The sequence below is a fragment of the Simochromis diagramma genome, unplaced genomic scaffold (assembly GCF_900408965.1).
Source record: "Simochromis diagramma unplaced genomic scaffold, fSimDia1.1 OVJJ01000717.1, whole genome shotgun sequence".
NCBI lineage: Eukaryota > Metazoa > Chordata > Actinopteri > Cichliformes > Cichlidae > Simochromis > Simochromis diagramma.
In genome coordinates, this window is record NW_024387503.1 from 1161374 (window position 1) to 1231263 (window position 69890).

Consider the following 69890-nt stretch of genomic DNA (forward strand, 5'->3'; position numbering starts at 1 on the left):
CCTAGCATCTCTGGTGTTTTCATCCTCTCAGACCCAGTGGTAATAGAACTTTAATTACACCTGTAATCAGGGCCAAAAACTTGCTATTTCCATCTGGAACCATCAATTATTACCCAAATCTTGCAGGCAAACTTTTCAGTTTAGTTCCACAGCTTTATCTGTCTGTCTACATGTAAGTTTAGGGGTGTCTATATCTCCAATCAGGTAAAGCTGCTGGACTGCCTTCCTAATTTAGCCAGCCTGATTCCCAACCAGGAGGACGATATAGAAGTGGCCTGTTGTGGGGCTTTAGCATTATGAACCATTTGTAAGGCTGGGGGTATCCCTCTGCTGGGACCCGAGCTCAAGTCTCCACTTCAGAAAATGCTTATTCCAGTGACTGGCAACCTACAGGAATATGCATCAGAGGTGAGAGGGGCCTATGATTGACAACAATTTGTCAAGTCATACTCTGCACAATAGTGTGATTCTATATTGAATTAACCATCTATTAAAAGTGTTAAAACATATACTGCAAAGGAAATGAGAAGGCTAACCATTTCCCTTTATTTTTTATTGCACATACATTTATTGAAAGTCCAGAACCAACAATGAGCTGATCCTACTGACATGGATTCTATGCCCAGAGCTTAATGTTCCTAATCCCTTTATACTCCTGAGTTGCAGTGTCATCAAAAAATAATTTAAAGACCTAAGCTGCATGTGTGACTTTAACATTTAACAGAATCTCTGTACGACTCAAGTGCTCAATAAATTAGATGTGAACCAATGTGCCCCAAGTAAATCTGTCTGAATTTCACTTTGGACCAAAGTGCAGGTGTAATCATGACCTACTCTAGAAGAGGCTGCTTTTCTTTTGCAGTCAGTAGCAGTTCCACATCAAAAGCAATACTTTTGCTTCTTTGCCTGCCTATCATTAACTTGTGTGGAGCATGGCATTGTTTGAACCTACCATCAGCAAACACTACTATAGCATCAGTCAGCTAACTTGGATGATGACATGCTGAGACTCTTCATAGTCCTGACTTGCTGTAGAGACTAGGCCATCACTCTGGTATTAGCTGATTTGGGGGTAGTGCAGCAGGTGCAGCAACAAGCGCGACTCTGAAAACAAAACTTGGTGCATCTCCTGTAAATTCTGTTCTCCAGTGGTAGTTTGACAGAATTTCATCTGACATTGCGTTTGCTGTTTTGTTCATTGACTTTCTTTGAGATGATTGAACAGAGCACACAATAAGACACTTTATAAGAAAGAAAAGGAAAAGATAAAGATACAAACACACTCAGATTAAATATGTATTAAGTGGTGAAATTGTCTGACGGACATGCTTCTGACATCAAGTACATCAAAAGCACGAGTCAGCAGTTTGAGTATAATAGCTCTGACTCCCGGAAGGAGAGCACAGATCTGGAGTCTTCCATTTCTGTCTTTGCTTGAATTAGTAAGTGCAGGCAGTATTAAGAGACGATGATTCCATGATTGTTGGATACGGTCTTTCCATGAAGTTTTATTGATCCCCATCTATGGTAAATGGCCTGTATTTATATAGCGCTTTACTAGTCCCTAAGGACCCCAAAGCGCTTTACACATCCAGTCATCCACCCATTCACACACTGGTGATGGCAAGCTACACTGTAGCCACAGCCACCCTGGGGCACACTGACAGAGGCGAGGCTGCCGGACACTGGCGCCACCGGGCCCTCTGACCACCACCAGTAGGCAACGGGTGAAGTGTCTTGCCCAAGGACACAACGACCGAGACTGTCCAAGCCGGGGCTCGAACCGGCAACCTTCCGATTACAAGGCGAACTCCCAACTCTTGAGCCACGATCGCCCCGATTTTTGAGACATATTAAAATACTCGGCTTTAAATAATAACTCCCGTCTGACAGGTTATTTCACAAGAAATCCCCGTTTTGTTTTTTATTTCATTAATTCTGCTTATATGTAAAGTTAATTGAAAAGTGCTTCCATGTGTGGTGGATGTTTCAAGTTTTCACATTACAATCAGATAAGGTGCCTTTTGGCACCTTAAAAGTTTAAACTATTGTGATTTCATTATGCTTGTACACTTTTCTTCTATTAAATGCTACACATCTAACAGTCTAGACAGTGAAACTAAAACAACCAGTGATATAAGATTAACAAATATATTTGAGCTGAGCTGCGATAATGATAATAAAAGTCAAGATTAAGTTCAAAACTTCAGACCGGTGGTATCATTCATGGTTATGTGATCTGTTTATTTTTGTGTAACTACAGGAGAGCTACAGGACTGACATTCAGACTTTAGGCATGATCAAGGAAACCTAAGCAGTGACAACAATTAGTATGACTTTGACAAATCACTTGATGACCCTCAGTGGAAAAGCTGGTTGATAGCAGTAAACCATTGCATTATCCACATGTGCCCATTACTTTTGGATCATATGTTTGCCAGGAAGATGTTATTAACAGCAGTCTGTGAATACATCAATAGCAGCGATGGATATAGAGCACCAACTTGCGTACATCAAGGATGTTATACCATCACCACATGTTATTTTTATGGGGGCTTTCACTCATTCACGACTAGCTGTGTCACTTTTTCCACTCGCATGCTGTTGTCATATCTCTCCTTTACTATTGTCTCTCCTTGAAGTCATTATTTGTATAAAATGTAAAGTTTTTGTACGGATTCTATCCGCTCTGATCTTTTATGTAAGTCTTTGCTTTTAGATTTCAGTCTTTTCCGCTGCTAACAAAGGATCAAGCGTGCGTGCTGATTTTATAGACATGAGTGATGTGTTGGTTAGGGCCTTTTAGAAATGAACCAAAAATGGGCATACTGAAAGAATCAGCCGCAGACTGACTTTCTCTGATTTTCTAATGTCAGTAGATGCAGGCTGACAGGGCCTTTAATCATTTGTCTTGATAGGCAGGGGTTTGTTTAAGTGTCATCTAGCCTGGTTCCTATAGTAATGACATTTGTGCGATGGTTTTGGACTTGCACTTTAGTGTCAGATGATTTTTAAATCAGTAATTTTCCCTCTTAAATAAACAATGTCCTCAGAGCATGCCCTGGCAGCTCAACACATTTCCACTAGTACTCTCTTAAAAGAACAATTTAGCTTTATTTATTCTCTTAGTCACTGTGAGTGTGGGACTATAATATACAGCAAGCAGTGACTTAACACCTTGCTACCACATTAATCAATTCAGAATCAAGTCCTTTCAGTTTAGCAAAGGAGCTGATAAGCTAGTCTGTTTTAATAATTGCTATGATAAAAAAAAAGTACTATACAAAGTTGAAGTCTTTTTCCAGAGGTAAGATTATGTGAAAATCCCTTTTTTCTTATGTGTAGTTCAGATTTCAGTGGAATTCTAAAAATAACAAGAAAAAGGGTTCAGTAGCACTCACAAGGCTTTCTGCACTTCATATATCATAACTGACACAATGATATCCTGCATTTAAAGTCTAGGTTAAGTCCTCCCAACTGAAACTGGAGTGTCTGCTGCCACACTGAGTTAGCGTGAATACCTTCACCTGAAGCAAAACTACGAGAATATTATCCTTTTAGAACAAGATGGACAAATCAGTATCTCCTTAACACACACTTTATACTTAATGATAGAAGCATAACTGCTAAAGAGAGAAGTTCCCTCTTCATGGAACAAAATAAGGCTTTCAGCGGACGTCTTAGTCATTTCTTAACAAATAAGGCTTTAAAAAAACAACTAAAATTGGGAACCAGGCTAACTGCAGCTTGGCATGGTGATAAAACATCCTAACTGCCATGAGTAATGTGGCAGCTTAATACACTTGCTGCCAGTACAGGCTCTCTGCCATACTTAATGACTTGTCACACTGTTACTATGTAAAACAGTTATCCCGCTACTGATAATAACAATAATAGAAGTAATTATAATGATGCCATTAATCTTATGTAAAGCACATTTAGTGACACTTCATTTACAAACACTAAAAAACACTTTGGTTGCCCTCACTCTAAATTTAACATGTCACAAAGGTATCTTAGTAAGAGTATCAACAGGCCGTAATATGAATAGAGTTCTCTCATTTTGTGGTTTGGTTCCCGTGTGTGTTGTGTTATATTTTGTTTTTTGGATGACATGCACAGTTGGATATGAATGAAGGTGAAATTGGCCACCTCTTCGGGAGGAAACCAGCGTGATGCACAGCAAATGTTTTTAATGCCCACTTGAATCTGTAAGTGGATCTGTTTTTTCGTACTCTCTCAGGCTTATTTGAATCACTTAAAATGTCTAGGTCAGGCAAAAGCTTGGAATGAAGCGACAGAGCCATTACTGTCAAAAAGGAAAGGCTGTTAATGGTAACAGGGTTTTAGGGGCATTTGCTCATTTCAGAATCAATCAGAGGCTGAGTGGCGTACTGAAATGAAAATCATTTTGGAATATGTTTTGTTACAGCAATAATGAGAGGCAGAGTCTGTTTTCTTCTCTTTTCTTTCATTAAGTTCATAGTCAGAGGAAACAGAGCCTGTGGCCCACTGCAAACAACAGCACTCTTAGCTACTTTTTCATTAAGTCAGCTCCCTTTTGCCTCCTGGTTGTCTTGGTCTCGTCTGTGTTATGTCACCCTCTGTCTCTCTCTCTGCTCTCTGCGTCCCTTGCTCTCGATATTTAGTCAGTCTCGTCTCAGTGTTTCTTTCCCCATCTTCCTGTGCCTGAGCCATAAGCTTCCTGTTTTATTGTGACAGTCTCTTGTAATGTGTGCATTATGTTCAGTTCTATTTCCCTTTCTCGTTAGTCTGATTTGGTTCACCTGTGTTACCTTGTGTCTCCCTGATTGCCCATTGTGTTTATTTAAGCCCTCAGTTTACTTAGTTCTTTGTCACATTGTTGTTGTTCTTCCTGTCACTCTCTGTGTCTGTTCGTAGTAATGCCCCAGTTTGTGTAGGATTCTAAGCATATGTAACTCAGCAATAAAGCTACACTCCAGTGCACGTCTGTCTCCAGAGTCTTGAGATGGGGTTCTCACGCCGTCTGCCACACACCTGGATACAACACTGTGACTGATGCTTTGCATGCTCTGGACAGTAGAGAATGAGGCAGGGAGGACTTGCAATCAAGACAAGGAGCAGCACTTATTAGCCATTTTCTTGATTAATGATGGATCAAAATGAAAGATGATTGATGTCCTGAAATATAATTAAATTCATAATGTAAGTGCGTTTGGAAAAAAGCCACATTGCCATAACCTCATGTTATTCATAGGAGTACCACGATGCCTGGGTCAAAGCTATATGTATGAGGAAAACCTTAGTAGAAAGCCTGCTTGGAAACACTGCAACATTATTTTGTGCAGATTTATGGATGCATCCAGATGTGGCTCCTTGAGTCTGTATGCTGAGGTGTTATTGACACACAAAAATCCTGTAAAAAGCCTCAACAAAAGGGTGAGGGAATAACTTTGCAATGGAAAGTCACAACTGCCAAGTTGCGGACTGTGTTTGCCAGAGCAGTAATGCTCGGGGTCAAGATTGTGGGGTTCGCTTCCAATTACTGACTACCCCTCCATCTTACCTCTGTTCCAGCCCTATGATGAGCAGACCATAATTGCCTGGCTAAATGATTCTTCTCCTTACCTCACAGACACTCTCTGCTCACCTAAGTCATTCAATACTCTACAACATTTTTTTAAAAAATAGATTGATTTATCTGTTAATTTCAATCTCAGCAGATAACTTTCTCTTTCTAAGTTCATCATTCCTGTAATATCTTACTTTCACTTCAGCCTGCCTAAAAACTCTATAAAACATCTATAAAGCACAATTTCATCTTTCTCCACTTGGTTAGACTTGGTCACTTGGTTATGACTAGAACAGATGAATGAAAACAGGAAAAGGCAAACAATCAATCATAAAAAAAGAAAATCTGCTCCACAGAAGCTCCACTGTGGTTCCTGCGTCTTCAGATAAACTTCCAGTCCTTGCAGTAAAAGCCGCTTCGGGCAGTTTTGTGTAATGTTGCTCTTGCCATCACATAATTACTTCAGCTGGGATTGGGTTAACAGAAACAGCCTACTGTTCATTTATCAAAAGCTATGTCTGTGATTACAAGACAATTCTACTGTAGTCAAGTGCAGAAGACACTTCAGCAATGGCACAGGAAAACCATTGTTTTTTGTTATGGTGAATTTCACTGAAGTTATCTTTGGCAGCTCTTCTGTTCATTAGCTGTGTTTTCACTTGCAAGAATAGGCTGTCTGTCAGTGGACCCTGACCAAAACCAAATGACCTTGGCCATCTACAATAGCTTACAGGCCACGATGCCAGCAACCGTAACTGCGAATAAAAACAGTCGTAGAATTTAACTGTACATCAGAGGTTTGTTGAGGTTTTTGCAACCGCATTATATCCCTTTTAAATGTTTACTATAGTTTACCACTCTATAGCAGTGGCAAATAGGAAAAATCACAGCAAAAGAGGGAGGAAGTGTTTCCAAGCCGCAGCAAAGCTTTGGTTATGCAAATAATGTACAAGGGACAACTGTGAGGAACCGTGGGAAAACTGTCTGTACTGCTGAGTTACAGTAAGATATAGGACGTAGTGTGGCTGAGAGCTCTTTATGTTGATTTAGTCAAAAACTGCAGTTACAAAGGAGCAAAGATGAGATGGGTTGCAATGTGGTTTGCAGATGCAACTAAGCCTAGGCATGCATGCCTTATGTGGGGTAGCACTTTACTCAGTCCTTAAGGACCCCAAAGCGCTTTACACTATATTCAGTCATTCACCCATTCACACACACTCACATTCACACACTGGCAATGGCAAGCTACGTTGTAGCCGCACTGACAGAGGCGAGGCTGCCGGACACTGGCGCCACCAGGCCCTCTGACCACCACCAGTAGGCAAACATGGGGTTAGTATCTTGCCCAAGGATATTTGGCATGCAGCCAGGAGGCAGCGTGGGATCGGACTACCGATCTTCTGATTAGTGGCTGAGCTGCTCTGCCACCTGAGCTACAGCCACCCCGTTGGTTAAACCACTTCACACTGTGGTCTAGAAATTTCTCAGCAACTATTAAATGTATTAGAAGGTGATCGAAGAATCAAGCCTGTCAAATAAAGTGAAGTAGTCTAAAAAATCTAAAAAAAAAACCCCAACAACAACACATCATGCCACCATCCAAAGAAACTCATAACAACCAACAGAACAGAGAAGATGATAGTGTAATGTCAGGGCCTGCTTTGCTCCTTCAGCACCTGGGCGACTTGCTATACTCAGTGAAACCATGAATTCTGCTCCCTATCAGAAAATCGTTAAGGAGAATGTCTGGCCATGATTTCATTCCCGAAGCTTAAGCACAATTGGATCATGCACCAGCACAGATTAAAATTTTACTCTTGAGATGTCTGAGGAAGGAGTACCCCAGCTTTAGAAATACTCATTGGGTCCGAAGGAAGCCTGCAACCCTTATTAAAAGATATTTAAGTTTGCTTTTTTGCATGATTACATTTCATCAAATCTTGGCTGCTGGCATTACCCAATACTGCAACTCTGATTTACGTCCTCCTACAGTCAAGCGCTGCTCTGTCACTGCAGAACCACAGTTTCTCTTTGTCACTGCAGCTGACCATCTGCTCATTGCTGCTCCAACTCAGACCTGTTTCACCACAGCTGCTGCTTGTCAACCACAAAGGAGAAAAAGAGAAAAAGATGTGGCTTTTGGCAGAGAAAACAAGGTCCCCAATACGTGACTTCGATAACATCACATGAACTGGTCTTCCTTTTTATCTTAAGGGCTTTATTTTAAGGGTGATGCCATGTTTTAAACATGACATACTGATTTATGCATCCACTTTAGGCAATCTCACCAGCCACTGCTTGTGATTGGTTAGGATACTATGTTGTAAGGCTATGTCTCTCTCTGTACATCCAATCAGCTAACATGATCTTTAAAGTTTGCAGTATAATTTACAGACAAGACAAACAGCCTCATATGAGGTGTCTCTTAAAATGTGATATGTCTGACTCACTGTTATTACTAAATTAGGTCAAAACATACATATTCCCAACCTTGCATTGATGTCATACGGTTTTACAAAAGAATGACATCAAGTCAAGGATCTAAACACGGTATCATTAACTGGTCATGCATTGATGCTTCAAGAAATCTCCTGTTTTTAAAATTTGTAATTATGCAGGCAGGTTACCCTTTTATCCCCGGCTTAATGACAGATTTTAAAAGCTTTGTTTATTGTACCTGCTGTGTTAAATATGGTTGCGGTTTAATTCCTAGTGTTTTACTATAGGCCTGCGGTCACTGTTAGGAGCTGAGCTGGTCAGACTAACATACCTAAACCCTGCCCTGTCCAAGACTACATGAGTGAGAAAACACAGTGAAGCAGAGGCCAGAGCACTCTTTATTCTCTGCTCATTTAACCTCACCCTCAATACCGCCGAGCTTTGCGGAGCTTCCATCTGTGCCTCATTGCTTTTACGAGGCTGTTAAGGACTACAATACCCGTCTTAATTAGCAGTGGACACAAATGCAGCCTAATATCAGAATTCCCATTGGTAGTTGGCTGTTAATGCTGTTGTGTGAACCTATTACATTTGTTTGGAGTCAAAAACCAAGGAGCTCAATAAAAAATTGTCAGCACGATAAAATATAGCCAGTTACTGTGGTAAGTCTCACACAATGGGGAAAAATGTGTTACATTTGTTCATCACGCTCTCCATGTTTTCTCACGATGATCATATTTAGGCCAAAGCGTGGAACCTTTCTGCCTTCACACTTAGCTGTAAACAGACATTTCTTTATTTCAGCAGCCACCTTTTTATGTTCTGCAGCTATAGTTTATTTTGAGACATGTGTGTATGTGTACGGCAGTTTGCTGAGCAATTAACATAACTCACATTTGGCCATTTCTTGCTTCAACCCAACACAGCTAGCACTGTTTTTCAGATTACCAATGATAAACAGTGTTTGGCTAGCTAACACTTACAATGATATATGAATGATACCACACAGTTAGCTACAACAATCCTGTCAGTTAACATGAATTCATTATAACTAAAGAAACTTTTTCTCTAAACCCCCCTTTGGTTGATCATCACAATCATTTTCTCATCATCATTGTCGTTTAGGTCATCCATAACTACAGAAGACCCAGAACAAACATTGATTACTTTCAAGTTTTCCATGAAATACTCACATGTTTGTTTTCATTCTCAACCAGTAGGCAATGTGTGGTTAATGACATAACACTTCCTGAATCTTGTGTAGCTACAAGAGCGAACACACGTTGTTTTAATGCCTCCAAGGTTTGTGGTGTTCTCCTCTAATCCATCACTGTCGGCTGCAACTTCATTGCTAATCTATTTCATACCTGCTTCATGGGAAGACGGAGCAGTTTTGGCGGTCGATATGACGCTTCACTTTTGTTTTGGGGCCGGATTTAAGAGGCCCAGCAGACTCGAATCTGATGTTATGATCCCTCTAGACTGATTTATGTGCAAACGGAAGACAGATGGCGCAAGGGACGTCCCTGATGAGTGTTCACTCGTTGCCAGTCACGGAGATACTGTGATTAGGGAGTGTTTAAGTAATTATGACAGCATTCAATGTCGGCCTTGTTGGTGGAAGCACACATGGGGAACACGTTACATGTTATTTATACCAGACAACGGGTGCACTGTGGCGTAATTCTTTGAGTTCTCAGACCTTGACTGCAGTTTTGAAAACAGGCATGTATACTACATGAAATACAGCTCACGCTTAAGTAAACTTCACTCAGACTGAATGAAATATAGAACGACCTGTCTCTGGCTCTGTTTGATTTGGAAAGTGCTCCTCTTTTTGGTTCTGGTTTAAAAACAAGCCACCAATGTAAAGTGTAAATTTGTCTCGGGTTCTATTTATAAATCCATGTATGAAACACTACACATAGATGTATGTGAGTTAACCTCTGGCCCTAGCATCACTGATCTTTTTCCATGGAGAATGATTTGAGTGAGCACACAGTAGAAGGGTTTCAGACCCTGGAAAGAAACCTAGATAAACTGAAAGCAAGTTGCGATGAAAAGCCACTGCTGAAATCGATTGACGCTTTGATCCTGTTTGGTTGTATTTGGATTGAGCCTGGTGCTGGCTGGGCTGATACAGCAGGGGCTCTGAGAAATAAACATGATTAAAAAGATATTATCATATATCTTTCAAGCAGAGAATTAGCTTTAGTGAAAGATCTAAATGAAATCACAATGTAACACTTTTTAAGATTTTCTATATTTGCTTGTTCATTCTTTTCTTTCATTCCCTCTTTTCTCACAACACTTTCATGTCTTTCTCTTTCTTCAGAATCATTGACCAGCTTGATGGAATCCGTCTGGTGTGGTCGCTGCTAAAAAACCCCAGTGCAGATGTTCAGTCTAGTGCTGCTTGGGCTCTTTGTGCATTGAGAATGCAGAAGTACAGTGAAGTGCATATTTCTTATAGTTATCCGTGACTTAAAGTTAATTGGCCTTCTGCCTCTGTCCTGTTCCTGCGAAGTGAGGCACATCACCAGCACATATTTATCCTGTAAATCAAAGAGTTCTGCAGTGTTCGTGTCATTTCAGAAGGGTTATCCTTCTCACAAAACAGAAGCCATCTTATATCATCAAGCTTGTCTCCTAAGCCCTTCCTTCAACCTGCTGCTGCTGGGAGGTTAGCAGGGGCAGAGCTGTGTCAGAAGAGGCTTACATGAACCTTGGACTAATATGAAGCAGAGAAGCTTCCTTGGCACAAAGGGATTGGTGAATTAGGAAGCAGGCGGGGAGAAAGACCAAGTAATATCCTGTGGCATGGCTTCTGATTTCCCAGCTGAAAATCTTCCCTTAACATGCTACTAGCTCCAGAGGCACACAATCCACTACATGGTTTTGAATGTTGTTCATATATGATTAGATAGAACCATGCACAGAATAGGAATACATAATAATTTTTAAACCGGACATGTTTCTTATAGAATATGCGGCTGTAGCCACTGCGTGATGCACCTATTACAATAGCATAGCTTCTCCAGGGCTCTCCAGAGCTTTCACGAACTGAAAATATTTGGTGCATTAGTGTCACAAAGAAGACCCAGGGCTGTTGAGCTGCTGTATTGTACAAGAATGGGACATGGGAAAAGGTCAGTAATGGGTGCCCCCCCGTAAGAAAAAAAAAGAGAGGATGCTACACAGCGGTAAACATTGCTCCGTTTACCAGGTTTTCTGAGATGTGTTGCTGCCATCCAATTCAATCTAGTTTTTTTAAGTTATAATGAGCATCTTTATGCTGTTGTTTGAGGTCTTTAGCTTACTATTACAAATCAGTGTCGTCAATCAACCTTAATTTGGGTTACATATCATCTGGTCTTTGATCTCCTGAGCAGCTGTATTGTTTCCAGCCACACCTAAAGTTGTTTTATTAGATTATAGCAAGTGATTAAAAGTAAACAGCTTGTCAGTAGAACCGTCTGGTTAAGTTTAAACATACTGGACCCAGGCAGGTGTCTTCGGGGGGGAAATCTTTTTCTAGTGGGAATTTTTCTGGCCTAGAAGTGTACGCATGGCAGCCATGTGGAGGGTGAGGGGGAACTGCAGACCCACCGTTGAGTGCTAACAAAGTTTGACAATGTTTGTCTGGATGTCAGTGTGCCAGTTTTTAGGGAAATTCATGAACATGCTTTTTGGGTGATTTTCCTGGGACAGGAGCAATGAGAAGAGCTAAATAGCGCTCTTTACCCATTGACATGGGAAACCTGATACTGCTGCTTTGGTGCATTTGTTATTTAGATAAAAACTCCATGTGGTTTGAGTTAGCAGTTCCATAGTGGATTTATGAAAGAGCCATGGTATAAATGCATCTGCTGGATGCCCCATACGGTACTTTTGCCCCTCCAAGGACACAGACATAGACAGACACTATGCTCTGTGTCCACAGGTCTACAACTTAAGTTGATTTAGTACCATAAAAGTACTCTAAAGACTTAGAAGTGAATCATTCATTTATCTTTGTTCTTAAATCAAGGAAATACAACCTTCCCACTCACACGTAATGGGGTGTATCATTAATTTGCCTTGGATGCTGAGGCACATTTAGATGCTTGATTTATTTTTCCTTTACATAGTAGCCATGTATGCTACAGAAGTCTGATTGCTCTAGAGATGGGGTCAGGGCATGCTGCTGCCATTCTGGGCTTGGCTCACTCCCCTCAGCTTGAGATCACGCACAGCACATAATGTGTTTTCTATTTCATTTCATCCTGGGTAAGAGGAGGGGAGAGAGAGGATAGCAAGAAAGGCCTTTCCGTGTGCAGCCTCATAATGCTGTGGTTTCAAATCTGGGGGCCCGTCCAGGCCATGAAAGAGATTCTGGCTAGTCTGTCGCAGCTGGTGGCTTGAGAGAGCTTCCTCTGTCGCAAGGACTCCTGGCCAGCCATCATCAGTATTCCTGAGGAAGAGCTTCCTGTGCGTCGGGGGGTCAGCTCCTGGCTCTGGCACCCCCCTCACTGGTCTGCACTGCACACATGGTTCATCCTCTGGCACAGCATCACAGGGCCCATACACCGCATCCTGGCTTGATCTCAGCTGTGAGCTCTCTGTAAGAGAGGAGAGCACAACAGTACATTAAGCTCTTCCAAAGTAGCTGTGCACTAAAACTGTAAATCAGCTCCTGCCTATTTTTCATTGCTGAATTTGATAGAATCCCATCATCAGCTCTGGATATGTAGATTGATGTTAAGACAGACTCAAAATTAAGCGTATTTTCTGATTTGCATCCAGCGATCCATAATTGTATGCTTTGGAGAAAAATTCGGTTCTATTTTCAAAGTACTGAACATTACAGACTCGGGCACCTTGATGTATTCTTCCGTGGCTTACGATATGGTGAGTTGTGATTTTAAACAGCGGTCTGATGTGCCAAACCAAACTGAAGCCGGTGTCTCTGCCAGCTCTTCCGCTGTGGTTCGCTCAGCGCTCCCCACCAGCTTTTGGTTGTTTGGTAGGCATCACCCCACAAGTCGAAGAGAGTACCGTGAACTCAAACCATGAAGCCATGAAGTGTACATTGTTTCACACTGAGGGAAAGGTTTTAAATGTCACCTCTAAGCTTTAAATTCTATGTTTCTTTTTCATTATGACAAATTGTGGCCGGAGTAAGGACAAGGTTGTGAGCATCTGGCTTGCTCAACAAAAGCCAATACACAGGACAGGAAACTGGAATACGAATACACTGCATAGCATCCACCAGTGAGATTAATGACACTGAATATAGCTCTACTTCCAAAAAGGCTGGAATATGGTTCAAAATGTAAATAATAACAATGCACGAAATTAGTCTTTTACAGTGGATCCATGCTGTTGTAATACGTGTACTTGATTTAGTTTTATGTTGAGAAATGTTATTCTGTTGTTGAACCGTTTTTCCAAAGTGGTCTGAAACAGAAAGGAAAGTCCTTCTGCATGCTAACTCAAGACTCGGCCTCTTTTGGGATACTTGTTTTACACTGAATCATCATCATGCAATGGCCTCATTGTTTATTAACTAATCATTTCTGAGATGTGATATTTTTAACATTACACAACCTTTCCAGTTTTCTCTTGTTACCCATTTCTCAACTCATGAATTAAGTTTCAGCATTTGATCATTTCTCTTTGTGTAAATGATTTGTAAATGCTTGCATTCTGTTTTTATTTAAATTTTAAAAAGGATCCTGCCGTTTTCATCTCTTCTTTCCTCATTCATTGGACTGCTCCCCTCTTCATCATCTTCTGTGTTTGTTTGCAGCTAATAACAGACTTTTTGACTCTAGGATGCAGGAGAAACGGCACGCTCAGTAATCGGTGGATTCCAACTGATTGTTAAATTGCTGATTTCAACAAACAATGAGGTGCTGGCAAGTATTTGTGCAAGTATTAGTATTTATTTCTGCAAAATAGCCAAAGACGAGGAGAATCTGGCAATCCTCAATGATTTCAAGGTCGTCCCATTGCTGGCCAAGCTGACTAACACAGTAAGAACACCTCACTGCTGGGGAAATTCAGTTCAATTTCATTTCATTTATACAGCACCAAAATTGTAAAAATTGCTCTCTGGGATTCAATAGAATCTTATTTCTCTCGATACTGATAACAGGTTCTGTCACCATCTTGCTGAAACATGCTCACAGCGATGACCTGCTGTGAGCATGTTTAAGTCTTTACTCAAATCACGGCAAACTTTTGGAGAGAGAAACCACAAGAGGTGCCAGAAACAGTCGATTGATGGAAGTTTCTGCCTGAATTTGAGTCACTTAGCATTATTTGGTGAGGTGGAGCTGTGGCATAGCAAAGCCATTTCACATCACTTGTTACTTTTCATAAAAGTAATGAACCGCTGGTTCCTCCATAAAATGACCTGAAATGCGTTGTCTCATAATTACCAGTTAACAATATAAACTTGAGGCTCCAGCCCCACATATCAAGATAAATCCCTTGGCCTGTGACTGAAGAAGCCACTTGGATGAGTCCCTTGGATGAGTGAAAACCCTAATTTTAGATGAACAGAATTAACTTGTGTGGAGGCTCAAATAGACTTTAAAGCCACAGTGAAACACAAACATACTCATCACTGCCTTCAATGCCTGTTTAAGATGAGGCTCTGGCTGCTGTTCGTGGCTAGCTTAGTGTTAGAATGCTGTCTGTGCAGATGCTTGAGAAGTTGTGTTAGCAGCATAATGCTGAGTGTGCACTTTACCATTGCACATTTGTCCTTTTCTTCAATAAAAATAAAAGTAATGTCCACATGTGTGCTATAGACTGTTCCACCACTTTGCTCCTATGGCACACTTAGTAATCTGTATTTATTTAGTCTACTCTTTTTTTTACATAAATAAATAGTTTTTTTATTTATAAAGTTTATTTTAATTTTTAATTATGTGCAATTTTGTTTTCTTTTAGATGCAATATTGAGAGGACTCTGAGCTTAAGAATTTCATTGCCAGTAGCGGTATGCCATTGTTACCTGTATATGACAAATAAAATTTGAACTTGAAATCAGCTAATTGTAATGCAAGTATGCAGGAATAAAAAACAACTTTGTTTCATGATTTTCTTTCTTTCTATTCACCCACCATGCAGGTAACTGAAGAACCTTTGTGATGGAAGTAATAACTGTAATGTAAGTACTGAATTCAGTACAGTAACTTGCTACATTACTGCATTACTAAAAATGTAATTTAAATACAGTAAACACGTTGCTTTGTAACACATACATTTAATGTATGTCACGTCCCTGTGTCAACTGTCCAAGTACCCCAATAACTGCATTACCATCAATGAGAAAGGAGTAGTTACAGTTACAGTGCGGTTGTACCTGGATTTCTGCCTCCATATTAATGCTTTTTTGGTAGAGTCAAAAATAGTGATTACTTGTAGTTTATATGGTGTCTTTTAGTATAAATCTAGCAGGATTGCACCAAGGAAAATGTGCTTTGCTCTCCCACCGCCCTTGTTTTACTGATGTGTGAAAAACACTTGAGTAATAAACTTTGAAAAGCTGTGACTATTTTCAGAGCCTTTGACCGATGGAGCAGAAACAAAGTGGGTTTTTATTCGACGGCGGAAACATGACTCCACTTTCTAGCCGTCATGGGAATTCAGAAAAGCAAACAGCTCAGTGTGTGCCAAGTGCCATTTCTACGGTAGACCCTAGATGCCATTACAGTGCAAGTCAAAGGGCTGTAGCTGGGGGTAACTGTTGCTAAGGACTGTTCCTGGACATGAGGGTAAAATGCAGCAGCAATACGGTTCAGGCCAAAGAGTGGGGTCAGAGCTGTTCAAGACCAACAGAGAACAATGTTTTTTTTATGGTCAAGTTTTTCTCCTCTGTCAGCCTACATCCGCCAGCTTTCCTCATCGTGGCAGTTGTGTAGCACTCTTCCAAAAAGGAACAAGCATTGTTTTGTTTAACATTCGAGCCTGTCGGGCTGTTTCCATGCTCAGCTCCAAAGACTGTTTATGTTTGTCTCTGCAAGTGATGCAGAGATTCTGTATTAAGATTACACTGTAACTGATGTCTTGTCACAGATGATAATACACACATAGTTCAGTATATTGGGGAAACATTGTTAGCTTCCTCTCTAATTCAATAATGTTTCACAGAACAACTTTATATACAACTTTCACATGAGAAGTCTCCCTGTGAGTATGAGTGAGCATCCCTAAATAATAACAACTACATATATATATATATATATATATATATTTAGTGGTAATGCTATTGCAGCCAAATATTTTTTCCCATGTTCATTAAAAGGTCTGCTTTTGCTTGATTTGCTGTTACAGTGTATGTGGTTCCACACTAGCCATAAGTGGTTTGCTGGACTCAGCAGTGGGTGTTCTGAACACGTTATGTCCAATTTGCAAAAGTCATTAAGCTGGATGCCTTTTGTAGTTAAAGCAGCGACAAAAACTGGACAAGCCCTCTTTTTTTCTGCTCTCAGTGTGCGTGTGTGTCTATATTTGACATTCTAGTGTGAGAAAATGGGTGTATGTATGTGCAAATTCAAGAAATGCCACCCTTTTTAATCTGTCTCTATGTTTGCCCTTATTAATGTACCAGTTAAGAGTTGCAACACTACTCCATAATGTATTTTTGGACTTTTAAAGAGCTTAATTACCAAAGGCCACATAACTGCACCAGCATTACATTTGTTCTTAATCTCAGACATGGAAACACAACACAGGCAGCCTCATTGTTCAGTGTGATCACGGTCTTAACCAGTCTGGACGGGGAAGGCTGATACTTACCTGAGTGACCCCGAGGAAACATTACAGTGAGGGAGCTTGTCAATCTCCAGCACTAAGTGTGCACGGCAATGCTGTGGTTCATGATATACAGACAGCTGCTAGCAAGAATGTGTTAAAATAATATTTCTAATAGTTCTGACTGAGCTGGAGAGGGTTTATCGATTTATTGGTGCAGGGCTCTGTTTTTAATTTACAGCCCTGTGTAAAATTCTGGTCTGCCTCTTGTATTATTGCAACTGTATTTCAAAGAGTTTTTCTGTGCATTTGAGAAGCTCTAAAAACATGTGCAGTGTATGGTTTCAAATAAGCAAAAGTTTCTTCTGCTATGGCCCAGTCCCTTAAGATTCATGAGGGAAATTAGGCACTGAAAAGAATGTATTTCACACTGGAAAACACATTAGTGACCCGTCCTTGTCTGTTAGTGAGTCTGTCTTAACCACACAAAAAATGTTCTCTAATTTATTTACTTTGCTCTCCAAATATTTAAGATTGTAAGTAAATGAGTTTAAATGTTAGCTTTTTTTATTTTTGGCGAATGTGCTGGATCAGATCAGATCTTGTTTAAGAAAAGTATTTCAGGTGCTCTCACAATTAACATAAGACGCAAGTTAGACTGAAATGAGTTTATTTGACGACCCCTCTTGGTGTCTTGCAGTTTCATATGGATGTGCTTTATTTTGTGTTGTACGCAGAATCAGTGTGCTTTCACCCTGTGCTTTACATTGCTTTCATGGGACTGGGGATTGTTTGCTGAAACCATAAATCCTTGTAGACAGCTTCAGCCAGCTATTTGTACTAAAGAGGCTCTTTCATAAGAAAAGCTTTGTGAAGTAAATTGATGAAAATTACAAAATGCGACTGGTAATTATTGGTAATTTTCAACTGAAAGCATTCCAAAGCTCAGCCTTTGCCAGGTCCTGGTATGTAGTATTTTAAGGCTTTTACTAATCTAAATGAGAAAAACGTTTGCACTTTTGTTGCCATGAGTACACTTCTTACCCGACACGGCGAGCGTTTGTTTTCATTTTTTTTTTCTGTTACATGCTCAGAGTTTTTTGAGTGAAAGTGTGCTGCTTGGGTTTTTTTGTTTTTGTGGGGGGGTTAAATAAATCCAGGTCGCACATCACAGGTTTACTTCTGCAGTTTCTTCTGGGTTTGTGTCAAACATGCTTCTCGTGGGTGCAGTGAGCAGAGCACTCTGTTGCTCAACATGTTTTCGGCATCCACGGAACCTAATGTCGCCTTAAGCCGTCACACTTCTTGTTGTGTTCTTCAGATTAAGAATTCGAAATATCTGCCCTGAAAGTTAAAAATTTGAATGGTTCCCTGCTTTTCCTCTTCCTCTTTAGAGACACAGAAAAAGCAGTTCAACAGTCTCTGGCTCACTGGAGACTACAGGGAATGTTATTTACCTTGACTTCCCTTACCCGCTTCCTCTCGGCAAAACATTGCTGCCTGTTTGTGCTTTTTGCTTCTTCAGTGGAGTCTGCAACACTGAAATGGAGGAATGGCCTGTTGGGGGATGCTGGTGAAGCTGTAAGGTCTGCTAGACCTGGCACAGGAGAATTTGAACCTCAGATCCCACAGCCAGGCACCATCCAGCAGAGCACGCTTAACACCATGACACCTCCATTGGTGACAGAATGTGCATACACGTGCAACAATATGTGCAGCCCTCCCAGACTGCATGCCTGCTCCTCCCACACCTCACCTCAGGAGGGGGAGCATGGTCCACATGTCCCTTCTTGGAAGTCAGGACTCACTGGAGCTCTCTGAAGTGCAAAAAGCTCGCGGTTCAGTTTTTAAATGTGGAACGAGTGTTCATGTTGCCACAGTCAGGGAGTAGCTAACAAGTGGAGTATTATATTCCTCGAGATCCCAGCTGGGAGAGAGAGCAAGCAAGAACAAAGGACAGTAAAGAGAGATATGATGTCTTATCCTAGCTGTGCACTTCAGGAGACTTTATTTGGTGAAATCTGAGTAACGTGAGGTTGGCAAAAACGCTGCCTCTGGCACCTCTCAGGCATCCTCTCTTCTCACAGGACAGACTTGTTTAGTGAGCGTCATGTGGATGTATGTTTACTTTTAGAGGTCTTTTGGATGCTATTTAAAAATCACATAAAACTGGAGGGCAAATGTTTTGCACACACTCCTCGACACTGATGAGACTGCTCTTTGACTTTTTCCACAAAATAATGTGGTTATAAGTAGAAGAAGAACAGCAGTTTCTCAGATTTTAACTGGACATGTGCTGTAAGTTCACAGCCTTTTCGTGCTCATACCCATAGGCTGGCTCACTTTATCTTTCGTGTTTTCCTTTCACGGTTTGTCTTTGCCCTGAAAATCCTGGAAATGCCTTGTCTCTGCTTCTTTGCAAACCACACTGATGTGTAGAGCGGTCTTAAATTTGCATGTAAAACATAGAAAGGTCGGCAGGTGTTTCTAATGCATGCTTTGACCTGGGAGAAAAACTGATTTTAAGTTGAGCTTCCATCTGGAATTTAACGTGCTGTAAAAATGAAGCTTTGCTTGCTCAATTGAATTTTGAATAAGAGGCAGACAATGAGCAGGTGGAGATTAGCCAGAAGCTTGTAGAGTAAGACTGACTGCTTCTTGGATCATGTCCTTTGGACAGTGACAGTCTAGATATTGTCCCCTGTGCTGCTCCCGGTCAACATGGATGTGACATTGTTGCAGCGAAATGAGGGGAACAAACACACTACTTAAGCCTGCTGCTACACAGTTTGTTAAAGTCATTTTTTTTTTCAAAGTCCACCAGAGAGCACAGCTTTTATATGTGGACCTTAAAAGTGCATTAGACTTCTAAGCAATGTATTCATTGGGGCTTCATTATGTTCAGGAGCTGGCAGTGTTTAAGTGCTTAGCCGAGGGATGTAATGTTGCCATTGGTTCGTTATCTATATAAACAAGCCTATGTGGAAGAACTGGAAGTGTGTCACTGGAAACCTCAGTGGTACACCATTGTAATTTTACCACACAGCACACATTGTACAAATTTAGATTCATCCATTGAATCCATCCATTTACTTTTATTTTGATTCAGCCCCACAGCTGCCCACAAACATAATGTAGTGATTTGACTGCAGATACAAGAAAAAAAACATGCCACTCTGTGGTACTCCATATATCCAGTTTGTTCCTTTTTGCTTAGCTCCACATAATAATACCTCTTTGAACATACGAAAACATTTTAAATGTTCAATTTTATATTAGCAAAAAATAAACTTCCAAACTTAGAGATTTCTGGAGAGCTCAAAACTTTGTTCTGCAATAAGACCTAACGAGATCCATTATACAAGCCACTAATAGTCGGATATAATCTGACCTTTGGAGCGGCGGAAAGGCTGTCGAGTGTTGTGGTTCATGCTCAGGTTTTTAATGTCGAGCCTACCCTGCACGACTTTCATGTGAACAAACTTGCAGAAGCATGTGCGCATGCAGCTGTAACCCCTTTGCTGAGCCACGGTTTGGAAGTGGGATATACACGCATGCACACTGAATGCACACAGGGGGACACGTGCCAGTGCAGTTGGAGACAGTCGTTGCACAGCCACCGCTCTGCAGGCCCCTCTGGTCAGTGGGGGTGTGCAGTGATTCCTGCTGACACGGAAACATTAGGAGGAAGTTATTTATATAGGCACTGGATGTTTTAGTGTTTGTTTTTTTTCCAAAGATGCAAAGATGTTTTCCCAAAGGTGTATAAGTTCACTAAATAGGTGTAGTAGTCCAGTGGAATTTTTTCCAAAGATGTAATAGTCACCTGGATATGGTTGACTTAATGCTTTTCTACTGTTTCGATTCACTTTGGAGAAACTCTGCTTAGGAAATGGGATTTTATGGGTATCACACATTAAGATGTGGTGGGGAAAATGGGAGACATCACTTTGACTTGATTTAACAGCAGATGCTGTCAGTTTATTGCCTTCTAATCATTACACAAGCAGCAACTTCCAAAATGTCAACCCATCCATCCCCATCTCTCCCTCATCCAAAAGTCCGCCTTCTCAATTCAAACTGGCCTTTCACAAATGTTAGGAATCACTGTGTTCATCCCTAACTCCCCTATAGTGGTTCTCAAACATTGTAAAATGAGTGCTAAACACACCTCTGTGGAGCACCGCATAAACAAAATGTTTAGTTTAGGCCACTCAGGTCAAACCTCTGTGGCAAACATCTTGTCTTGCAGGTAAAGTGGACGCCCGCCTCAAATGGAGATCTTTTATAGGACGTGAGTTGGTAAGAGTAGGAGTTTGAATTTCTAGAAATGGTCAACCAATCAAACTAATTAAGTGATGTGTGGAGTTACTTGTAAATTCTGTATGTGTGAATATGATAGGTTTCCTTTATATTTCATTACTGACAAATAATTGATAATGGTGGGATTATGTGTGAAAGTTAATCTTCTTTGTTTTTCCTTCCCTCTGGAAGGATTATGTGATAGGCCATCAATTAAAGCAGGCAAACACTTCCACAACCATCATGAGCAACATGATTGGTTCTAATGACGAGGACTGTGTGCGCAACGTCTGACTACTGTGCATGGCCAGCAGGAATTATTCACTTATAGAAACTGATCACAGCAGCAGGGTTATTAAATTCAGCTTGAATTGTTTAATTGCCACAAAAGAAAATATCTGCAAAAGCCCAAAATACAGTTTGACAGTAGTCAAATTAGCATTTGTGAAATATTGGTAAACATGACAAATAGCGTGAACCTTTTAGCTATTTTAGCTTTGTTTTTGATCATTAGAGGAAGAAATCCTTTGGGCTGCTACTGTTTCATAATATTTTCACTTCACACACATTAAAGCTGCTTTGTTGGCACGTTATGTTATGGTTTAACACTAAGTAAATGTTCTGTTGTTCTGTTATAATACAGAACTGACGTGCTCATTATGTTCAGTCTCTACTAATGATACTTTAATGATCCACATCTACTGCTTCTGAAAGCTGCTTAAGGCAGTATGCAGTTTCATCCACAGCACATTCAAATGGCACATCCCCTATTTTTGCAAGTGTTCAGATTATTTTACAGCCAGTTTTGTAACAAGAGAATATATTTTAAAAAAGCAAGTTTGCCTTTCATTAAGTACGAATGTCTACTGTTACTTCACATCTTCCCTGCTATAACTTTTGTACTAATACTGTTTATGTTCATGGAAATCTTCTGTCTTGTGGTTCACTGAAACTGTTGACTAAAGTGCTTAAGATACATTGTTACAAATATCAATACCGTAAGTCTTTTTAAATATGTTCTTCTGAGAAGGGTTTCAAATAAAATGCTTTACCTCGATCGATCAGGGTGTATTTGTTTGCTTTCTTGTTTCCATTGTCGCAGGGAACTTTGATCCTGAACTCCTACCTTACATCATTCACCTCATCTGGAGCTCGAGCAACCATTTTTGGAAGCCCTCCTCGCTCTCTGACCATCTCCACAAAAATAAATCTGACTTTCTCACATTAGTTCTTTCTCCAAATTCATACGTATGTAAGAGTAAAACTCTTTGGAGTTACCTTCTCTCCACTAAGTAACTAAAAGAGACCTCGAGGTCAAAACAACATCTGCTTGCTTCTGAACACATCCAACCACCAAAACCTGCAACAGAGCACTGAAACAGAATAACTCACTGTTGGTCGTATGGCGTCAATGTGGAATACAGGACATCTTGAGAAATGTTCTGGATAAGTACCCTAAAACAGTCTGAACACATAAATTCAAGTGCTGTTAGCACAAGTGGATAAGAAATGTTTATAACAGTTAGGAACACAATAGAGTGTTTTTTCTCCACGTCAGCAACCAGCAGAGTACCAGAATTTAAATCATAATTTTCCACTGTTTACTTACAGTATTTTCAGATTTTGTAGGGCTTTTATTATAAATAGTAAAATACATTTTATAAACAAGCTCATTATTTTTCTCAGTAAAAACTAGAATGTTGTAGATTTTTGGCTAGTTAGGATCATCTCTTTACCAAAGCAGTTGCATTGGCCTGAAATCAGCAGCAGTTATAAAACAATCTAATGAAGGATTTTTGTGAAAAACACTGAGCTTTTTCCCAAAAGTAGTTTTTTGTTTGTTTTGTCTGCCTTCGTTGCTGAGTTTATTTTAAAGGTTATTTCCATAATAATAATCCAGTCTCCCCCCCCCCCACTCTACACAATGCAGTAGTAGTGAGATCCTTCCTTCGTCTGATCCTCCTGTTTTCTGTTCCTGTTTCTTATAAACAGCCCATGTCAGGCTCAACAGTCTTGCAGTAAAAGACTGCTGGCTTCTACTGCCTCTCGCTGCCTCTCACTTGTTTCTCAGTTTCTTCTGCTCCCGCTGTCCTGGTCCCAGTTAGCTTAAATGCAAAGCACTCAACCACAAAGGGCTGCCAAAAGTTCTCACGGGGCTTCCATCATTAATATCAGCCACGTGCAAAAATTAAAAATTAGCAAAACGCTGAAAATGTGTGGTTGAAAATTGTCATTGCCATTTAAAGATTAAGCACTCCCAGCTGTTTGTGGGGGTCACTGGAAGAGCACAGATGAAGGAGGAGTGGATGAGTGAGTTTATTACGCTGAAGAAGCGACTTCCTCCCAAAAACACAAAAAGTAGGAGCTGGAGGCAGCCACTGTCTGTAAAGCAGTCAGAGCAAATAAATTCTCAGTGATTAATGGATCTTTAATTCCATGTAGTGAGATTTGTGGCTTCAACAACATGAGCAAATGTCAAAACTCATTCTTAAGAAATGTTTAAGCGAATATCATTTAATTTTTTAAGCAAACAAAGAGGAAAATCTGTTTTCTTCTTTTGCGGCAACTTAGTGGCAACTCTGCTCACATGGATGTTTTATTTCATTAAGTTTCCATCAGCTCTTTTTCTTTTAGAAAAACAAGTTGTATAAATCTACTATTAACCAGTGATTCCACAGGATACCTCACAGACATATGTCAGACATCAGGGATTGTCTGAATTCAATCTCTCTACTGTAGCAATACGGTCAACCTCACAACCCAACTACAGAAGTTACAGACACTTTCTTTTTTGTGAAAGTTTTCCTGAATTCTCTGAAGATTTGCAAATAGCTCGGCAGAATGGTGGTGTGGTGGTTGGACCAGTTACCTCCTGGCAATAAGGTCCTGAGTTCAACTCAACCATCTTCCCTGTTTTTGTGTGGAGTTTTCATGTTCTCCGTGGCATGTCTTTGGGGACTCCCACAGTCCAGAAACATACAGTTAATTAGCAATCCTAAGTTGCCTGTCTCTGTGTTAGCCCTGCAACATACTGGCAACCTGTCCAGGGTGTACTCTGCCACTCATCCTGTAGCAGCTAGAATAGGCTTCCCCTGATGTCCTTGAACTGGATAGGCCAAAGAAGATGGATGGTTGGCTGGTTTGTGAATGAAGGCCTTGATGTTGAACCTTGTGGAGCACAGTAGTTTCAGGAGCCTGGCCCTCAGCCTCATCGGTCATAAAGCCACAGCAGAATGTATTAGTTGAGCCACAAAGCCTGTGGGAAAGAAACTGCCACTTTCTTTGGCTTGCTGTCCAAAACAGCGACATTATTCAAGGGAAATGAGAGGTTACGCCTCCACACCTCAGCAGGGACAGCAATTATGTCCGACTCTGGCCTTTCTGGTCACCATTCAAGATCTCATGATTCTCATCGCTTCACCGAATGGATGGAAATAGAGGAGGGATATCTGTTATGTTGTAGCTCCTGTTTTGAGGGTGCATGTGGGCCCTGTTGTCTGCCACACCCATATATCCCAACTGTTGTGTCTCACCATTGACCTAACCTTCACCCTGTCTCCACAAACTCCAACAGATGTTTCCCATAGGTGGGAGTGATGGATGGATGTCTACTTTATTCAACATTACACGAGTCTTATGGGTGGAAATATCCTCTCTGTAGCTGTGAATTTTCTCTGTCCTTATTTTGGGTGGACAGGGCAGTAAATATATAACGCTTAATTTTTAGGTCTTTGCAGTCCTTTGAGTGTTTGCCATGTATTGTGATACGAGCTTAATTGTTTTAAAACGCAACCGCTCTTTTGAAGTTTTTTTTAGATCCCACATCTCCCCAGGCGTTCTGCTGCAATATTTCATAAAAGAAACTAATGACCAGTAAAAATTCCTTCCAAATATTAGAAGTGGCTTTTTGTCCCCTCCAGTGTCTAAAGTGTATTTTTAATATAAAAATCACAAACTGTTGCACAGCAGCGGCAGAAGTAGTGTGGTTTGCTTGCCGATGCTGCCATCAAAAACATGCATGTGCACAACAACCTCTTAGAGCTCCATCCAACAGACGGCTGTGCTCTCTGGTAGCCAAGGACTGGAGGGGTGAACACGGCTTCTGTTCTCAATCACTAAATTAGCTTTTATATTACTGCAGCTCGCTCACACCATCAGGCCCGTTGAAGCGAGTCTTGCGTGTGGTGTTAGCTCGCTGTTTGCTCACTGCCTGCTCCCTGCACCCATTTCCTTCTCACAGTTCGTTGCATGCTGTCCTCTCATGCACTTGCATTTCTCAGCATTTTTTGAAGACGCTTTTAAAAGAGCTCTCATGAGCTCATAACGTATCAAGCTGGCACGACAACAAATAAACAGAGTAGTGAGTAGGTAAATACTATAATATCTGTGTTGTAAGTACAATGTTTTCATAAAGGTCTCAAAAAATGCTTTTTAGGTTAATAACCGTAACTGCATGTTAGTTCATTGTAAGCATCAAGCATTTTTTACAGGAAGCTCCGGCTTCCTCGCACCGTCCAAAGACATGCAACTTTTGGGGATAGGTTAATTGGATAATCCAAATTGCCACTAGGTGTGAATGTGAGTGTGAATTGTTGTCTGTCCCTGTGTGTTGGCCCTGCGACAGACTGGCGATCTGTCCAGGGTGTACCCTGCCTCTCGCCCTATGACAGCTGGGATAGGCTCCAGCGCCCCCCGCGACCCTGAAAAGGATAAGCGGAAGCGAATGGATGGAGGTGTGAATATGGTACAGTTTGTATTATTATCTTCTTCAAAGGTTCATTTCTGGCTGACTTGTAACTTTTGTACAGGTGGTCTCACTTTGTCCTCAAGTACTCTTCAGAATGATGTGGAATTCATAGTTAAATCAATGACTCTGAGCCCCCCAGTTCCTAAGGCAAAAAAAGAAACCCCAAACTTACAGATTTCTTCCAGACGTCACAGGTAGTCTCCTGAAAAGCCACATTTAGACTGTGCCTAACATGTCCTCGGTTACTGTTTCCAAACAACTCTTTCATTTGTCTGTCTAGAGCACATTTGACTCTGTGTCCTTTGACAAAGCAGTTCCCCTTCAGTGTTCCTCGTGGACAGCAAAGGCTTTTTCCTGGCACACCCTCCACATATCACATGCATGCTTTTTGTGACTGACGAAGTATGCATTTTGACACCCACAGTTTGAAGAGTTACCTCCAGATCTTCTTATAAAATTTGTAGGTTCTTGGAGACTTTTTTTGTGTCAAACAGCCTGCTGTAGTGTGGATTTTCCTGGCATGGCCAGTCCTAAACCAGCTGACAGTTGTTTAAAATCTACACCACTTGTAGATAATTTTCCTTATAGTAGAATGATTTATTTTTTTAAATAATTTGGAGATCTTTTTAAATCCCCTAGCAGACTCATAGGCATCCAAAACCCCTTTTCTGAAGGCCTTAGAGGGCTCTTTAGATCTTGGCATGATGACACCAAACACTTTAGTAGCAAAGAGAACAGCAGGCCCTGGATGTCAGAGGTTTAAATAGGACAAGCTTGGGAGTCTGGAACGACTGATGATCATATTATGGATTTGAAAGTGTGATAATTATAGAGGTGTGCTTAGTTTTTCCATGTGACTGATCTGTTTGTTTGCGGCCAAGCCTTTAGAGATCAGGATCCTTGTGTTATACTGTAGTAAACGGAACATTTTTTTTTTCTTGCTAAAACCCCTGACTTTTTTCTCCCGTAAATATGAGAGGAAGAACAGACTGGATGACGCTTCGTGCAGCAATCACCCTGAACTGTTACGGCACTTAACATCTAAGCATTTCTAATGAAACGCTCTTTACTCACCGGATCTGTCTGTTGTAGTCAGTGTAAAGGTAGATGAAGGGGAGGGGGGACCTGGACCAGGATATGCCTGTCAGCCACATTAACAGATCATAGCTCTTTTCCTTACCTGTCCTTGAAATCGAGGAAATTGTGAAATCTTAGAGACCAGTGCTCTGATTTGATGAAAGTTTAAATGTAGGATTCTAGTACACTGATTGGCCTCATAGGGTAACTGCAACATGCAACCCCCCCCCCCCCCTTCTTTTTTTGAAATATGACGTGATAACGCTCAGCGCACTTTTCAGCTTTGTATTTGCCTCACCTAAAGCCTCTCTTCTTGTGTTAACACTAAACTGGAAAGGAGAGGATCCTGATAGCCAACAGGCAGTTATATTTATTTGCAGACAAAGGATAGTAAAGATACTCAAAAATGCCAAGTTCCCCACACGGCAGACAGTGATGAATTGGCGTGTGCTCCCAGCTGCACAGCTGTGAACCATAAGCCCAGCCAGGTTTCCCCTCACTGGATCGCGAACCAACCTGAGAGCTCCGTATGGCACCCCACCAAAAATTATATTATCCCAGAGTTTTCATCAGGCTCTTTTCATCAAACTATCACAAATCTGGACCTGAGGGGAAGACATGTAACTGAGGGGAATAGCACCAAATCAACAAATCATCAGCAAGGCATTATAGAACATCCTATTTAAATCTGTAACAGATTGCGCACCTTAAGACATGAAGACAAAGTACAAAACCATAGTAGACACCGGTGGCTTAAATTTCTTCACTGAATTAACAGTAATATTTGTAAAAGTGGTCAATTAGGCCTATACTCAAAAGTGCATTCTTCTTATTTGGCGTGTTGGCCACAACATCTCATTGATGTGGCCTCCTCTTCTATTTGACCTCTAAACTCAAACGTGTTTGTTCAACTTTAATTCTGACACTAATAAATGCCCTTTCTTTTTGCCTTATGCATAAATAACCCCTGTCCCAGTCTACCTCTTGCTGTCAGTTTGCCCAAGCACTCCCAAATACTTCAGAGCTTTGCAACTGTCTGCTCACGGAGAAAAATATCTGGAGACTCGAGAACCAAAGATAGCAGCAGCAGAATTATAGAGGTGATGACACACGAATAAGTGAAAAGTTTCACTGAAGTTTTAACAGCACTGGCATTATAAATGAACAAGTCAAACACGTATGCTTCTTTGTTATTCCAGCATGACTGAGGACTTTTGGCAAGGCTTAAGTGTGCAAAAAAGCATGATTTGTTAATTCAGCTTGTATCGACAGTGCATGAAAATCAGAGGGTTCGGTTTGCAACAAAAGCTTGACAGATGAATCCATCACCACCATTCATGCTGGATAGTGAAGTGGTATCTCCTCCCTGTAGAGTACTATGTGCCAATTTAGTAGCCAGTTGTGTATTCTTGGAACGCCATATTTAGAGATGCAACACAGGACAGGAGGGTTAAACAGTACTGGGTGTTCCAAGTTGCAATTATTCCCCACTGTAATTTTAGGGATCAATCCCAGTGACTGCTAATGGAACTTGATTGCTTTCACTGGACATGTACAGACAGCACACGCTTCAGCTCACTGATTAGTGTCCCAAATGTCTGAAACCCCTCTTTGAAAACAGCAATTGGGTCATTTTATACAACCTGCAAATTTTCTTCTCAGTCACACTTTCCACCATAGCTGGAAAACTTTTGAGCAAATATGTTTCTGGCTTTACAAGTAGTTATACTATGTAATTGCAACATGGTTTACATGGGGCAATTAGGCCCAAGCATGGAGTGAAAACATCATCTTAAATGAGGGGCAGATGATGGGTGCAGAGGCTGCAGCTTTAAAAAATAATTTGGATTGAAATGGCGTAAGGTAATTTGGATTGAAATGGCATAAGGTGTTGACACTGATTTTAAGTAATGGCCACTTTTCATAGCCAGATCCTTTAATGTGCACTGAATGATGAAGTAGCTCAAGGCAAAACCGGGTGTTCCCTGTTGGATCCATGACGTGTAATGAATGTCTGCTTTTTAATTTTACAATCCCTGCCTCAGAGAGGGACACTAAAAAGGAAGTCTTTAGGCCATGGCATATAGAGCTACATATCAAATTTTCTGCAGCTTCTTTACTACAGCATTTTGTTAATTAAACATAAGACACATTTGAGTCCCTCTGGAACTTTAGGGATTAAAGCTGAAGTGGAAGTTTAAGGAGAAAACAAATGTTATGAGCGAAAGTGTATAAAACTTTAACTACAAACGCCCCTCTGGCAAGCCAGACCAAACCCACATACAAATGAACTCAGTCGATGTCATATAAAACAATACAAGAGAGACTGTCATTGGTATATAAAACATACAGACACTGGATGCAAGAACAGAGTTTCCCACAATTACACTGACGTACAACATTTAAATAAATGAGTCTTGGATGGAGTATAGGGTAAACTAATGGTTTCTTTCTGGTATTGTATGAAAATGCTCCAGATGTTGTTTTACTAAGCATAAGGGATCTGATATATACTGACATGAATCTGTGAACCAGTATGGATATACTGGAGTTGGTATTTTATGAGAGAACATCAGGGGTTTAGTTTTATACAAACACAAACATCAGTATGGAAAGTTGTCAGACATTTCTTGTAGTTGGTCATCAAGACCATGCACAGGAATTTTGACCCAGTCCTCTTTACAGAAACTCTCTAAATCTCTAAGTCCACTCCATGGCCTAAATGCACTTCTTCTTTAGCCTTTGTTGTCTTGGTGGTACTTTTTGGATGATTTAGATGGGTTGTGGATGAGTCTTCCAGGAAAACAATGTTCTGGCTGAGGAAAGGAGGTTCTCATCCCAGATTTTATGGTATATGGGTCCATCTGTTAGCCCCTCAATGCAGTTAAGTCATTCTCTACCCTTAGCAAAAAGCATAATGTTTCCACCTCTGTGCCTTGCTGTGGCAATGGTGTTCTTTGGGTCATACTCAGCATTACCCTTTCTCCAAACAAGTAGATGCTGCTCAACTTTGGTTTCATCTGCTTTCTCTTCTTGGGATGATTCACCACCTTACTCATGATCATCCTCACCACATATGGCAAGATCTTGTATGGAGCTCCAGAAGAAGTATGATTGATGATCATTTCTTGTTTCTTCTATTTCCAAATAATCAAACCAAAACTTGTCACCCTCTCATCAAGCTTCTTCCTGATAGTCTTGTTGCTCTAGTCTACAATCTTGTCCCTGATGTCCTTGGACAACTCTTTGGTCTTACCCATGGCAGTGGAGAGGTTAGAATTGAAGAAATTGATTCTGCAGACACACATGCTTTATACATGTAATGATTTGAGATCAGTCAATTAAATAACATTTGATTACAATCTCTGGAAGCCAGAATTCTGGCTGGGTTGTAGGAGATCTAATACTTATTTCACTCAATGACTTGACTTTTTGGTTGATATTCTGTCACTCTCTCCATTACCACGAGAATACCATAAATATTAGTGACTGTTAATTTTTTTGTGATAACGCAAACTTACAAATTCAGCAAAGCATACTTACTTAACCACTAACCACTCAAGCAGATCAATGCAAAAAATAAAGCAAAACATAAGGAACACGTGAAAGAGCCCAAGGTGTTGACCAATTCCAGGACCCTGTCCTGTGTCCTTGTCCTCCATCACACAGTGAGAGCCTATTCACAATATAGAGCTGATGGGTTGTAGTATATGTGTTTATTTCCTTTTTCATCAGCCCTTTAATCCTTAATATGCATGGGTCGAAGTCCAGAAAGACTGCAATACAAGCTGTTGTGACACTATGACATCATCTCTGGGGCTTGTTTGAGCTCCATGGGAGACAAAATATTATTCAACTGTTTTTACAGGCTGAGTTGTAATTACCCCTTGTGGGTCGACTAGACCAAACTGATGGACAAAATTGAGGGCGACCCTCTAAAACCAGACAGTGAAAGTATGGTGAATTCTTTTCTTTCTTAATTTTTCATCCAAAGCAGTAATGTGTTCCAGAAATGTCTAAACTGTGAGTGGAGTAAGACTGAGTCAGGTGTCACATTCAGCATTACAAGACTTCATGAAAAATAGATTATACTGCAAAGCTTTTCAGCTGTAACCCATATCTGTAGACTAGAAATATATAGTCACTGGTGCCAGGTTTCAAAAAAATCGTTTATAGTTTAACTGCAACACCCAAACACATGACGAAGAATAGACAACAAAGAAAACAGATGCCGGTGTAGTTTAGGAACTCCAGCCAGAGATGAAACAGAACTGTGTACGGGGATCGCCTGCAGAGTCCCTGCCACCAATCCTTATAGAGTGGGACATGATGATTAATGTTGTGCTCCTACCTGTTGAATCGTTTTGCACGCCCACACTTGGATGACAAGCAGGAGTCATAAAGAGAGGTGCAGGGAGAAAAAGCAGAGGCTTTGGAGAGGGTAGATTAAGAACAAAGAGATGCCATTTACAAGCCTCAAAACTTCCCCAGTCAAGTCTGTGCTGCGCCACAAGTTTAGATAACACTGGCAAGGTCATGGGAGGTAACATGAGTTCACATCAGGTGAGAAGTCAAACATACATATTGTGTATAATCCAAGCAAATAAACTATTCTTAATTAAAACCATTACATGACTGGGCCATTCATGGTATGTTTGCACAAGCTGTTAGTAAAAGTTAACTCCCCCCATTAAATGAAAATAAGCACAAATAAACAATAATTACACAGGGCTCGAACCCTTCATATGGCTCTTGCTGCTTAGTCACGTCCTTCGAATAACTACCTTGGATAAACCCCAAAGGAACACACAGCTGAGAACCTCAGAATCTGTGACTCATGAGCCCATAATGTGACAGGTTTATAATGAAAGTCAATGAGAGGGTGCATCAGGAGTAATCAGCAGTGGCATGGCTATATACAGTCAGATTTTTTTTCTCTTTCTTCTTTTCAGTGTTACCAAAAATAGTTTAGAATTGTGTTTTTGTGCTGAATCTGATGGAATAACTCTCATTACAAGGAAAACATATGACCTTGAAGATGGTCTGATGCACTGATAGGCAGCTGTATAAAAAAGTGCACTAAGTGGTTGCTAGAAGGGGACAAAATCTCTTGACACAGGACCATTTAGGACCCAAGTGTGATCGTGCAGGGATAAAACATGATACACTCTTTACAAGCATCCACAACAGGTTTATTGCACTGTAAAGTGTCTGTAGCAGACAGTGGGTTTGACTCAGTCTACATCTTGCAGGAGCTAAAGAAAAGAAACCATAATGACTGACCTTGTTGCAGTATTTGGAGTTTTCTGCTGTTAGCAAAATCCCACATTTTGCAAATCCTTTGCACAGCTAGGACACTACATGTATGTGACACAGGTGCTACATTGTTTTTTACAAAGCAGCACATGACACATGGAATGAAATTTGCTCATTTGGATTTAGTAGTGCTTTTTCGCGCTGCTTTCACAGTTTTTGCGCTTATTTTCTGGAAAAGACTGAAGAGAATCTGTACTCAGGTCTACTAATTTATCATTCTAATTACTCAGGCTTCATTAATGACTATTTATAATATTGCTTTGCAGTATTATGTTCCAAACAGAAGGACTAAATACCAGCCAAAGGGGGTTTTCACAAGCTGACAACTCAGAGTAACATTTCAGACTCCACCGTGGATTCGTGATTTAGACAGCCTACTTTTTGCAGCGTGATGCCTCCCCTCCCTCTCCTCCCCTCTGCTGGCCCCGGCCCCAGAACAGGCGTAAGCCATCAACAGTATGTTCGCAGTCTCAGGCTGTGTACTAGGAAACATGAGCAGGGTGAGATATTCAGAGTCCCGGGCAGCGCGGCGCATGCCACTCGATAAAGCGGAGGAGGAGACGGCGGTCCGTGCGGTTTGAGCTCAGGATCTCAGGAGGGGAACATGTGAGCAGGGAATGGGTGACTGGAAACAGGATTATTGCTCTACACAGCAGAGAGACGCAGGAGGGACCCGGGACAGGTAACTGCACTCACAGTGATTTACTGCAGCAGGAATGGAGCCGCGTTACTGAGACTCAGGACAGGGATGATGTAGAGGACAAACACGTATACAACTTTGAATGAACTGGACCGAGTTTGCATGGCTCTTTATTCTCACTTGTAACCCCATATAGAAAGCTAAATACAATAAACGTGACACAGGTTGTAACTTAAATATTACTAGTAATACTACTAGTAGTAGTAATATCGCTTAGGTGTTTTATTTCAGTGCTGTTGCTGCGCGGAATTTGCGCCAGGTTAATGATGAAAGCTCAAAGGTGCTTCTCTTGTCAGGACACATTCAGTTTTCGACTAGAAGTTACAAATTGAGGGTGAAAGGAGGAAAAAATAAAAATGTCACATTTTTGTGAAGGCTGTAGGTTTGTTTGTATTAGATTTAAAAAGGGAGGAGGAGTGGAAGCACCAAACAAAATAAACCATTCACGAGTTCTTGACGCGCGACCACAGAGCAGAGGACGATACTTGGAGGTGAATTCCACTTGAACACATTTTACAAACTCAAATTTAGTGTTTACCGTTCAAATCTTGCAGTACCACTTCCCTGCTGTCTCCTGCAAATAAAGTGGAAGTGCATTAAATTGAAGAGAGTGGAATTTTGTCACGTAGAAAAATCAGATAAAGAGTTAGTAAGTTTATTGCAGCGCTGCATTAACGAGTCACATAACATTTATTTACTTGTCTCATAACTGATCTGCTGTCTGCACGCATTATTCACAGTTTTATTTATGTCAATTTCCTCACGCATACCTTTGCACATCAATGGATATTTGTGCATAATGAGTCTGCACAAGTGCTTCTGTTGTTTTGTTTGTAAAGCAGCTGATGCATCAAAGCTTCGCTGTTAGGTACGATCTGCTTTAATCAGATTGATCAGCTTTTTAAATGAAGTGTAAATAAATGAGCGAGCACATTTAATAAGGTTTGGAATTTCAATTTGTCAGAGAAGTGTTTTAAAGTGTGTTTTAAAGTACTGGCATTATTAAGTGTTTGGTTGGTTTTTTTTGTTTGTTTGTTTTTTTTGTGATCCTTGTGGCCAAAGGTCAAGTTGTAATAGTTTCCCTGGCGAATTTACTTGTCATCGTCCGAGGTATTTCTGAGCACGCTTTGTGTAAAATATGTACACTTGTTCCACAGAAGAGACACTGGGACACTGTGACAACTCCGTGGATTTCCTTCCCTCCTTCTGATATTTTACGCGTCAGAGAAAAACGGTGGATTGTCTGACCAAAGATGAACACCATCGTCTTTAACAAGTTGAGCAGCCAGGTTCTGTTTGAGGAGAAAGCGAAGGAGGTGGAAATGAGCAGCAGAAATTATCTAGAAGTGATCGACGGACAGCATCCAGACCTCCTCTCCAGCAACCAGACCATCAGAGACAACCAGGCGATCAGACACCGGCGGAGCGGGTATGTGGAGCGTTCTGTTATGGTTAACGCTGCTGGTCAGCATGTGCGGAGTTGGATTAACTGGAGTTCCCCTCCGGGGTGTTACTAATGAGGAGTGCCTCTATTTCACGGTTATTTCTCCCAGCACGAGCTAACAGAACGAGAGAGAGGGAACAACAATGCTGGTTTTGTTATCAGAGCGCTGTGGTTATCGCTCCAGTTTGTGCGCAGAATTAAAGACAGCAGACCAAACACCCAAGCCAGACTTTTGGGTTCAGATCCTGTTAAAATAAATATTTAATCCATGTGTGTGCACGAGCCTCACTGAGTTGTAATACAGATGCATTTATTAACATTTGGATTTGATAAAGTACCAGCAGCAGAGCGTAATTGCGCATTTATGCACAAACATTTGAAACTTACGCCGGCCTCAATAAGCCACAATTTTGGTCGTTTATAGGTCCCAACATTATGCTCTAGATCTCCGCACTGAAAGAAAAAAAAAAAATTAGTAATAAGAATAATAAAAAAGTCTAGCTTTTTTTCATGTGGATTTAATGCACCAGGATTCTAGGGCTCAGAGAATTTATATTTACCGTTTCCCAATCTGTCCTTTATTTTGGTGCTGATGTTCACAACTAATCTTAGAGTTAATAAGTAGGTCAGCCTTGTTCAGTAGCGGAGGTCTCCATCTGTTTTCAATAAATAAATTCACCCTTGAGCTCTCTGTGTGGTCTAGTCAATCATGTAAGCGGCCATTGATTTTTTTAAACTATATATTTTCTACAATAGGAAGCAGGTGTAGGTGAAGATATGTCCTGATATGTCCATGTTTTTTAGTTTATATCACAGCAACCTTGGGCAAAGCAGGTATGTTAAGGAGCCTTGTGAAGAAGAAACCCTCAGTAATATTAAAAGAATTCTGTGTGAACTTATGTGAGTTGTAGGTGTTTTTTCAGGGGATGGATAAGGCTAACAAAGTACATTAAATTTTTAAACAGAGTGCGTGTGTGAGAGAGTGTGCTTAAAGCCAAAGTTCAGAACATGGAATGAAATATCCTTTAAGATGTTCATAGCGATCTGCATTACAAGGAAAATATTTGTAGAACATGAACCTCGGGTAGACTTTGAGGTTAGACTAAAGTATGTTACATCTACAGTGAGAGCAGCTTTTTGGTGAGATAAAAGGAGAAATGCAGCACAGCACCATACTGACATCTACAGGTTCATAAGACCTGGAGCTACAGGTGAGACTGAGTCCTTTACAGCTCAGGAAAAGCAGACTCAAAGAAAGACTTTCTAATATATATTTAAGAGCTCATAGAAAATTCATATATTGTCATTTTTCATCTTGTGTAATTTCACTGTAGTGATCTTTTATGAGTTGCTGTTGTAGCTGTACTCACCACTGAGTTGCTGAATTGGGATTTGAGAAAATATATTTGCGATCTTCCAGGCCACAGAGTATATTCCCTACTTTGATTTTCTGTAAGTGAAAACCAGAAGTATAATTTCAGCTTTTTGTCCGTCCCTTGTGTGATGGTTTGGCTCAAGCCGTGGCCTCTGTTACATTGTTCTTGATCCACTTTTGCTGGGTGTGAAAAGTTAATCTGGCAAATCTTTGTGCCTGAGTAGAATGTTTTTGTTTGTTTCATAGCAATGTGTTGGCGGCTTGTGGGACACGCAATGAAAAATAAACTGCAAGTGGCTATTCTCTTTCTCCCCCTCACTGACTCAGTCTCTCGTTCTTTTTCTCCATCTCTACATCCCTTTAACATCTCTCGGCTTAATTGCAGTGCTTTTGGTGAGAAAATTGCACACTCTGTAGAGTTTTCACTTTATGTGTCATGACTAACAAAGTCAGGCAACTTGCCGCTCCACTTAGGACTCAACTTGCTGCTCGCATAACACCGTTTGTTCATTTCAGTATACAGCACGATCCTGATTCTGTTTCATTGCTTTAAATTCAGATTTGATCACATTTTTAAAAGCAAAACAATTTGTTTACTTTTTAGTCTTTATTCAAATAAGACAAGCATTGTGTTAACTCATAAACGCACTGTGGGCACATCTCCTATCTTACTCATAGAAGGAAGATGTGTTAAAAATTAGGCATTTAAAGAAAAGATAAAAGATTCTACAAACTCAAATACCAGATACATACTCTACCCGTTTCTTCACAGGGGTCGTCCCAGTGGTGGTAAAGTCCGACACAAACGTCAGGCCCTGCAGGACATGGCGCGGCCGCTCAAGCAGTGGCTCTACAAGCACAGGGACAATCCCTACCCCACCAAGACAGAGAAAATCCTCCTGGCACTCGGCTCCCAAATGACGCTGGTTCAGGTGAGACCACTTTCTGGTAATCCTTCAAACTTCCAGGTCAGGTGACAAAGAAATTGACGGTGAATACAGAGCATTAGAGTTATGTTTAACAGTTAAGGTTGATGTCTGTTGTTGAGAGCATTGAAAAGCTGTATTTTCATTTGCACTTGAAGTAAGTGCAAATGCGTTTCATCTTGAGTACTGTGCACCTATGCAGCAGCACTGAATATTGTTGTTTCTTCACACTATTGTAAAAACACTTTGCCGATGACTGCTTTAGATTTACATTATTTTATAGGTCAGTTGTGAAAAACATAGACGCATTTATATATTTTCATTCCTTTATTTGTCAAGAAAGCCTCACATTTTTCTTTAGCTTCAAACCAACAAAGATTATACAGTAGTTACATTGTAATTATCAGTTCAGTTTTTCACAAACTTCACTTAGTTGCAAATAGAATTTTATGTCATGTAACTATTTTGACTTTACAAGAAAGGCAATTAATTGAAATTAATTTGAACCATTACTCTGGGTTTTTTTTTTAATAAGAATTCTGGAAAAATGGTGAAATCAGTCTTTTTTATTATTATTATTTCTGCGTAACACGGATGTATTTTTATGCTGCATTTTCTTTTGACAACACTTCATTGGGACTTCACGTGGGACCTCGAAGTGATCCCAACCCAGAGTTTGGGATCCTCTGATCTGCAGTAATGCAGTTAGAAACGCAGATTTCATATACGCTTTAAGCTTTATTGCACCCTCTGCTGATGATGCCAGAGTACAGTGGACGGCTTGACTTTAGCGACTGACCGCTGAGAGGAAAACCCAGTGGAGAATATGAGTGTGTTTGGTGTCTGGCACGTGCAGCTGTGTATGTACAGTATCATCTGGCTGACAAGGTCACTGATACAGCCTCAGAAAGTCTGCGGCGGCTTTTTTGGGCTGCCGGCCACGGTGCTTAATCTGGTTCTCATTTTGGGGGCCTGATGGAGCTGTTTGTTTTGGTGAGGGCGAGTAGAGTGCAGAGGAATGCTTTGTGTTGGACACAGGGGTGCTGTGCCGCTCACACACACTACCACACAACCTCACACACACGCATGCATGCGTTTAAGCTGACACTCAAATACCAGCAGCAGCGTCAAAGGTCAGTGGAATATTTCATGATGGTGAGTGTAGGTATGCAAGTTATAATTGCATTTTCCAGCATGAAGGAGGTATAAAAGTTTTATTAATTCATTTTTAATTGATTTTCTGTTAAGTGTGCGTTGCTGAGTCAATGTATCAGCAAATCAAATAGCTGACTGACATCAAACTGCCACAAATGCACTGCTTCTAAAATCTCAAATCAACCTGGAGACCATTTTTCTCTTATTTGTTGAACTTTTGAAAGGATATAATCTTTAATATATGTGTATTTGGGACATAAGCCACAATTTTAAAAAGTGCTGAGACCATCTGATGATTGTATTTTCTCATTTTGTAGACTAAACTAATTTATATAGAGCCATTAAAAAGTGTTATATGATAGCACCAGCTAACTGTTGACTCACATTTCTTTGCCTGTCCATTGATTGAGGATGAGAGCTACCCCTTTCTTCCACTGTTTAGTCCAGAAATGTAGAATGCATCACTTCCTGTGCATTTTCCCTGGAAACACCCACCTGGCACCAGGTGTTTAAAACAACTAAATCTGTCATGTTTTAGCAAAACAGCCTGTTCTTTCCATGTAAATATTGTGAATCAAGTGTGCTGAAAATCCAGTCCCATCTCTCCATCACCACTGAAATCCCTCGCCGTCCCTGCATGCCGTCTCCTCTACGGTACACACGCGGCTGACAAGCCACGGCTGAGAGAGCTTGGTTTGGCGATTGGGTCCAGCCTTTTTAGGCGTCACCATCTCTGTCTCTTTTCCCTGAGCCATTCTTTCCCCGGCTCTCATAAGCAAGCTGTCTCGTGTCTCACCTCGCAAATTCACAAGATGCCGCCGTCCTCCTGGTGTGCCACGGTGCTGGGCTCGCGACAGAGGGATGTGGGATGGTCTTAGTTAACAAGAAACATGATACTGAAAGAGAGGATCGGAAAAATAAGTACTCTAGCATAAGGCCTCTGTCTCAGCCCCTTCATAAACTGCTTGAAATCTATTGAGCATGAAAAGTTTTTCTTGTATAATATCTAATAGTCTCCATTCCCAGTGAAAGGAAGAGCACTGGATCAAGTGTCTCTTTTGAAGACACTCATCTTGAAGACAGTGTTGGAAAAAAATGTCTTATTGGTGGGAGGCCGTGCGAGTCCAAAATAAGCATGGGCAACGTACGCCTCAGCTAGAACGTTAGTTAATGAAATGTTGCGTTCGCTGGCCATCCGGCGTTTGAATGGTGTTAAATGTTTCTGCATGTTACTGATACAGAAAGGATGCATGCTGCGGTGTCTCTCTGGAGCGTCTGGGTTGTTTCTTAAGTCTCGGCCTCAAAGAGCTCCTCTGCAACCCGACTCTATATCTGTCTTTTGCTTCGGTCTTGCTTGGTTTTTCTGAATGAGACTGATGGCAGGCAGAGAGCAGACGTTTTCTTAGGGAATAGACTTTGTTTTGCTGGATATGAAAGAATTTGGAATCCAAACAATAACATATGTTTCTATTTGCTGTACGTTCCCACTTCCCTCTTATTTGTCTTACTCACTCTCTCTCTTAGGTGTCCAACTGGTTCGCCAATGCCAGGAGGCGACTGAAGAACACAGTGAGGCAGCCAGACCTGAGCTGGGCGCTCAGGATCAAGCTGTACAACAAATATGTTCAGGGGAATGCAGAGAGGCTGAGCGTTAGCAGCGATGACAGCTGCTCAGAAGGTACGGTTTCTGAATCGTCAGCCATCCCATTTGAGCAATGCTGAACCAGGTTTACTGGGATGGGGGAGTGGTCGTCCTTTGACTAATTTCACCTCAAAGGAAGGATTATTAGCCAGCAATGTCAGCACTCAATTTCCCCAATCCAATCCAACTTTATTTATAAAGCACTTTAAATAGCCAGCACAGGACCAAAGTGCTGTATAGTAAGTAAGTTAAGAACAATAGAATAAAACAAAAATAAAACACATAATACATAAAAATTAAATTAAAACAGCCCTATATATATATAAAAAAACCCAGCATAAAACAACATAGAATCAACTAATAAAAATAAACTAAAAACCAACATGAAGAGACGGGTTTTCAGAGGTGATTTAAAAACAAGCAGAGAAGAGTCTAATCTCTAAAGGCAGATCGTTCCACACTTTTGGAGCTACTACAGCAAAAACACGATCTCCTCTAAGTTTACGCTCAGTCCTGGGTGCATTCAGAAACAGCTGATCAGCTGACCTGAGAGAGCGGGTGGGTGTATAAAGGCTGTAACAGCTCAGAGAGATAAGATGGGGCTAGACCATGGAGGGCTTTGAAAGCAAATAAAATAATTTTAAAATGAATCCTCAACGGAATGGGCAGCCAGTGAAGTGAAGCTAAAATAGTGCTCACACTTTTGAGTGCGACGAGCTGCAGCATTTTGCACCCTCTGTAGATGAGTCATTGATGAAGCACTGACCCCTATATAAAGAGCATTACAGTAATCCAGCCGGGTGTAAACAAAGGCCTGGATAACTAACAACCCTTTACTTACTAGCATGTTTAATTTTGATCTGCAATATGATTAATTAGTTTTATTCACACAGTTATAATTAAAAGGGTGCCCGGTTTAACTTCGTTCACATGAACTGTAAAAACATATTTATATTGTCTTCTCTCCCAGGAAGCTGGCATAGATACAGTGCACGTGCTGTATATTAGTCACTTGTGACTCATTCGTATTTATGGAAGTTTTCCATCACATATAACTTTACATAGAACACACATAAGATCATTGTGTCCCATCAAATTTGTGTTGTTCCAACTGAGAGATGACATATCTATCAATCTATCTATAGATTGATAGATATTTTTTTAATGTTTTTTTCTTTCTTTCAGCGAAACAGAAACAAGATTTTTCGGTGTCCATAGTATCAAAAATTTGTTTTTACTTTATATCTTTAAAAAAAGAACTGCCCGAAATGATCATTAGAAGCATGCACTAATCAGACTTGTACCATGTGCACCCATGCACAGCACACAGAGCAGACTGATGTGATTAATTCTTTTTCCATTCACCAAAGCATATTATCCATTTTCATTGGCACTAGTTAATCTAACAGAATTTTAATAATGATGATATTTGAAAGGCCACTCCTTCTCTGTGTGTATGAGCAGCGTTGTTCTGATTTGGTGTTTGACCCTTTGCCTGCTCTTTCGCTCTTATTCTGCAGCTCTCTGTCTGTCGCTGAGAGCATATCCTTGAATGCTGAACGTTAGAATAATTCAATAATGTGCATTAAAGAACAGTGGAAAACGTGTGCTGCTCAGTCAGTTTGATGGAAGATCACTTCTGAGATATCACATAATAATGGCTCTCTTATATAAACTGGTCACATGCTGCGAACCTGATGCACTCTGTACCGACTGACCTGCGAACTTACATCATAGTTGTTGTACCCCCAAAATTTTAAATGTAGTGTCACGGAGTGAACCGGCGCCAAAGGCCAGTCCACCTCCTTCTGAGTTCCTCCTAAAGTGGCCCGACGCTCTGCAGAAACAGTGTTCTGGGCTGGATATAAATGGTGATCCAGCTGAGAGACGCCGAGGCCGATGGGCTGCGACACGCTGTCATTAGGACACCCTGCTGAGCCAACCTCTGCCTCCTAGTCTGCAATTGCAAATGAGCGGCTCCCTGTCAGCGTAGTGTATTTACTGCAAACACATGTTGATCCTCAGAGGGGAGAGACTGCCTTTTTGTACTCCATGACAGCACAGAAAACATGGGTAGGAAACATAAAAAAAAATACAACTTATATCCCCGAGCAGTGAAAGAATAGAGAGAAAGGACGAGCGCTGTGGTGTCAGTGATCTCTAATTAGATTTTTGAGGAGCAGAAGCCGTGTGCGGCTCACAGAAGAATGTGTGCATGGTGTTTGCATTGTGTCTGCCACAGGCCACTGTACCACCGGAGGCTCTGTATATCTCCCTGACTCTTCTCCCTGTCATATTATGGTTATGAAGCTATCCGCAGCCTGCTTCCACTTCTGACCCACGCGCTAAAAGGCCCTCTATTATGTTTTTAAGCCTATGCTTTTGTTCCAGAGTCTATTTATGGGGCCAGATCTAACCCCACTGACCCGGAGTGCATTCCTCTTACTGTCTGAAATGGTCCAGCTTGTTTTGGAGTTGAAGTGCAGAGAAAATGTTGTTTTCTGTTTTGTGAACTGGAGTGTCATGGAGGTGCGAAATAGGGCCTGTTTTCTTTAAAATACTGCAAGGACTTGATGTGAAAAGATTTATTTTATTGTCTGAGTGACAACAGGAAAAATGCTGATTCTCTGATGGCGCATAGGAAGGAGAGCAAATACTCTCCATCCATGTGTTTCTGATATGTGGGAGCTATAATTTTAATTTGGCTCCGGCTGAATCAAATGTCCAACCTGTCCAAATTACAAAATTATGGTCTTGGCAGAGACGGTATCTAGAGCGAACTTCTCCCTAATTTCCCTTCTGCCAGAGGATATCTGGTTCTTCTGTGCAGTGTTTTATCTTCCTACCCCCCCCACCTTTTCATCAGGTTTGGACCTGTGCTTTAATTCAGTGTCTCCAGTTGCAAAGCAGCACCCTGGAAATTATTTATTTCTGCAGGGGAACTTAGGGGCAGCTTGCTTTTGATGGAGAGGAAATTGACTACCATCCGTTATGATTCAGTAATGCGTCTTAAGTCTCGGCTGTGCTTCCCGCTCTTGAAGGAGAGCCAACGGGAGGGCAGGAGTGCCAGGTTCAAATCTCCCTGCCTCGTATTTGGATTCAAGTTCAGCTCAAAATAACCAGCACCCGAGTCAGATGGGACGCGCAGAACTTGGAAAATTATTTTAACTCTAGAAATACAATATTTACTGAAGAAAATGTGCGTGATTGTTATATACACTTGTGCTAACTGGAGCTCCAGCCACAATTCCTGTTTAAACTCCCCTTAATGCATTGACTGAGTTCCATGTGCAGTAGTAGAGATCGGAATCTTTAAAACATTTTGTGCATTTTGGGCATTTAGCACTGATTAACTACAGTGTTTAGCTTGTGAACTACATATGTGGTAACTGTGGGTTTATGTGCAGTCAGTGACTGCGACAGTATTGTTTGCACACAATGACAGAAACCTGAAAGCAAATGAAACACAACAAATACAAATCCATATCATCCAATATAACATTTCCATTAAGGAACAGTGTCCAACTTCTATAGCTCATGTTTAGAAAATTAAAAAAAAAATCTTAATTTTTTGAAATCTCTTAATAAATATATAAACGTGTTACATGAACTTGAAAAGGTTTGTGTGATTCACAGTTCTAATCTTACCCCCTCCTCCTTAATTCAAGTCTTTTGATCGGCTGATCCTCTCAAACGCAAATTCTGAACAGCAGTTGAGTGCAGCGTCTGCTGACAGCTGTGAAAGTGTAAGAATATATTTCTGCAGTCCATCTAAATGAGTATTCTTATCCTGGCACAGATGGGGACAACCCTCAGAGGACACAGAGTAGCCCCGAGGAGCTCAACAAGCCCATGTACCAGAGTGTGATCAAGAAGGAGGGCTCCTCCATGGTGGGGATGGCCATGGGCATGGGCATGGGCATGAGCATGGGTATGGGCGCGGGGCTGCGTTCGGCCGCCGAAGCCGCCTCACTGGCGGAGGACTACGTGTCTCCACCCAAGTACAAGAGCAGCCTGCTGCACCGTTACCTGAACGACTCGCTGCGCCACGTCATGGTGGCCAACGCCGTCATGGACGCTCGAAAGAGAAACCACTCCGGCTCTTTCAGCTCCAACGAGTATGACGATGAGCTGCTCTCGCCGTCCTCCTCTGAGGCTGAGGCGAACTTTGTTTATCGGGCTGGTAAGAAGCCACATTTCTTGCATTCTTTCCCTTTAAGAGTCTCCCTCACACACACGCCATCTTTCACTTTTGTTCTTTTTCTGTCCCCTCCATCTGCACATTTTGTTTTAATTCCTGCAGCTGGTCCATCTTTTTTTTCCAGCTGTCTGTCTCTCTGCTTGCCTCCCTGCTTGTGTCGATAGTATATGACGCTTTATCTGGGTTGCCAGAGCACACCCTTTAACTGTCTTTTCACATGATGTTTGACTTGCTCAATGAGATTCTTGTGACCACTGAGACCTAGTTAGCAGAGCTTGGGTGTTAAGAAGAGTTTGATTAAATTATAGCAATATCCAGCGTGTGTCCAGCACCCTAACACAAACTCGTATACACATTCGTGAACCCATGTGCATAAATGTGTCTTTCACCCACCCACAGGCAGCTCTTCTGACCTAAATGCCAGACACAACAGGGCCATGTGCATCATGCTTACATTCACACTACTGTTTGGGATGCCTTTGATTGTGACACAAAGTCCTACTGACAGAGCAGGGCAAACAGCCTCTGTGTGTGTCTTTAAGCATAAACTTGTTTTTTTTTAACTAAAAAAGGATTTTTTTTCATCTCTGACGTACAAAAATCTGCAGTTTCCACCAAAACCAACATCATCCTAAAAGGTCAGCTCTATTTTACATCACTTCCACTGCTGCTAATGTCTTTACAGTCAGTAGAGTTGGAGGGATCATTTTCCTCCCTCTAGAAGAAGACACTTGCTTCCGTTCATTTTCTACAGAATGAAAACACTTTCATATCAAAACAGAGGATAGATTTTGTTTTTCTATGTCTATTTTAATATTTTGATATTTTCCACTCTGCTGCTGTGTTTTAGTAGAAATGGCATGGAATGGAATTCCCCACAAGGAAATGATCCTTAAAAAATGTTTCCTAACTTTTACATGTTTTTATCTAGGGCATTGCTTTTTTTCATTTCAAGCTAGAGTTAACTTTATCAGTTTTATCTTTTTAACAAATTAATAGAAATAAAAGCAGCATGGTAAAATATTACATAGGGACTTAGTGGAGTCACTAATCTTTTATGAGGACCTTAAAAGAAGTGTGTGTATTATTGTTTTAAATTAAAATAAAAATTCCAAGTTTTCATTGTCGGTTCTTAGAAATGAGTTCCTTTAAGTCTCGGTCTTCTGACTTGAAGAGAGTCGAATCAATTAATTGTTCTCTGAAGTTATTAAATTCTGTTTCTAAAAAAGCCCTATTAGCATGTTTTGTTGTTTAAGGAAAGCATACCCGTAGTTGTTTTTGCACATTACATTACAGTAATGAGTCACCCTGAAATAATTACCCCAGTTGACTGCAGTTAGCTTGTTTTTAAGTCTGCCGGGGGAAAGCTGTGCTTTTTAACCCGAATAAGATAAAATGTCTCATAGCGATATCATTGACGCCGATGTTCTTCTAACCGTGAAGTCACTGTCAGCCCGAAGCAAATCACAAAAGCTTTGTAGCCTACAGAGGCTTTCACGGCGCTTCAGCTCACAGCTCGTCTGTGGCGAGAACAATCAGAGGTCTTCCTCAGCTGAGAACACTGGGCCATTTGTTCAAGCAGACTTCATAACCAATAGTAACGTTTTCACTTTCTGCAGAGCATGGACAGGACCCGGAGGGCCTGGATCTGAAGGTGTAGGTGGTGGAGTAATGGAGAAGTGAGAGCATGTGTGTGTGTGTGTGTGAGAGAGGGGGGGGACAAACGTGGACAAATGTGTTTCCTATTATCTGAGCATGAAGGAGCGTGTGGGGGTTGGTTTGTATGAAACGCAACAACGACTGCAACGGGTACAATTGCCTTTATCAAAAAAAAAGAAGAACTTCAAACCCCTTGACCTGAACGAACATCAGGCTTTTTTCACAGTGAAGCACCTGTTGAGACTTACAGATGGAGAAAGAAAGAAAGAGACGGATAGACCAAGTGAGACTTATAACTCCTTTCTACCAGATTTTAATAAGAGAACTCCCCTCCCCCCAAAAAAGGATTAATTCATCTGGCTGACCTGCTGTTTTTAATAGAGGCTAACTATTTTATCTCTATAGCTGATATAACTTCTTGGCTTTGAGGTGTCCCTCTTGGATTTCTCGGGCTTTGGCACCATTACAGAAGTGTTACTCTCTTACATGCAAGAGAAGCTTTCAAATCCGCACATGGAAAGTTCTCAGAGGCGGCGTTGACTCATGGGATCGAACACCTGCCGGGGGCTCTCCGATCTGATCGACCTGCTCAAAGAAACGAAACAAAAGAAAAAAGTCGAGAAGATGAAATTTTAATACCGCATCTGATTCCCCCGACAGAGCAAATGACAGAGCAGAGAGAGAAATCATTTTAAGCTCGGGTTTGCGTCACTTCCTCTGCAACTTTTGAATTTTTTTTTCCTCCTGTGGGCTCCGCTTCCCAGATACTTGTGCAGTGAACACATTCCTGTTTTGCAAATAGTTTTATTGTGTTTTTATAATAAGAGAAAAATGTTTCCCCGAGTACCTGATTTCACATAAATCTGTGCTTACATCAGAAACGCAGAGAAAAAAGAAGACAGAATAAATCAACTTTAAGCTCTCTGAATGTTCCCCTGCTTTCTTTCTGACAGTGACAAAACGTCTGACATTTTCACTCAGCAGGGAGAAATAGAATTTAAACGTAGAAAAAAAAACAGCTTAAACACAAAACGATGTCTCTCGGTGCATTCTTTTGCCGAATTCCAGCTTGTGAACAACCACTTGCGATTGGTCAAAGCAAAAGTGGCGTGCCTGGCAACCATTGTGCCATTGGCTAAAAGTCCATTAATAGGCCAGTTGGTTGTTGTGGCCGCAGCCTGAGCCCCTGTGACTACAGAGGGCAGTCAGACGTGGTAGGAGATGGTGAGTGTAGATTTACCCCAGTGGAAAACTAAACTTCTGCCAGCTTGAAAGGACTCACATACAATTCACAGGCCTCATATGAGCATAGGCACACACACATCCAGTACAAACACACACATACACACTGCAGTCCAAAGCCTGTGGGGAATTTCATTGAACACAAGGAGCAATAGAATTCCATCACACACGCCAGGGGTTTCATGCCAAATTACCCTTTAATGGGATATTAAATGGCAGGAATCTGGCCGAGTGTTTTTCTTGTTGCTCGGTACCAGATTTTGCCCCGTCTGATATCATATAGATCATTATACGCCAAATAACTCCCAACGTTTCTGCGGGTGGAGCCTGAGAGATCTTGGTCAGACGTTTTACATGAGATTGACAGTAGTGCATTTTCTCAGGTTCTACCCTTTATGGACGTTGGTTACAGCTGAGTACAGTAGCCTGATGGTGAATGTAGAGTTCTTGCCAGTGCATCTATTGATGTGGGAAAGCCCCAATAACTGCAACCTAGTCAGCGGCCAACAGCAAGTTCCCAGTAATGAGATTTTTATTTGCCTGTTTAAAGTCATGCCTCTATTAGGTTGAGATACTGTTAATAGCTGTTATCACCATCCTAAAACAGAATAAAAATGGCAGCATGTAGGTGTTAGCATGCTAACATTTGCTCATACACAGATTTTGTGAAGACACTGCATTTCGATGATTTTAGAAACGTTTTGATGTCATTTCTGCGCTAAATGCAAAGTGAGAGGACCACAAAATCATTCATTTTGTAGTTGCCATAATTGTACCCATGAAGTATCGTGAAACTCCCCCAAAAGTTGTTGAGATATTGCAGCCTGGACCAAAGTACTTGTGCAACCGCACAAAATTAGAGAAAAAAGCATTTTAGAAATCATCAGTTTTTTCTTTCTTTTCAGCTGAGGCCGATTGGTCAAAAGCACTGAACTAAGTTAAAAAGTCAACCGTAGAACACTTTCCCCTTTTGCTGCCAGTGAATTCCTGGAACCTGTCCCATACGTTTTCACCAAAAAGAAGAAAGTGGCACAATAAAGTTGTTGGGCTTAAAGTTGCAACCAGTGATAACACCATGTATGGGAGAGGTTACTACAATAAACTCAACAATGATTCTCAGAGAATTCTGTTGGCCATAAAAAATACCCAGACCAAGGCTACGTCATGTTTGGTACTCAAACCTGTCCACATGTGGTCTGCTTATCAACAGGTGCCAAGGTAGAAATGATTCTTCACTCTTGCTCAAGATGACGTGATAATTTTGAGTAAAATACAGCTGAAATCTATAAAATCAAAGGTTTATTTACTCAAACAATTAATATATAAGAAAAATGCACTCAGTACAAACTGAATGTATACAAGTCATTTGAACAGGTTCCTTTAGATTTAACATCTTGTGTTGTAATTATGTAACAAAATTACACTGAAAATTTACATGCAATCAACTTTTTTGGACGAATAAAGTTTTTTTAAGGGTACTGCCATTTGAACTGGCTTGGCATGAGCCCCGGCAATATGCTTGCGAGAAAGAGGTAAAAGTTATTCTTCCTGAGGGGAACGTGAATATCTAGCAGCTAAAAGTGAAATATTTGTGTCGAAACCTGCCAAAATCGTGTAATTATTTATTTTTGTCACTTCCACTTGATACTTCCACTATTTATTGCATTTCCCATCAATAAGTCTATGAATTAGAGGATTTCTGCCACCGAGAGAAACAAACTGGCCCATTATTTATCACATTCAACTGACTTAAATCTAAAACTGGTGGTTTTTAACACGTAGGATTCTTAGAAACCTGTTCAATGAAAACAGCAGTGCTTGACAGGAGCCGCTGAGGTCCTAAGGGCCTTTCAAATTAGGCTGGAGCAAGTGCCAGACAGTTATTGAATCCTGGAGAGTTTCGTAGCACTTAAGGAGCTGTCGACTTGTCCAGGTGAATGGAAGAAGTCGTCTCATTGTGGAAAAAAACACCCAGAGTGTTTGGATTCCTTGTCGTGAGGTGGAAGGGTAGAGAGATGTGATGGTCACTGCCGATAAAAAGAGATTTCTATCATGATTGTTTTCATATTTTCGACTAACAAGATATACTTAACTGGATTTCCCTTACTCTCTCTTGTTTCCTCTCCAAAGAAAAAAACCCAACTGGGATGATTTTTGTAGCAGTGTTGTTCAGGGATGCCGGCTGTTATGACTGATTTAAGGCTCTAATGTCTTTCTTGCTTGGGCGGCAGGGTAATTTACTGTAAGCCACAGAGTAACAGGAAAGACAGCGCTCGATACAGGGACACTTGATGACAATGAGCCACTCCTGGCGAGTGATGGATGAAGACTCGTTGTCTCAGGAATTCAAAGATGTGGATAGACTGGCTACAATTTGCTCTTTCCACAATTTCATAGGAAAGAAGAAAGGGAAGACAGAAAGAGGAGGAGGTTGGAGATGTTGTTCCAAGGCGGCAGCTTTTGCCAAGACTGACTGGGTTCAGGTTGGGCTTTAGAAATCAGTTTGGACAGCATGAGAGGGAGGAGAGGGAGGCGCTTGGTCCATCCAGATCAAGAGTTGAGTTTCCCCAGAAGTGGCCCGTTGGGAGAGAAAAGACAGCGTGGTGGCAGTGACTAAGACACACAGAGAGTGTGGTTGGAAGAAGTGAGTGTGTGCATGTGTGTGCATTCTTGTTTTTTTTCTCAAAAAGATAGGAAGATGAGGGGAAAAACTGGGGACATCTGGTTGGCCCTTACTTTGTGATGGGGTTGTTTCGCACAGGACTGGGACTTGGGGATTGGGTGAGACTACTAACAATTAAACTGAGGTGTAGGAAAAGTTCATCCAAATTACAAAAGTGATCTATATATTTTTGTACTTACCCCTTGCGGTGTCTGGTCATGCAGATTGTTAATAACCATAACAAACGCCTCTGAAAAGTCTTCCAACTCATTTGGGAGATGGTTGGAATTTTATTTGTCCTCCTCAGAGCATTGAAAAATTTCTTCAAAAAAAAAAAAAGCAGCAGTGATTATTTCCAAAGAAGCTGTGTCCCCTGGTGCAAAGAACTCACCGCCAACTGAATTTTCTGGTAGAAAGGAGCTCCAGTAACAACTGTTGAAACCGTTTAAACCCTTTTTTAATTTAAAGACATAACAATGATGTAAAGTATGCATATTCAGACTAACTTTGGATTGAGTGAAATTATGTAAGCTTGATCTCACTTACAAGAAAAAGCAGGTTTCTTGATAGTGAAGATGATTTAAATTTTTGATGTGACAATATAGTTTGTTTCAGTGTTGCCACACAGCAGAGCCTTTGGGAATCACTGCAGTAGACAGTGGATTGAAGCCTGTATGAATAAGCATTATGAAATCAGTGTTGTTTTATGTAAAGCTATAGCTATACATCAGTGATATCTGTGTGCTCGTGAATGTTCAGGAAATTTACTATAAGCTATTAAAGTTTTATTGCCCTAATAAGAGTAATATTTGCTGCCTCCACCAAGGAGCTTGTGTGATTGGTTTTGGCTTGTCTGTTTGTTTGCAAATACTTATGTTAACATAAAAGTCACGGACAGGTTTGCAGAAATGGGATGAGGCCCAACATCGAGCTGGATCTGAATAGAGGAATTTTTGGAAGGATTACTTTTTTTCATTGTGAAGATGTCATCTTCACAGACGTGTATCGAATTCAAACAAGAAAAAAAACATTCAAAACATTGCTTGAATTTACCAAGAAAATATCACAAATTAATATGGATGTCCTTCTAGATCCAGGGCTTCAGTTTATGCGTGGTACAAAATGAATTTTGAGCTTTGTTGGAAGTATGCAGGCTTGGACTGCTCTTGTTTGTATTACGTAATGATTTTCCAGCATTTTTTCCGATGAATTCGAAAGGTTTCAAGATAAAAATGCATTCGTAATGTTCAGTATAATTTGTTCTTTGAAAGCAGCTATTATCTTTCTTTATATGTTCTGTTTTTACAGTGGTGGACGGTCATATTAAACTTGGCAAACTCCAAGTAAACCCCATAAACCAATAGCTGACTTTGATAGGTCTTTGATTTGTATGACTTTCAGCCTCAATACAGTTATTTTAGGCATACAGCTCTAACTGTGAGCTAAGAGGCTCCACCCACCTTTCCACCACCCACCCTCTGTTTAAAACTTCTGTTTGGAACTCATGCCCAATCAGAGGAAAGCTGGCTTAAAGGGAGAAGAAGCTAAAATGGCTCATTTCAGACAATGGAACAAAATAAAAGCAGCACCAAGCCTTCCAATAAGGATTATTTTTGAACTGTGACTCATGTAGAGCTACTCTAGCAGAGTTCATTAATAATAAAAAAAATACTGAGCTAGAAATGGGTGTAATAGGTCCACTTTAACATAGTATATTAAGGTATATAAGTGTCCTACCGCTGCAGCTGTGTTTTTTTTCCGTCTTGTCACGCACAGCAGAAAATAGAACTAAGAAAGGACGAGATTAGACACACATAATACGACACATAAGTGTCCTTCAGGGTGTGGCTGGTCCAACGGTGGGAACAACTAGGAGTTGGCAAAAGTTAGGCATAATCCTGGCATTAAGCTGTGGGACAGCTTCAGGCAAATGGAAAGGTGGATAAAAAAGACAGAGAGGAAGAAAAAAACCCTCATGGTGAACCTCTCTGACTGGAAGATGGGATATTGGCTTCTGACCACTAAACAGAGGTTGGATGAGAGGCAACCAGAGAGGACAGCAGCAGACTGAGACAGTGCTCATCCTGTGGAGAAGTGTTAACAGACAAACACCAGCACAGACACTGTTTATACGCAACTGCCTAACATAGAACTTGAAGAGGGCAGAATAATAAGCCCTCACAACCTGATAGTTTTTAAATCATCAGTACACCAAGGCTTCTAAGGACGGACACACACACACAAACACACACGCACATAATCATTTCATCGGATTCAGAAAGCACAGCTGCCTGCCTAGTCAGAGAAACCGAGCCACGCTGCCCTGTTCCGTATAAAACACAAATTGTTTCCATTTTAAAAACCCAGCCGTGTCGAGAACAATCGTTTGCCATCGCGTTCCCACGGGATGGAGGAGAGAGGAGAGAGTTTAACGAGCGAGCCGAGGTGTGACCCAGCAAGGACGCGGAACACACATACGCAGAAATCCCCCAAGAGTGTGAGAGGGCCCTGCAACTACCACTGCAGACAATTGCAACATAATAATGCAGTGTGTGCAGCACAAACATATCATTTGGCCAGATCCCCCTGAAAAAAAGGTTATTTTTGCACACGTGTAAACACTTAAAAATCTGAATAATGTTTACTTGTGGTTTTCGCTTTTCCTTCCCCCCCCCCTGTCCTAATTTGTGTGTTTTCTGCACCACAAGCAGTTGCCGTTCATCCCCGAGGATGTCGCTGAGAAAGCTGTGATGAAAGGTTCTGCCTGAGGAGACTGGGCCCCCTTTTTTTAATCTCTTTTGTACCTGCCGCGTCAAAGCGGTGATAAGAGGCTCATCTGTTCATCATCAGCGATGTGTCCCAGTCGAACGTGATCCTGTTTTTAATCTTTCTGCGGCCACCCATGCTCACATCTCATTCCACTTCCTAATTCCCCTTGGTTCCTCTTTTGGATGCTGTGGCAGTCCACCCACAGCCACACAGACAAGACACTTGCACACATTGCCATAACATCGTATTTACTTCTTCTTCGTCGAGACGCGCTCCTTATTTTGGCTGATTTACGGGGGCCCTGATTACTCTCTGTTTACTGGCACTCGTAAACACAATGACAACCTGGCAGCGTTTAAACATTTCAAGCACTGTTATTATTTCTCCATCTAGCAAGAAGACACAAGGCAATCCTCAATGCTAGGATCTTGGTTATCTGCCCCCAACCGCAGCCACAGCACCAGTGTGTCATCTGCCGGGCAGACATGGAAAAGGAAAAAAAAGAAGAAAAAAGAAAGCACAGAAAAAGCAGGAGATGAACGTCGTTTTTGGGCAGCAGCTCAGTATCTGTCTGGCCGTGTCAGCGCATGTATGTTGGATTTAATAGTTTAAGAGCTAATTATTCAATATTTTTGTAAGCGATGAAAGTGTTGTCAGGGCGAATGGAGAAGGCATTAAATTCACGCCATGTATGATGTCTTTGGCTAGCTGAGTGGAATTGACAGTTTGCTTCGTTGGAGCCTCAGACTTTGTTCAAACGCGGCAGAGACGGGGAAAGGAATGGCTGGGAGGGGTTATATAAAAGTAGGGTTGGCAGCGCACGAGGCAAGCTGAGTGCCAAGGCATCCCTAACTTCATTTACAGACTCTTCTTGACATTATAAAAAAGCACAGAGCATCAGAGAAATATAATAAAAAGAGAAATCTTAGGCTCGCACGTCGGGCTTAAAGTGGCAGAAAGAAAGAAGCTCAAAAAGGCGTCGCAGCACCTGAGGGTTTTTGGCATTTCCTTTAGCCAAGTCTTCTTGACTTGGCTAAAAGTAATTAATGCATCTTCTGATATTGATTTGACTTCACATCAGGTGAGCTCATCGCAGTTCTATCCTGTAGGTCGAGCGCAGCGTTGTGATTCACCTGTGGTGATGGTAACTTCTGACTCATCCTCGGGTTTGGGCGGGCTTCAAAGAGGCTGCTTAATGACATGATGGTCCATTCCTATCCTGTGGTTGCACAGGTCAGCGGTGACCAGATTGTCCAGTGTGCAGCACCACTCTGGTTCTCATCAGGTCCTGTTAGGGGAAATCAGCTTAGCTCATTTCCTACTTTAACAGTCGAGTTTGGATTCTGTCTCTGCGTCCAGATTCACCGGCCTTCGTCCAGTGGTGGAATATTTTCTCATTCAGAGCAAAGTAAACATATTTTCCCTTCTACCCAGTGACTTTCTACACTGCCTTTATTAGTATAGCCTAATACATTTAATAATAAATAATTAACAGATCTCTCAGTTTAGCCAATTTTGAGAAGAACTTTTTAAGATTCACAGAATTTATTCATTATTTATTTCAAAACTGGCAGCCCAGACAATTGTTAGTTTAGCTTTCCATCCATACTGGTAGTCTTACATATCCAGACAAAGCACATCATTTCTGCATCATTTTTAAATGTATCTAAAGTGAACACATGTTCAGGTTTCAAATGGATTAGGCTTCTCTAAGGACTCCCTACACACAGTTGATACAATGCTCCTATGATGTACAGATTAAGCAAAAGAAGATCCAATGTGTTAATACTTGAGCTGTAGACATGCTGGTAGAGCCAAGCTAGCTGTTTCTCCCCGCTTCTAACATTCCAAGCAAAAAGTGCTGATAGCTCTAATGCAGTCACCTCAAACTGAAGACCAAAGCCCCACCAACCTGCATGCACCTCAGCCCTTCTCTTTGCAGGGAGAAGCCTGTTAGAAGAAAGATTTAAAGGGAGTGTTGCCTTAAAGGGAGAGCACTTGTTTCAGTCAACAGGGCTGCACCAATGCACGATATAAGATGAATAAGGATTATACATTATCTGTGAATCCTGCAGACCTACTCTAGCAGAGCCAGAAAATAAAAATATGGAGATTGAAATTAGCATAAAAGACCTATAAGTGTTAGAATTGTTAAACCCTATTGCTTTAAAATTGAGCCATCTTTTCTGTTTCTAGGTAATCATTTGTTTTCAATTTCTATTCTATTCTTATTTTTAGACTCTTTATACTATCCATGGTGACGAGAAATTATTCTGGATAATACTAAGGCTAAAAGCCTGCAATATCATAAAATGCCCTTGTGTGTGTGTATGTGTGTGTGTGTGTGTGTGTGTGTGTGTGTGTGTGTGTGCTTATTTGTCTGTCTGATTCAGCCCAGCCCACAGTTTGTGCAACTCAGCTTTCCTTGTTTATTGTTGCGAGTTGCTAACAACAGCTCCAGATGGTAATGATGATAGTCAGCCACTCTCCTCTGCAGCCATCTTAACAGGTGGAACCTCATAACCTCAATAATTTGTCAGCCCATGCTTGTTTCCCTCGTTTTCACCAAGTTTTGTTAAAGCTACTTTTTCTTTTTTTTTCTCCTATGTTCTTTTCCCCCTTCCCCTCCATCGTCCCGCTGTGATGTTAAGTGAGCTAGTATTTTTGGACTTCCAGCACAATGCCAGAAACCATCAGACTTCTTAGCTTTCCCCTTTGGCGGTCCGTGCAACCCCACTGTCAGTGAAGCCCAAAGGCAACAGCAAAGTTGACTGAGTATTCAGTAGCAAAGTAGTTGAGTTTAAAAAAGAAAAAAAAAGTGAAAATAATAAAAAAAAAATCTTCAGTGATTTATTGGCCATTTATTGAGTCTTTGGCGCTGCTCTTGTTTTTAAAAATCCCAGTTTTAGATGTTTTAGGCAAAGGGCTTTGGAAACAGAGTTTTTCTGCAAACAGTGGTGCATTTTCAAAATCTGGGGTCCAAGGGGTTGAGAGCTGGTGTCTAGTCCCCAATGAGGGCCTTGGAGTGCAGGGTGGCAAAGGTCATCCTTGCATCCACCTGCTAGAAAGCTCAGAAAACACAGTTTTATGTGTGTGTTCTGAAAGGAATCATCTGGACAGTGGCTGCCTCACACACCCTGGAAACACTTAAAGCTGTGGATGGAAAGTCTCACACGCTGCACTTCAGATCCCACAAACACACACACACTTTTCTTCTGCCTGTTGTTTGTCTTTGATGTTGCTGCTATCAGTTGCTGTCACCAACCGATCTTTACACCGGGCACCACAGCCGTAAACACTGAGCTAATGTATCTCGAAGGCAGGGGGGCAGGAGGCATAAACAGCGCATGAAAACTGTGTAATTTGGCCTCTAATTACAGCACTGTGATTACGGAGTGTTGTGCACATTTTTAATCAAGACCAATCTGTTTTGGAGCCCTGGCAACAATCAGGAAAGAAAGATGGAGATAGGGTGCAGGGAGGATGGCTTCACAGTTTTCAAGTATTCAGTTGACACTGGCAATTTAGGCAATTAATTTGAAGAATGGCTGAAGAAATATAGAGGGATTAAAAACTGGAGACTAAGAAGAGATGGATAATATCAGGGGCTTTAAAAGAAACCTGCTCTTGACATAGCACAGAGTCACTCTTTATTAAAACAGACGGGAAACATTGCATTTGTTTTGGCTGGTTCCTGACGAGTACCTCAATCAGGGGGTATTACAGCAAATCAAAAGGTGAACAGTCGACCTGGGGGACATCAGTAAAGGAAAAGGGGACTCGCTGATGAAGTGAGATAAAAGGCAGAGCAAAAGACGGGACAGCAGGGAGTTGTGGTCGGATGGGAATGAGAGGATTTTTTTTGGAACACTTACACGCTGAAGCCCCAAATCTCATCCTGTGGTTTGTAGTACTGGGTTATCACGTCCTCATCGCCCTCACACACGTGCACACACACATTCCTGCTCTTCTTCTGTCTAAGAATGATTGGCTTCTTCTGTCTGTCTCTTTCTCTCTCCCTCTCTCTGTGGATTACACCTATTACGGAATGAGCGGGAAAAGCGCAGGAAATGTTATAATCAGGCTCGCATTAGCTCTGGGGCCTCTTGAACCCCGACGCTGTCATGAAAGAGGAACAGAGCGCGGCGTTGGGAGTAATTAGGCGCTTCAAGCCTGAACGCTGTATCCAGATATTTGGAAAATCTACGGAGGGTTTGGCGAGGTTAGAGGTGACACAACAGAACGGTTAAATGTTGCATGTGCTTTCCCCGTCGCTGAACGAGCTTTGGCTCCTTTGCTCTCAGTGGGTCTCTGTTGGCTATGTCGAAGCCTGAACACAGTGTCCTCGCTCAACCTCTTCCAGTCCCTTCTTACCACGATAGCAAATGAAATTCCAGCGAGAATGAAGGGTGCAGATTTTTATTAGCAAAGGAGAACGTTAATGCACGCCCGCCAACTGCTGCCTTGTGGTGACGGTGGCTGGTGGAAGGGTCTCGTTAAAACACTAGCTCAGGTTTAGACACTTGCTTTATGGGGAAATGCGACATTGGCGGGGTATAAAAGACTGGGTGACCCTGTGCTGTTGGTGAGGACATTCAGGAAATCGGATTGACAGCCGAGCAGGAGACAACCCAGGTATGACGAACTCTGTTATCTTTGGACGAAATGAAAATTTGGGGAGAGTTTGCCCTCCTTTGAACATTCTTGAGTCATCCAGTCATCTATATCTGGTCAAGACCGAACTTCTTAAAAGCTCATGGGGCCTCAGACGCGTGTTTAGTTAACTTAAAGAGAGCGCCCGGGGGCGACGCGACTAGAAAAATCCAGATGCTCTGCTTTTTTCTTTTTTTTTTTGGTTAATGCCTCATGAAACGCCAAGCCTGTGTCCTCATACTCACTGTTGGGCAGATCTCACCTAAGGCTGGAACCAAGACAGCAGGACAGGTTCAGCTCAAACACGCACCCAAATGAACTCCTCTTTCACTCACACACACGGATTCAGGCAACAAGAGCACGCTGAAATAAACACACTGGTTGCCCCGAAGAGAAGTTGGGTTTCATTGTTTAATGACTCTGCTATTCCCTCTGCTAATGTTTCACATATGAGATAAAGATTGCTCCCATTTGAAGAGAGGAAAAAAAGAGAGGGAGAGCAGGCATCCATCTTTCTCTCACTGACTCACTTGCTGCCTTTTCATTCCCCCTTTAAATCTTCTGCGCTCAGTCATTTTTGATCTGATTTCCTCAGACAACTCAATTACGTTGGCCCGGGCCCATTTGTTTTCCAACAAAATATTAGAGAATGGAGCTTGTGAGTCATAAGAAACATCTTTCAACTCGATCCTATTAGTCACCTTGTTTCTTGACGGCTTATTGCAAAAAAAACCCCAAAACAACAAAAAAAAACGTCCTTTTTGTCCAGCATCTGAGCGAAGAGAGAAAACAGAGCAACACATGTTTGCACAAAGCAGGGTGTACGCATAAGAGCGCACAGCATAGACCTCACACACTACTGCACACACACTGCGAGAGTGTATGTTCAGCGACATTCCAATAAATCCTCATTGACCCCGATGAACTCAGCAAAATTAACCTTTTTTTCTCTCTCTCTCCTTGCTTTCAGAAACCACAGAGCATGGATCAAGTAAATGTGACAGGTGAGCAGCCTTTCTCTTAACGCTGCAGACCAGATCGAGTCATTTGCATTTGCGAGCTGATCGTAACGCTCTCTGTTTTTGTCCTTTCGTGTTGCATGGTCAGCTCGCTCATCAGCAGCAGCGGTGGCCCCAGAGCCACACAGAAAGAAAAGGCGAAAGGCAAAGACGAGACATACTGGAAGGAGATCAACGCCGCCATGGCCTTGACCAACCTGGCACAGGGGAAGGACAGTGCCTCCGGGACCACCAGCTGCATTATCCAGAAGTCCTCTCATATAGCAGAGATCAAGACTGTCAAAGTGCCGCTGGTGCAGAAATATTAGCCTGGACGTCGTCCTCCCGTCCCCTCTATGCAAACCAGCAAACATTCCTGTTTCAGCAAACTCACCAGAGTCCAAATAAACTCCCCCCTCCCCACCCCAAAATGAAAAGAACTGTTGTTTAGGGAGGGTGGTCGTGGGGTGGGGGTATTTGAACTCAGGAAGTGTGAGGCAGAAAAAGAACTTTCATTCTTTTTGGTTGTTATTGATGTCTGAAAAAAAAGGTTCATAAGAGGCCTTGGCTATCTTCTCTTTTGCGAGTACTAGTTTTAGCAGCAGTATTTCCTTAAAAAAAAAAAAGAAAAAAACTTTTGTAATGTTAACTTATTTTTTTTCATGTTTTATTTTTTATTTCTTCTTTTTTTAACGCTACAAATTGAGTCTTTTTGCCAAAGTGCCTTTGTTGTTTAGACAAATAACTCACTGACTGTGGTCGATGGGGAGCACAGATACTGACGTGCCTCTGGAACACTTTTTTAGGGTCCCAGTCATGATTCAGGATTCAGGATTCAATTTGTGAATGAAAATTCCCAGCAACAGCATGTGCCTTAAGGGCTGAGTGAGCTCAGCAATCCGAGGCGCCGACGAACTCGAGTGGCACACACTTGTACGGGTGTGCACTGGGCTTGGGAAAATGCCCGGTGTGAATCCTCTGAAGGCATTGTTCTTGTTTTGACTGGAGTCTTCATTTTGACTGTAAACTGAACTCTGTCCCAGTCCCAGCCACGTCGATGGCGGGCCAACAGCAACTGCTGGCTACGCAGATAAGCAGCCAGCTCTCTCCTCCTTGTCCACATCTCGGCCTTGGATTTCATTAACCAGCGAAGGATTCCTTTCTTATCGTGGCTTTTTACTTGCTCAAATGTGCACATGACACTCAGCTGGACCCAAATGAAGACGCGGTGACAAAGATATACGCATTAGAGGCGTGCTTTAAGGCTCAGTGGAGGAATGCCATGACCTAAAAGGGATGTTTTTGCTTTGCATTATCAGTGTTTTATGCGGACACTGTTGCCTTTTCACGTCTGCGCTCAGAACAAGATGGTCTAGTACGAGAAAAAAAAAGCCACCGCCACGAGCACCCCCAGCCTTTTGATCCTCAGCCCTCTCAGCTGTTTAGCATTACATTCTAATTGCTGTTTACAAGGAGCCAGAGGACAGGCTTAAAAGTTTGACTTTCTTCCCCTTCGCTCCGTTTTTTTTACCCCTGACTTCAAAAATACATTTCAGTATTATCTTTTCGTCGGCCAAGCAAGTATTTGTTATTGTCCGTCTGTGTGTGTGTGTGTCTGTTTTTTTTCTTGATCAAAACTCAGTTTCTCTTAAGCATCAAGCGCTTCTTCTGTCATCCAATGGAAAGAATCTAGAATGTACTAATGTACGGTGCATATGTTAGAAATGTTTGGGGGGACCGATGCCAACTTCACAAACAGGGGGAATGAAATTGAAGTCAATGGGAGAAGTTGAAGTTGGCTCTCTGTGCTGACTTTTTAATTTTATGTATATCTTCAAGGTACTGTTTATATGTGTCAAAATGTACACTCCTTCAGAAATTGTGCAGTTTTCCTTCTTTTTTTTGACAAACCCAGACTGTGCATCTGGTCAAGGACTTTGAGAGGGAGTGAAGCTGCACGAAGTAACTTTTTGACCTTTTTATGTGTCTTGAATGTGCAAACTGTTTAAAAAAAAAAGCTGCACTTACAGTTTTCAGTGGAGGTGTTTTTACATAAAAATGAATGGAAGTAAAGAGAAATGAAGGACAACTCTATGTTATTCCTGTTAGTGTGACTATGGAAGTATTATGGAATGAATCGCACTAGCCACTCCCCAGGCACTATTTGCTTATGCAGGTGGGGGGGCTCCCACATGTGTTTTTTATACACCTGATCCAGGCAGGGTGGCTGCGGGGTACCATCGGACCCGCTCCTTGTGTTTCTAATCGCACTTCTGAACCTCTGGGCCGCTCGTGACCCTCACACCTCACACAATACCCGCTTTCTGGGAAGAGGCAGAGCAAAAGGACGGAGGCTTCAGAGACAACAAAGATGCCTTTGTTGTTCCTACCTGCCCCCCCCCCCCAAAGAAAACCCTACAAGTATAAACAAAGCCAAGAGTTTTGGTACTGTATATGTCTTTCTCCAGCACAAACCATGCTTTCACAACCATGCTGACGAATGGAAAGCAAACGTATATTAAAGCTTATAAATTATTATTTCAGACTTTGTCGAAACAAAGAAAGTGGTGACCATAGTTTGGTTCTTTTATTGTTAAGTTATATAAATTGAAATGTTATGTTTATTTGTTTGTTTGTTTTGATAGAGACTGGATTTTCAATCCAATGACCAAACACATATCTCCTCATCTTGTCCGATTTGCTCTCATGTAAAATATCTTTTATAAAAACAGTTGTTACTTGATGAAAGCAATGAATAAACCTCTAAATGAAATCGATGGGGTTTGGGGTTTGTTTTTGTTTGTTTTTTTTCCATGTTACTGGTTCACTAACGAACTTAATACCAAGCAACAACTTCCACGGGTGAAAATTAAGCCAATGTGGAAGTTCCTGCAACCTTCCTCATTTGGCCAATTGAGGCCCTCTGTTTCGCAGACAGGTATCTGTTTGTGCTGATAGGGCGATTAACTGTGATAAATAGAAGAGGAATCACAAATCTGCTGTTGTCTGCATACACAACAAAAATTGCACCAAATGGAATTTCACATTAGCTTGCAGGTCAAGCCAGAAGCTCATAGGTTTGAAAAGAAAACAAGAGTACAACCTTTTAAGTTGAGCCTCCTATTGCAAAGAGATGCATGTTGTGCAAGCTGACTCTGACTGATTGCAACCCGTTGGCAATCTGTCCACATTTTGAAATTAGTTGGCAATGATTTGCAAACCTTCAACAATCTGTCTGACAGTGATTGCAGTCAGACTGTTGTTGTTTGGAGACAGGTCACTGTAACTACTTGCAATCAGCTGCTGAAAGTAAAAACAAGTAAGAAGAAAAAAAACAAGAAACCAACAATTTTTCCTAGTGGTAAGTAGGCTGCCATTCTATTTTCACTCTAGTGTGACTGAGCTGTGATATTACTTACAACTACGTGCATCTGGCCTTGTTAACCAAGCTTCCTAGTGTTAACTGATAACTTAGCACTCCACCCTCTGATCCTTTAACAAACCCCAAAAAACAAAAAGGCAATTCTCAAATCAAGGCTTTAAAACAGGCTATTACAAGCTACAGGTGGTTAAGGTGGGTACATGCATATACAATTAAAGCTTAAATGTTAAAAAATTGCTAACATGTTAAACTGTTAGCAATATCAGCAATCACCGGAAGTGACGCTTTCATCGTAGATGTAAAGAACATTGGTGAAAAATGTGCGATCAAATGTAGGGTTTCTACATGTAAAAAAAAGAAGAAACACAAAAACATATATAGCCTGTGTGGAACTGAGGAGATTTGTAATAAATCTATTTGGGTTTACAACAATAAGCGAAACCTCTAATAGTACGTTCAGTTACTTTATTCAGTTATAGTCCAGATTTAAACACAAACTGAAGAAATTTTACATGGTAAGAGTATTTAGAGAGAATGAAAGTGCCGCAAATTACACACAGGAGTGTTATTTTTTATCATTTCAAACGTTTTGATGAGTGAAGAACATGCAAACACAAATTCTGTAAACAGTCACTTTGGGCAACTTTAGCCTTCTTTTGTATATGTAAGGAGGCCAAAGTCTTAATTCCATCTACGGGCCACGGCTCGACACTAAATGCAATATAGGAGATGTTTGTTTATGACACAAAAGGCGTGGTGGTTTTTAAGAGCTAAACAAACTAATCATGACAAACCATTGGGAGAGCTGAATGTACACAGCAGTTAGCTGCGTCAACCGCATACCACACATTAGTGGTTTGGGCCCCACCGTTTGCTATCTCATGTGTATTTTTGCTACCTTAACGAGAATGTTTGACTTTATTTGTTCAACTTGGGATCACATCAAAATCTGTCTCTTTGCAGTTGAAGAGAGCAGAAGGAGATAAATGGCTTTGAATATAGGTTTCATAAAGTTTTGGTTTTCTATATCCTCTGTCATGATGTGGATACCTACTATAGTCTGCGACTATAATTTGAACATTTGCGGTACGGTGGATTCTGCATGATAAAGCCAACAGACAAAGCAACAAGCTTTTATACAGTGATGTGGCACCTCAGGAAGTCCAGGGGAAAGACTGAATTTATGCCTCACACTTCCGAGGTGTGTCCTTTTCCTTGGGGCTCAGTCCTTCCTGTATATTAATGGCTCTACCATGCCACTGCGTTTCCCAAACCTGAGCTCTGCCACGGAGCTGAGGCCAAGACCTCTCTCTTGGCAGGAGAGGTAACAAGCTAGAGGAAACAAGGCTGCAAGGGTTTTGTAAGATGGTGACAGAGCTTTTACCAAACTGGAGGGAGTGAACACCACAATCTGGCTAGTGTTGCAAGAGGCATCCTGTGGTTTCATTACGAATCAGAACCAATCAGGATGTCCCTTCGGTTTTCCTGTTACACAGCTGTCTCTGGACCTGCGAGATGGCTCTCGCTGACACTTCCTGAAATAATCCTTTCAGCTTTTTTGACCTCTCATCCCTCACTGCACTTAGCTGGCCAAACCCCAGATTCCCTGAGCAACATTTTCCATTGAAAACCTAAGTGATATTCCACTCTGCCTATAGCTTTCCCAGTCACCTTTTTATCTGTGGCTTCTCTGCATTTGCTGGTGAAGGACTTGACAGGAGGCATGGAAGTGCATGGTTATCTCAGCGCATGAGACAGACTTCTCTGGACTTCACCTTCGCCATTTTGCTGCAAACTAAACTCTCGCTGACACCAGGTAAAACCACACAGAGGGAAATCTAAGAAAGCAGACGTTCTGAAAACCATTTCCCCATTCGATGAAGAAACACGACTCCAGTGGCATGCTGAAGTAATTAGTTACCTTGCTGCGAAGGATGCTTCGAGGAGCCTCTGTTCATTCAAACCAGGACTTTGTCTTTTGGATGCAAATACAAGGGAACCGCTGGGCCTAATTGTTAGATTCCTGAAAGAATTGACTGATTAAAAAATTCATCCGGCCTTGCAATCATTTCAGGTTTGGGACTGTTTTGGATCAACTGGAACTTCATGGGTGTTTGAGAAGGCGAGACATTAAGGCCACCGCTTAGATCACGGACACTGTGTGAACAGAATTAATCACATGGGAGGGATAAAGGGTCAGCGAAGCCTTATTATTACAAATTAGACCCTATAAATTATTATGTTTTCCCAACGGGCACATCTGTACTGTAGATCAGTTTCACTTTAAGTTTGCATTAGTCTGGGAGCTTTGAGTAGACATGCAAGAATGAGCTGAACTGCACTGCACAGTGAGCGCATAGATAACAAACTAAAAGAATTACTTTCATTATTTCAGATTTTTGTTTTACCTGTAGATATTTCATTTTCACAGTGAAGACAACATTTTTTTCACCCAAGAAGGAATCCGACTCCTGCCTTTCACGCTTCATTTGTCTTGTCTTACGTTCTCTTTCATTATGTATCATTTCCTCAAATCACTCACATTCCGCCTTTCTCTTCTTGATTCCACTATTATATTAAAGCCACATTTCTCTGCACTTCTTCTGCGTTGCGCTTTATTGTGGGGTGGTTTCTGACTCCCTCTCCTTGTTGAGCTAACCTAAGGCAGTTGAAAAATATTTCCTGTCTTCGTTTCTCATAATAAACGTCTTCGCAAACCACCGAGAACAAGACGGAGAGAGCCGTGCTTACACGGAACCGCAAGTAAACACTGGTTTTGGCCAAACGAGGACACGCTGGGTGTTATTACAGGTGGACATCATCTCCGTTTTGTTTTGAGAGAGGGTCGGAGGGAAAATTGTGACACATGCCAGTTTGAAACAAAAAAGGTCAGTTGCACTTGTAAGAACAGCATGTGGAGGCATGCACATTGTTCTGACCTGAGAGCACTAGGAAATGGATAAGTGTAGGTGGTTGAGTTGCCAGAGTAAACTCCTCTCACAGAAAAGAGAGACATGCTCTTCGTGAAACGGAACATGAACGGGTCTTCGGGGGTGAGGGAATGCAGGAAATCTATGCTTTGATACCTGGTGTCAAGTTTTTCAGCTTTCATTCACATGATTTCATTGACCGCAGGCGCTCCTACATGTGCCGCGCCGTGTTGTCGGCAAGAAAATGCTTACACAAAGTCCAACCACGCAAATCGTGTGTTCCTCTCCTCCGTAAACTGACATAATCCCAGTCGCAGTCTCACCGCAAAGCCCTGCAACACAACAGCTCTCATGTTCAGCGCTGTTGTCCAGAGGTTAGTCAGATCTTTTACTGTTTCCCTCTACCATCCAAACAAGCCCACCATGAACCGCCACATGAAGTAGAGCTCCCTGTTTGTTTATTGGAGGACAATGCTTGTGAATTTCCTCCCTGGATCCCTCTTTTCAGTCCATCCAAGTGTCACACACGCACACAGTGATAGTAACAATGCTGCACAAGCAGTTAAGCTGCCTGCACCTCAGCTGTTTCCCAACAGCCTAAATCCTGGTAATTGGCCTTCCCCTGAGCTCCTGAGACAGGCCGACTAAACAGCTGCTACAAACAATGACACCCCTTCCAGAGGTGTTGTGTTCCAATGCCAACATACAGCTGCCAACAAGGGATCAGGGACAGGCAGGATGACATGCAAGCCAAGGGGTGAGAACTGGTACTTTTACTTGTGTTGGTGCAAACAAAAGTCAAGAAGACATATCTATTTTCATATACACATGAAATCCCCCAATAGGAGTCGGTATGTCCATATTTCAGCACTCGAACTCCAAACTTGCTGCTGGCCTTCCAGCATCCAGCCTCATCAAAGTACAATGCATCTCGTTTCAGATCCAAAGGGGAACCGTGGAAGGATTTGAAATGCCTCAGGACTCAATGTTCGCCCCAAGTTTGTACTTACTTTCACAATGCGTTACTAACAAACACGATTTTCTAGATCTGCTGCTCCATAGATTAGCACCATTATGAGCAGCAGTCTAAATGCTAGGACACTGGTTCCCAGCCTGGGAGTCAAAATTGGCAAAGGGGAGAGATTAGAATAAAAAAAAAGTTCTCTCTCCCGTCTAACCCCTCCAACCAGACCAGCATGTGCATAGAAACACCCTATAAATAGTAACGCCAAACACTACATAGACATTTGGCTTTACAAATGACAGGAACTCCACTTTCTTTAGTAAAACTGCTCTGTTTAACCCATTCATCCACCACATCCCACTGCCAATGTGGACACTTTTTCTGAAGCCTGAAACCAGATCCCACAGGAGGTGCACAAGTCAAATTTCCTCTCAGACAACTTTAATCACAGTTTGCTGAAAGGTTATTACTGCATGTTTCCCCAGTGATGCCTACCCCAGCTTTAAGTGTCATTTGTTCAGCTGTGTACTTTTTAATGCAAAGCTGCCATTATTTTGTGTGTGTGTTATGACAACCTGACATCACTCAAGGTTTAAGGTTAAGGTTAGACTAGTCTAAATTCAGCTACTGTAGTTAAGGAAAACATTCATAGCACAATTATCTCTGTCTTATCAAAGGCACTGTCAATGTCATGTCACCTAAAACAGTGTCAGCTACTGTCGAAAACAACTTTTTTCTAGGCCTTAATATAGCAGTCGTATTGGAACATGGAAGAGTTAGAAAATTTGGTGTACAGGCAAAGGTCATGGTCATGAGGTTTCATAACTTTCATTACAAACAGGCCTTATTGTTCCGCAGGAAGAAACCTTTCATTTAAGTCTTATTTCGGTTCCTGTGAATGAACTTTGGGTGTTGCCAGTTAGCGAGGCAGCATAATTCAAAAATAACACTCATGGCGGCACGATAAGCCATGATTGCATGATTGTTGTTTTCGCATTCTGTGGTGTCACCAGCAGCCACTTTGCCCTCCGATGCTGATATGGCTCCCCATTCCATGTGGGGTAAAACCTCAGCCAGGCACTGAAATGTGGGTTTTAGCCTGATGTATTGAGCAGTTGAGGAAAGTGGAATCTTGCAAGGTTTGCAATTTGCACACAGAGTGCCTCATTGAGGTGGGTGCATCATGCTCCCACTTTCCACATGTAAAAAAAAAGGAGTTCTTGGATTTTTTACTCAGATGGGCACACAACTTTAACTTTTCTGTCTCTCTCTCTCTCTCTCTCTTTTTTTTTTTTTTTTTTTTGCTTAGATATAGTTAATAAATACATTCTGTTGTAAGGTAATGTCGAAAAGTCTTGAGCCACACTAATGTCTTTATATTTTGGTAGAAAAACAGGAAACAGGTGCTATTAAGCATACAAACATACATGAAAATACAGTATATAGAGTTTGCACAGAGGGTTTGTGCAATTCTAACAAGCCTGAAATTCTCAGTACAGCCTTTAACAATGTTGAGGCTCTGGTGAGGCCAATCTACGACTGATACTGTTTCATTGTGTCTTCTTCTATCCAGGTATTCTTTTACCGATATGACCGTGTCTTTGGGATGATTGTCATGCTGAAAAATTGGGCCCGTGTGTATCTGTGGTATTTTTCACAGAGTCCGCTGAAGAAATAGGAATAAATTATATGTTTAATGGCAGCTGCTAGTAACAAAGTGTCTAAAGATACACTTTAAGACACAAGTTGTCTGTTATGTGTGGACACAACACCAGCTCATCATTTAAGTTAGATGGGGATTTTTATACTTATGCATTGTTCATTATAAATCTGGGATAAAATGATCTCATCTTGAGGTGCTAGTGTTTTATACTGGCCAAAACATTACAGTCATTTTTGCCACTGATCCACTGGATGTACCATTAACTGATATTTTTAGGTTGTTGATGGCATTTTTTGTTTTTTTGTTCACTCTTTATCGTCCTGTATGATTATTGTGAGCATAATTAGAATTCAAAAGCATTTTTACAAGTTTTTTAACCACAAGTTGCTGTATAAAAAATAACAAAAAGACTCGTTTAGTGATAATAAATGTACAAAATACTCATAAAGGCTTACGTTGACTTATGTTGTTTCACTCCAGAGTAAAACAGAAGCCACAACCACCCGTAACATAATGACAACTGGGGGATCACAAATAAGACATAGAGGAGAGCACGGCCTGGTGTCTCTGTGTAATATTTCATCATAGAAAATCTAAATAAATTCCTTACTACAGTCAAGTGTAACCACGTCAATGCAGCAGATGTAAGAAATGGCAGCTGCTGGAGGAATGTGGTTTGGCAGCAAGTGAGGCCTGGAGAGAGACTGGAAGGTCCTGTCACGTTAACACTTTCTGTGTTTGGGAACACAAAAATACATTGTTGATAGACTGAGCAGGATTCAGTCAGGTCTGCTGGGGGGGTGTTGGTTGTGGGTCTCAACTTTGTGGTCACATGGAAAGAAATCCCACACAGTCCAGATCTAGTGAAACATACAAACCCAATTCCAAAAAAGTTGGGATATTGTGCCCATAAGTGTAAATAATCAAATCCAATGATTTGCAAATCTCATAATCTTATATTTTAATCACAATGGATCATAGAACATATATCAAATGTTTAAACTGAGAAGATGGACAATTTAAGAAAAAAAAATATTGGCTCATTTTAAATTTGATAACAGCTTTTCTCTAAAAAGTTGGGACAGGGAAACATCTGCTCTGTTTTTTACCAACAGTCATTTCTCTCCCAAAAGAGCAGTTTCTGTTCTTTTGGGAGAGGAATGTGGTCCCACCGTTCTCTGATAGAGGATAGTTAAATTTTTCATTTCATGATATGCCAAATTTTGCACGCAGGCTAGTTCAGCACTGGAGTCTTCTACCACAAAACCATGCTATTGCAATAGCTGCAGTGTCTTGCTCAAATATGGAAGGCTTTCCCTGAAGAAAAATATATATAAGCTCTTCTGTCTGGAGGATGCAGTGTCCAAAAATAACTTCAAATTTCAATTCGTCTGACCACCTTGGGCAAGATACTAACCCCAAATTGCTCTCCGATGCATCCATCGAAGTATGAATGTGTGTGTGAATGTTACTTAGAAAGCACTTAGAAAAATGTGCTTGTGCAAATGGGTGTGAATGGGTGAATATACAAGTTGTGTACAGCGCTTTGAGTGCTCAGAAAGACTAAAAGGTCTATATAAGAACCAGTCCATTTACCATTTACCAAAGATCACAGTCATCAATTATCGGTTTTCAGTCTTATCCTTTGTGCAGATTCTCAGAGTCTTTGGCTGATATTATGTACTGTAGATGACAACAGTTTCAAAGTCTTCAGAATTTCATTTTTAACAGCATCATTCTGAAATTGTTCCACAATTTGTTGATGCAGTTTTTTACATCTGCGAAACTCTGGCTCACTAAGATGCTCTTTTTATACCCAATCATGTTACTGACCTGTCGCCAGTTAACCTAGTAGCTGCAAAATGTTCCTCCAGCTTTTTCTTTTTAGTACTTTAGTTACTTTTCCAGCCTTTTGATCGCCTCATCACAACTTTTTTGTTACTGTCATCAAATTCAAAATGAGCTAATACTTTTCAAAAAAATAGTAAAAAGCTTAGTTTAAGCATCTGACATGTTTACTATGTTCTGTTGAGAACAAAATATGGGTTTATGAGATTTGCAAAATCATTGTATTCTGTTTTTTATTTCGGTTTCACACAGCATCCCATTGGAATTGGGTTTGTATTTTAAAACGATGGCATTACAGAACAATCAGAGTGGTATTTAAAAGGTCTTAAACACAGATGCTAAAACATATTTTACCATTTTATAAGAACATATTGTGATTTTTAAACATTCTGGGAGGTTGGAGGAGAGACATAGCGACAGTGTGTGAGGCAGCAGACCTGGCAAACTGCATGAGTGTGGCAGGCAGTTTCGAAGGCCAGCAAATAAATAGGCTTCACATTGCTCAAGCACATACCCGGAGCCAAAGCTGTAATGTTACCATAAATCTGGAATTGAGTGGGCACACTCGGCCAATGCAGGAGCTCATTCTTCCAGATGTTAGTTATGGATCCCCTTTGTTTTCTCCCCCTACTCAGATAAATGTGTACACATGTTAGGCATGAAATTGCACAGAGAAGCTGTCTGGATTCAGAATTTCATCAGTTTGATGAAGTCAGGTTACAAACAACCGTTCTGCTTAAGCAGACTGCTGACATTTATCAGATATCTAGCCTAGTCCAAAAAATGTGAGTATGTGACTTCTGGCTATAGATAAGCCCATTAGCATTGTTTTTCTATGTTTATGCAGGGATAACATATAGAAATGCATCTGTGTTCCTTGGCTGTTGTTTGATACGCCATGGACTTACTTATCATTACTTTTTTGATTACTTCTTATTATTAATAATGTTTAAGCTATCTAGTACATTTAAAAAGCAGAGCTAAGACTTCCAGTTCAGTGTTATTATTTCTTAAAATAATCTTATATTTGTGTTTAAAACTGAATGATTCTTTTAATCTTCTGGTGATGTGTGACTTGCTATCTTTAATTGGAGACTGTAGAGACGGTTGCTGGTGTTTAGCAACTAAAACATTAACCGTAACACCGTAATTTATAAACCCTGTTTATGCGTTTAAACATACTTAACACTGCTTGTAAATTCGTGCTATTCTTATTTTTTTTTTGGATTTTTTTATCATCCAAAAGACTATTATTTATATCACAAACCATATGTAGAGATCACAATTAGCTATTTAAGTAACAAAGTGGGTTCATTCATGACTCCAGTCTTACATTTATAGTTGCTGTTGTGATATTTTTAATCATAAAAGATGTTTTCAACTTTCCACCTTCTTTGATTTTCTTACATGAACTGAAAGTTGTGCAGGGTAAAGGAATAGATGTATTTTAATATTATAGGCTTTGAATTGAATTGAATTGAATTGATTGTATTG

General features: G+C 41.2%; 1 protein-coding gene across 1 annotated transcript; it reads left to right on the plus strand.

The window, feature by feature from the left end:
- The first annotated feature begins 32674 nt into the window (after positions 1-32674).
- Positions 32675-60386, plus strand: mkxa (mohawk homeobox a). The gene is made up of 7 exons (XM_040018799.1): positions 32675-32865; positions 34041-34312; positions 36475-36634; positions 39308-39461; positions 43225-43608; positions 57582-57615; positions 57719-60386. Exons 2-7 carry the CDS (start codon positions 34137-34139, stop codon positions 57936-57938), a joined length of 1128 nt encoding a protein of 375 aa, XP_039874733.1. The 5' UTR covers positions 32675-32865; positions 34041-34136; the 3' UTR covers positions 57939-60386.
- The last annotated feature ends 9504 nt before the right edge of the window (positions 60387-69890 follow it).

Bases quoted from the DNA above. Each gene is read 5' to 3' on its own strand.
- mkxa (XM_040018799.1), top strand. From the start codon at position 34,137: ATGAACACCATCGTCTTTAACAAGTTGAGCAGCCAGGTTCTGTTTGAG. The intron at 36,635-39,307 runs GTGAGACCACTT...TCTCTCTCTTAG, and splicing joins CCCAAATGACGCTGGTTCAG to GTGTCCAACTGGTTCGCCAA. The intron at 57,616-57,718 runs GTGAGCAGCCTT...TTGCATGGTCAG, and splicing joins GGATCAAGTAAATGTGACAG to CTCGCTCATCAGCAGCAGCG.